The sequence below is a fragment of the Papaver somniferum genome, unplaced genomic scaffold (assembly GCF_003573695.1).
Source record: "Papaver somniferum cultivar HN1 unplaced genomic scaffold, ASM357369v1 unplaced-scaffold_21, whole genome shotgun sequence".
NCBI lineage: Eukaryota > Viridiplantae > Streptophyta > Magnoliopsida > Ranunculales > Papaveraceae > Papaver > Papaver somniferum.
The window spans coordinates 9,596,703-9,668,791 of NW_020631041.1; the positions used below are offsets into that span (position 1 = coordinate 9,596,703).

General features: G+C 37.4%; 3 protein-coding genes and 1 pseudogene across 3 annotated transcripts; 3 read left to right on the forward strand and 1 right to left on the reverse strand.

Annotated features, from left to right (window-relative positions):
- Positions 1–5,565: 5,565 nt before the first annotated feature.
- LOC113340354 (vacuolar protein sorting-associated protein 26B-like) lies at positions 5,566–9,095 on the reverse strand. Its single transcript, XM_026585562.1, has 12 exons — positions 8,988–9,095; positions 8,837–8,879; positions 8,673–8,747; positions 8,508–8,582; positions 8,345–8,417; positions 7,870–7,914; positions 7,653–7,764; positions 7,496–7,562; positions 7,102–7,146; positions 6,754–6,809; positions 6,461–6,636; positions 5,566–6,219 (listed from the first exon to the last, which is right to left on the reverse strand). Exons 2-12 carry the CDS (start codon positions 8,837–8,839, stop codon positions 6,041–6,043), a joined length of 906 nt encoding a protein of 301 aa, XP_026441347.1. The 5' UTR covers positions 8,840–8,879; positions 8,988–9,095; the 3' UTR covers positions 5,566–6,040.
- An 11,804-nt stretch (positions 9,096–20,899) lies between these two features.
- On the forward strand, positions 20,900–23,266 carry LOC113339563 (metalloendoproteinase 4-MMP-like). Its single transcript, XM_026584809.1, has 2 exons — positions 20,900–21,821; positions 23,049–23,266. The coding sequence occupies exons 1-2, from the start codon at positions 20,900–20,902 to the stop codon at positions 23,264–23,266; spliced, it is 1,140 nt and encodes a 379-aa protein (XP_026440594.1).
- A 13,921-nt stretch (positions 23,267–37,187) lies between these two features.
- On the forward strand, positions 37,188–37,287 carry LOC113340393 (annotated as a pseudogene).
- A 5,016-nt stretch (positions 37,288–42,303) lies between these two features.
- LOC113339564 lies at positions 42,304–50,659 on the forward strand. The gene is made up of 4 exons (XM_026584811.1): positions 42,304–42,556; positions 49,939–49,999; positions 50,059–50,303; positions 50,398–50,659. The coding sequence occupies exons 1-4, from the start codon at positions 42,304–42,306 to the stop codon at positions 50,547–50,549; spliced, it is 711 nt and encodes a 236-aa protein (XP_026440596.1). The 3' UTR covers positions 50,550–50,659.
- Positions 50,660–72,089: the final 21,430 nt, after the last annotated feature.

Genomic DNA, 72,089 nt, shown 5'->3' on the forward strand with positions numbered 1-72,089 from the left:
TTAAACTGACGCTTCACAAGAGCAATGAAGTTAAGGAATGTCTGTTCAACTTCAGTTTTGGTTCGAAGTAAATAAATCCACACACCTCTTGAAAAATCATCTATTATTGTCAAAAAATAATGTGCTCCACATGATGACTGAGTCTTATACGGACCCCACAAATCTATATGAACCAACTCAAAAATACAACTTGATTTACTGAAACTTCTAGCAAAACTACTCCTATGATGTTTTGCTCGTGAACAGATATCACAAGCATCATTATTCTTCTTTATTAACCTACTCATCCCTTGTAACTTTTGCAGCACTCTCTCTGATGGATGTCCCATACGCCGATGCCATAGCTCATACGTATCTCCAGTAACAGCCTTAACTTCAACTTGAGGCACACCACAGAAAATATACAGTCCACCTTGTCTCTCAGCCACTCCAATCATCCTCCTCGTCAACCGGTCCTGTATAAGACATAAACTGTTAGTACATTGGATAATACATCTTTTCTCATCAATAAGTTGTGTAGCCGATATTAAGTTACAAGTTATCTGAGGCACATAAAGCACATTCTCTAGTCTCAATCCTCCAGGTAGAATAACAGTTCCTATCTTCTTAGACAATGCAGACTTCCCATCTGGAAGTCCAATATTGCATGCCTTTATATCTTTTATCTCTATCATGTCATCCTTTTTATATGTAACATGATTTGTTGCCCCCGTATCTACAATCCACACAGTTTTATTCTTCTTACCTTGGAGTTGAGGCGAGGATTTCTTGGAGTTTAAAAACTCAAGCACCTGTTGAAGTTGTGTTGCTGTGACTCCAGTTAGACCTGACACTTCTGAGGAGGATGCTCCACCTGACTGCCTTGCGTCTGAGATGTTGAGGTTGTGTGCTCGAACCTGGTTGCCTGCACCTTGTCTACGTCCTCTACCACTGGTAAAGTTAGTGCCACCACGTCCTCTGCCATTTGTTCTGCCTCCTCTACCAGATCCTCTTCCACCTCTAGGTCTGTCTCCCCACCATTCTGGATATCCAATACGTTGAAAGCATCCATCCTCTGAGTGTCCATCTCTGTTACAGTGCTTGCAATGCTTGTTAGGATCATATGTATTGTTAAACTGACGTTGATCAGATTGCACTCTGAATGCCATCACATTGTCATGTACCTCCGTAGATATAGCTACTTCTCCTATACGCAGACGTTCCGAGTTGACTATTGTCTGGTATGCTACATCTGTTGACGGCAATGGGTCTCTAGCCAACAGCTGTTCTCGCACGGAACTATACACAGAGTCTAATCCAATCAAAAAATAGTGTAAAAAGTCTTCTTCTCTCAACATACTTACTTGTGATGCGATATTACAAGTGCAATTACCACACTTGCACTGAGGTACCTTCATGTATGTCATCATCTCATCCCATATCTTGTTGAGTCTCCCAAAGTACTCAGCTACACCTTCCGCTTTCTTTTGTTTGCACTCACTCAACGCAGTTTTCAACTGACAGAGTCTTGTTCCGCTCACAACACAGTACCTTCTCTTCAACTGTGTCCACAGCAAGTTTGCATCATCATAGTCTCCCAAGCTCGATCTAATTGATGAGTCTAACGTGTTGCTAATCCATGAAACAAGCATCGACTGGACAGCAATCCACTCTTCCAACTGGTCACTATCTTCAGGTTTCGTGATTGTTCCATCAACAAAACCAAACTTTCTTTTAGCTATCAATGATCTTCTTATGGCTCTAGCCCATTCTTCATAGTTACTTCCCTTTAGAACAATCGGAGTGATGATGATACCTGGACCATCACTTGATCCTAGATGGTAAACTGGGTTCTTCTTCTGCATATCACACGCCATGTTTTTCCCTTTGGATGATTCTGGTTCGTCCTCCATTGTTGTCTGTTAGGGTTCTTAACCGGCTCGTGATGCCATGTTAAGTTTGGTAATTGCTTGGTTTCATTCATTCATCACGTATCAATTTATACAAGACTCAACTTGGGTTCCAAGACACAAACCCTAAACCTACCGACTTGAGACCGATTACTTGGGTCTCAAGATTGCTACGTACGGAAACGGACTCTTTACATAAACTGTCCAAGTCAGTCCATCTAGATGGACTGTCCAGGTTGGTCTCAAAGCATGGTCTATCCAAGTTGGTCTCAAAACATGGTCTCAAGACATATTCTTGAGCCCACCACTACGTATCTCTACGTATCTCTTAATAAATACACCTGCTGCTAAACTCCGAGGGTCGATGGATGGCCAGAAATCTCGGTTTTGGTTATGTTCAATAACAAACCTCTACTGGGTCATGGCGTTTTGGTCTTTGGCCATGGCGTTTGGTAATGTCTTAATGATGTGGTCTTTGGCACCGTGTTCAGCGACGTTTGGATGCAGCGGTCTTTGGCAATGTCCGAATGCCGTGTGCTTTCCCTTGGTGACACTAAAGTTGATACGATCATTGTAGCCCGTTTTGTTTGCTCTTGCTTGTCAACTTCATACACCAAAGCTTGAGATCATTCAAAGGTAATATCGCTAGTTTTGTTTCAATGATTATTGATTGTTCTTTTTGGTTCCGTAAATTGTTGGTTCACTTAATCTTTTCATCTCTATTTTTTTGTTAGGACAAAGCTGAAAAAAGTTAAGCAAGCCTTGGCCAGTGTTAGGCAACCATCTGGACATTGTGGTCTCGGCCAATGCTGTGGTCTTTGGTCATGATGTCTAGATACGATGGTCCTTGGTAGTGGTATTTGGTGATGATGATCGAATGCTGTGAATGTAGGAAACTGGTTCGTATATACAAGATTGGATTTATTGGACAAAAATTTATTTTGAAGACAACCAAGATTGTTTGAATCTCTTTGAGAAGGTTGGTCATGATACTACCTGTATCTAACGCTACCATATATGTTTATAATACTCTGGAATCTGTTTTCTGCAGAAACCATTAGGGACACTTTCTCTATTGGAAGAGGACTCAAATTTCCCTAGAGCGACGGAATCGACGTTTGCCAATAAGCTTAAGCAGCACTTCAACACTAATCCATGTTTCAAAGGGAATACTGGTAATACTTTCACTGCTGGAGAGGTGAGTTTTTGTTATTTAATAGGGTAATAGCAAAGCTTAGAACATTGTGATGTGAATAACCTGAAATAGAAACAAGAAGCAAAAACCAATTTTAAGTAGCATTATCATGGAAATCTGGACCCATTACAGACCGGATGAAAAAGCAGAGCTCACATAAAATGTATTACTAGGCTTCCATATATTAGTTTGATTGTTGCCGTAATCACAGTTGATTGTTGTCTGAGCGAAGTTGGTTAATGGCAATGCGAGTTCGCTGATTGCATTAAACCTATGATTTTTTCTTTATCCTGGGACTGAAATGAGGACTTCAATCAGGTTTTAATCAGGCAAATGGTTTCTTGGTGAAGAATAGGGACCCCCTGCACTCTGGTTCCATCCAGCTTCTGTCATCATGTAGTTGCCAGTTACTTCAGTTGTTTGCTTCCAGCATGCAAAATCCATCACCAGTGCCTCCTTTGAGGCGACTAAGCGCCTCTGGCTCCGAGAAACGAAGTGTTGGGACAAAATTCAAGGTGGGTTACGTATTTTGTAGATTATGTAGAGGAACGTTTAGCTGTACGATTTACTTACCTGCTTGCACCATTACACCACTACCATTTACCTGCCCACCAGCGCTACATATACCACCAAATTTCTGTTAATGTTTTTGTTTCCACCCACCATACAGCTCAAGAAACAGTTACGGACTACTAAAAACATCAAGAGGTAGAAGCCAGGTCACAATATTTTACTTTCTGCTTGTGGGACTCAGGATAAACTCTGAGGTATCCACGGGGTGATAGCTCTTGTTCTTTTGATTGTTCTTCTTTGCTTGTTTCTCTGGGTTCAGCAAGCAATGATGTCATGTTATGCTGTAGGGGCAACTTTTCAAACTGATGCAGCAGTTGGAAGACACGACGTCACTTTACTCGTCGCATCAAACTGAACAATATGCAATTCCTGGAATGTACGAAGAGGATCTTGTGTTGCAGTACAGGGGCTGTGGAGCCTTGGAGGCTGCCAGAATATCAATATCTGGTATCCAGCTCCAACTCGTATGGCCCACCAGCATTTCGTGAGAAGGTCGTTTATGTAACCTTGTTAGTTTCCTTTTAAATAATCTGCTTAAATCAATAATTAGTGGTGAACCTCACAAAGTTTCATGATTTTATTTTTTCAGGGATGCTTTCTTCTTCTGGAGAATGTTGCACCACAGGATCCATCAAATACGTCTATCTCCATTCTCCATTCTTTAGCAGTTTAACGTCTATTTCCATGAAGTTAGAAACTGCTCAATCTGCTTATGCAAACAATATGAAAAACTGTAACCAACATTTGCTTCTCTTTTTTTTCTTTTGTTGTCTTATGCATTCACTTCTTTGGATCAGAATCCTTTTCATGCTTTTGTTCAGTATCTCAACTGCTTAATTAGGACAGTGAAAATATTATGCGGTTTTTAGATAAATAACATGAGTTGAATCCATCTTTGTTGGTAATTGCTGCTTTTGCGTTTTTTTTCATAGAGTGCTGTAATGGAAGAAGCAAGAAAAAAAGTGCTACATGGTGCACTGATGCTTCAAAAGTGCTTCCGTCTCGTGCCAAGCTCTCCATCATTTCCAGGAAACAAAGAGAGGATTAATGATGCTGCCAAAGTGTTAGGAAACCATCTAGGTCTTTGGCCATGGCTTACTATCTTTCGCCATTTTCTTTGATTCCAATGGCCTTCAAACAATCTTTTTTTTTTTTTTTTTTTATATCTTTGCTATTGCGAGCATCAATTTGAATATCCTACGGGCCATGGAAAGACCAACAGTTTCTTGTTGTAGTAAATAGATACACCAAGCAACGAATAACACCATGTTTTCCCCTTCAGCAGCGAAGAGCCGAAGCTTGTTTCAGTAAAATGTTCTAGGACATCTATCCTAAGCAGCAACTTTCTTGTTGAAAGTTCTCGGGCCATGGTGTATTATTATGCAATCCTACTGGAAGTGTTTTAACAACTTTACTACTTGCTTACGAGTAATTTGTAAAGCCTCTAAACGGCTAATGAAGGTTACAATATTGAAATACGGGAGTAATTGTAAAATGTGTTAATATGCACATGGACCAACTTAGAACAGTTAATTCTCAGCATCATGATTTCTCGACTGGGTCAATCTTGCAGCCAGGTACTCCATAATAAATGATCATGCACTGGCAATTTTTGTCTAATTCAGCAAGCATTGAATTGAAATTAAAGTCGCAACACAAACATATACAGAGGTAGCGCAAAATCTAACCTATAAGAGTCATTGCACGATGAAATGCCTCGTTCTCTCTCACATGGCTAATTGGGATCAGTCCAGTCAAGATTAAGCCTTTCGACTCTCGAAGGAAGATCTATATCATAGTTATCACCAGTCCAAATGCTTGTCTGACTTGCTACATCCGACTAAAAAAATTATACTCCCAAAAATGGGTAGTACAAGTATTTGACATCTGTTTAGGGTCGAGTCTCCATTCAAAAATTTGTTGATCTCTTTAAAACCTTCATTCGCCTTTTAAATGAATAGTATTAAGTATTTACTAACAAACTAGCCACAGATACTTGTTTCAAAAATAAAAAAGATATGTAGTAATAGTTTGTAATCTCAGAAGGGGAAAAGATAAAATGTGATACAACCACGACAAGATCCCCCAGCAAACTCCATTGAAACAAACTGAAGCACAAGACCACATTCTCCCCATAAGGCTTTGCGAGGATGTCCAAGTACTCACTTCCTCATCGTGTTAAAACCGAGCACCACCACCACCACAAACCAAGAGAAACATTAATCCCCAATCAACCACGCCCTTTGATTAAATATACAGTAACTAACATTTGCTTTAAAACGATCACATCATTCTTACTACTGAAGAAGCAATTATTGTGTCTCTCCTCGTGTTGTTCTTGTAATCTGAATTAAACACCGACCACTGGTCAAAGCTGGAACGATCAAGATATTTCCAAGAGGCGAAATACATTTATTTCTTGCTGCTTGAAATACCGTCTGTCCTCTTCGTCTACAAGAACGAGGTTCAAGTAGTATTTCACACTGAACTTGTTGTTAATGTTGCGGTATGTAGGTGTCAGCTCGTATGGGCTCAAAAACAGTCTTACTGGAATAGACTCCCCTGTGAGAAAAGACAAGAATGTCGTACACAAGTGTTACATGCTTTGTTGGATATTAAAGAGAAAATGCAGACAGCAGTTTCAAACCATAACTCGAGCAGCAGGAACAAAAAAAGCAATAACAAACAGAAATGACAGTGACCCATCGTTCAAGTAGACAAGTCCAAGGACCAGCATGATCATCCATGATAAATTAGGTACATGATCATATTCTAATGCAATGTAAATAATAAGATGATTTACCTCTAACTGGAGCACCGTCCATCAACTCATACTTCGCAAGGGTCTCCGTCTCAACATACGTATTTTGCCCTGATCCTGTTGATTCTCGCCGCCTTATTTCAAGCTCCATATTCTTAATCTTGATTCTCACAAGAAGAAAATATATTTTGCCTATAATCACATCCTTCAAATGATACCTGGGCATATTAAAATTCTATTAGCAAACACACCACTTTTCCTTTCCATCTCTGCATCCACAAGAGCACGTAATAAAAATCGAGTATGCACTCAGCATGGAGCACATTCACACTTACTTGCTTTTGCTGTACTCGAACTCAATGTGCAGGCAGTCTTCAATTCCAACTTCCATCTGTCCAAGGCATGGTTTCGCAACAGCCAGTTAGCAATCTTAAGCAATAAAGGTTAATCATTGAACTGTTGTACTATGACAAGGCGGTTAAATTAGTTTGATACTATGTTATACTACTACAAAAACGATATATTGAAAAATTAATTCACCGAATCGGCAATCCATACAGATAAGAAAGGATCCCTCCACAGAAGGATTGAAAATTAATACTAGTCATAAAATAGAGAATAAGAAACTTTGTATAGCACTACATGTAGAAAAAGCAACTAACGACTACAAATGAATCACTGACCTTAATACTGTTGTTGATTGGTGGAAGCGGTGTATAGTTACGAACCTGCAGTATAAAAGTGGCTTCACTTAAAGGAAGAGTAAATACTGATACTGTCGCATTAGAAGAAGTAGATGAACTGTAAGTTTCGGAATAAAGCACTAGACTTGGGCCCTGAAAGGCAGCTAATGAAACTAGTGTTGCTAAATTGCTATTCCAATTAGTTTCAGAGTAAAGAACTGAGATTAAGGCCCTGAGGGCACCTGTGAAACTAGTGTTGCTAAATTGAGAAAGTCCACGGTAAAGATAAGATGGAGATGGTAAAATTCAAAGTAAAGCTAGCTAAGTAGAACCATGAGAATACAGTAAAGCATTGAGAACTAGATGTTTTTGAGGAAAAGGAAGACAAGTTTACCACCAAATCTTGATATTCAACAATGTTGTTGACGTAGTTACGACTGATAGTCACTTTCAAAACATACCTGGAAGAAACAACCACCAAATAAGTAATCATTTACGAAAAATATGTAAGCAGATTGTCAAAGCGCAACTAAGTTAAAAAATTAACCTACCTGAGCCTTACGTTTACCCCATTGTAAGTCTCATATGGCATTTCAACAGTTGAAAATTCAAACGGATATGATTTTTTGTCATACATCTCACCAGGCACGTCAAGTTCCCTGACTGCACATAAAGAGTATCAGCAATCAGTAAACCCATTACATAATTAGTAACTTCACACAGTATGCGATGTTTAGCATGGAAAGAAAAATAGACCATAACACGTACCTAGAGAAGTAAAGTCATAAAAGTTTCCCTTGTCAAGGTAAAGCTCTGCAAGGGAAGAGGATTTACATAAGAACCACAACTTTCTTAACCAATAAGTCGAAACTTGAATAAAACACACAAGAGAAAAAATACTAGCAATTTTTTCAGGGAAGGTCCCAGGAAAAGCATATAGTAGTCTAGACGAATCAAAACGGCGTATCTTCCAAAAGTAGCCTCATCTTTCCTCCTCTCACATGGATAACTAACAGATTTAAAACTCATTGTACCAAAGTATTCCATTCATTTACAAAGCTGAGCATTGAATCAATATCTAGTTCACTGTTACACAGTACATAAGCAGTAATGATACAAATACTGATCGTTACAATATAACCAAATCGGAGAACTAAATGAAATTAAAAGTCGAACAAACTGTGTCACAGATAATACTCAAACGAAGATGTGGAAACATTAGCTTAATCGAGCACACGCATACCTATCTGACCAAGAAGCTCAATCTTAACCCCAGTGTGTTCAACTTTCTTCCCATGAACTGGTTCTATAGCAACCTACAGATTCAATCACTTCAATTAAGTAAATACCATAAAACCTAACTAAACAAAATTAGAGTACGTATCGCCAATGTGGGAACATACTACCTCTCCTATAATGTTCTCTTGACTTTTAAATAGAGGAACCATAATAGTTTGTCCATTTTCCTTCTTCAATGGAACCTACATATACCAAAGTGATCAGTACTAAAATGTAGTCTAAATTTGGTGTTGATAAATGATAATCGACATAAGAGAACTAATTTGAAGTACCTGTTTACGAGTTCTTCCATCAGACAATGTGATCGAAATGTTACAAGGTGCTTTAAATGCTCCAATTATAAAATTCTGAACAAGAAATCAAAATCAGAATCACTTTCAGATACAGGAATCAAAAACAACAAATCCAAATATAACTTTGTATGGAGAATTTTTACCATGTTTTGTTAATGCCAATAGAGTGAATCCAGAAGCCGATTTCTACAATTAAAAACGAATTCAAGAGATTGTGATCCTGGTGATTTTCTAGGGTATGAGCACAAGGATCTATCGAGAAAATAATGTAGTTAGGGAGATCAAATCACATACCTTGTTTGTAGAATTCGACGGGGGGGATTTTAAGGAAATTGGGGGAATTTGATTTTCGATCTTTTATTGGATCTGTTTCTGTTTGGTTTCTTCTCGATGATGGAAGACGAGAATGACTCGATGTTTGACCGTTCGTTTTTTTTGTTGGAAATTAACAGCGGGGAGGGCTGGACCGGGAACAAGGCACGCACAGAAAAGCCCAAGGACCACAAAGATTAGCTCTAGGGAAACTTAGGCGCATACCCAAAAAAAATAAGTGAAAACTACAGGGAGACCCATTCTCCCTGATGTTACTACTATGAAACCCACGCTCCCAAAACTACAGGCGCGCACCCAAATTCTGGAAGAAAATTATTCTCAAACCCAAAATATATAAAAATCATGTTTTCCCGAGATTTTTTTTTTTCCATGGCCGCCGCTGTATTGAGAAGAAGAGGAAAAAAATTATTATCTGCTTCATTGATATCTGCTTCTAGATCTGTTGATGTTGTTTCTGGACCTTCTTCTTCCCAGTAAAAATATTATTTGAAGTGGTTTTACTGTTGAAAATCGATGTGGGATTTGGAAGTTGAATCGATGATGTTGTTGACGATTGAGGAGTGTGTTCTGATGGGTTTAATTAGGTCATTATATAGAAGGTTAGGGTTTACTGAAGGTATAAAAATTGAATTATAGGAAGGGGGGTTTGAATTCGTAGATGGAAAAATGGATTTACGGTGGTTGTGTTAGAGTTTACAATGAAGACATGAAGTTGAGTTGCAACAGAGAACAAAGAAGGAGAAATTGAAGTTATGTGATGAAATAACAAATGGGTTTGGTGGATTATAGGGTCTGAGAAGGTTAATGGAGCTGTTATTGCCATGGGTTGTTGCTATATAGTGGTTGATGGGGGTTTCAAGCAAGAAACTGCTGTGATGAACAGAAAGAGAATCTGGTAGTGAACCTTAAAATTTCAAGCAAGATTAAGACATTATAATTAATTGGAGATTTTCTAGGCTTCTAGTAAATCTTTATGCATTTACTACTTTCGGATGGCAATTTCAATTCAGATTGTGTATCTATTAATCTTCTTCCATGGATTTTACGAGTACCAGGTGTCTCAGCCGAAGGTTTCCTTCTCAAGTACACTCGAAGAACACAACCTACGCCACAGGCTGCACACAACCTTCTCAAGTACTAGATGGTTCCACGTATGCTTAATGGGAGATGCAGATGGTGGAATATAATGGATCTATGGAGTTTTAGCCGTGAGTTTACTGTGGAGAAGATGAGAAACAACAAGGAGAGGGTAAGTTGTTACTGGCAGGGAGAAACGGAATTGAGCTGTAGCCGAGAAGCGGAACTGGCAGCGAGCAAAATTGGCTCTGCATAAAGTGTAGAGTTGAGGAAATTGAGATCGCTTCCATGGACGTGAACAAGAAGCTGATGCACATAATGAAAATTGGATTCGTGGAAAGATTGAGCTCATTGTGTGTTCGCTGGATTGGGTAGATGGTTAGAGTTGTTACTACCGGGCAGGAAAGAAATGCACATCACTGAAGAAGAGAAATGTCAAGTGGTCCAATGGAGTTGTTCGCAAAGGAGATGAATGGTCTGTTGGATGTTTGATCGAATGGAGGATGGGTGTTGTGTTCGAGCTGTTGTCGGTGCCATCGGTTTAGTGTCTGCACGAAAGGGTTCGATCTATAAAGGCATGGATGCTTTTTCTCTACAATCTACAGTAGATTATGACTAAAAATGGTGTTGTTTGGCAAAGATAAACAAGGGTTAAAACTGTAGAGAGTTGGAGGTTAGGAAGTCGAAGGTGGGTGAACAACTGTTGCCGGTGATGACTTGGAGTTAGCTGTGTTGGCTTTGCGTCCTCTAATGACTGAGATAAGTTTAGTTGGCGAAACTGGAATCGAAATAGGACTGTGGTTCATACTGCGAATTAAAGATAGAGAATGTGGAGATAAAATTGCGACTGCAATTGGAACTCGGAGATGGACTGTTTGTTGGCTAATTTGAATTCGAAGTGGAGATGTTTGTTGGCTGCACTAGTCGAGAATAGATGAGATATTGTTGTTGGTTAGCTGGTCAGAGAATAAGCAAGGAAGTGGAGGGAAGAGGATGCATGCTGTATGAGTAGTCGATTGAATCAGAGGTGTTGCTGCTGCCATGACCTGAACAAGGAAGCTAAGAATTGATTGATGCATTACTCGTTATGCAGATTTGAAAGTGGTTGCATAACCTGTTATGCATATACAAAAGTTGTTGCATAACTTGTTATGCAATTTAGAAAATGGTTGCATAACACGTTATGTAGTAACTTTTTTGTGACTATTGAAACCAATAAAAATAAAGAGAGCATAACTTGTTATGCACCTATAATAATATCTGCATAACAAAAACAAAGACCGCATAACTTGTCATGCACCTATAATAATATCTGCATAACATGTTATGCAGTCGCGAAAATGGATGCATAACCTGTTATGCATCCGAAAATATGTCTGCATAATGCATTATGCATCGAGAAAATGGTTGCACAATCTTTTATGCATCGAGAAAATAGATGCATAATGCATTATGCATCAATTTTTTATGTAGTTACGCACTAATACAATGACTACATAACTTGTTATAGATGCATAACTTTGTTATGCAAATTATGCAGTGGCATAATTTGTTATGCAGTGGAGAAAATGGTTGCATAATTCGTTATGCGTCTGCAGAAGGTGTTATGCATCTTTTTTGGTGACTGCATAATGGTTATGTATCAAGTTTTCAAAAATTTAGCCTAAAATGATGATCACCTCCGATTTTTTCGTGAAAAACAAAAATTTGATATTGTTGTTTGTACTCGTTGTGTAGCTCTCTTAAAAAGATTTCCAACAATATAAAATTTGTAAAATTCCAAGGCGCGGATTTTTAGATATGTTATATCCAAGTTGCGTTGTCAATTATACCCCTGAAAAATTAGGCTGCATAACGAGTTATGCCTGAAAAAATAGTATGCATAACGAGTTATGTATTAATTCTTAATAATTTTGGATAATTTTGGGTGTCAGAGAAATAATTATGGGTGTCACGGTATATAAAATTAATTGTGGTCCTGAGAATGAGAATATTATTTTTTTTGGGTCTCCCCCTAATTTCCCCAAAAAAATAATATTCTCATTGTCAGGCACACAATTAATTTTAGGTACCGTGACACTCCTAGTGACATCCAAAATTATCCGAAATTATTAAGAATCAATACATAACGCGTTATGCATACTATTTTTTTCAGGCATAACCCGTTATGCAGCCTAATTTTTCAGGGGTATAATTGGCAATGCAACTTGGATATAACATATCTATAAATCCGCGCCTTGGAATTTTACCAATTTTATATCGTTGGAAATCTTTTTAAGAAAGCTACACAACGAGTACAAACAACAATATCGAATTTTCGTTTCTCACGAAAAAATCGGAGGTGATCATCATTTTAGGGAAAGATTTCGAAAAATGACTGCATAACACAATATGCAGACTCCAAAAAGGATGCATAACACAATATGCATACACCACAAAAGATGCAAAACACGTTATGCAAACATATTTTTGTTCATGCATCAATTAAAATGATGTATATGCCTGAATCTAACAGAAAAAGCAGACGCATAACAAATTATGCAACCATTTTCTCGACTGCATAACAATTTATGCATCTATAACAGGTTATGTAGCCATTTTTTTGGTTGATTTTAGTGCGTACAAATAAAATTGATGCATAATGCAATATGCAGCCAAATTTTTGGACGCATAACAGGTCATGCATCCATTTTCACGTCTGCATAACATGTTATGCAGACATTATTGTAGGTGCATGACAAGTTATGCAGTCTTTTTTATTGCTGGTTTCGATACTAACAAATAAGTTGATGCATAACATGTTATGCAACCATTTTCTGGACTGCATAACAAGTTATGCAACAATTTTTGTAGATGCATAACAGGGTATGAATCCGTTTGCATGACTGCATAACATGTTATGCAAACATTTTCTCGACTACATAACATGTTATACAACCTGTGACCTAGGCATACATCTAACATTCATCCAATACCAATTTCATCTCTTATTCCCTGCAATACTCTCAGCTGCATTTCCAATACCACCAATTCTGAAATCCACCACCTGCAACAGCTCACAATCTAGCCTGTAAGTTCATATCCATCCATCTAAACTCATTTTACAGCAATTCAATGGCACCACCAGTACCTTCACTGCAAGCCTAAGCATTCATCTAGGTTCCACCTGCACCATTTCAGTTGAGTTCCTGCAAACCCTTAATCCTAATCCAACGAAACACCAAGCCTTTATTCAGTTACAGCAGCAACCATTCCTTCTTTGCACATTTCCATCCTTGTTGTAGTTAGCAGCACACCCATACTTTTCTGAATCCATTGTAAAACCACCTGCAACACCAGCTGAAACTGCATCAATAACACAACTTCATTTCCTGCATCTTCACCAGCACCGCAATCCCATGTAAATCATCAAACCAACAATTCCATTATTCTGCATCTCAGGTCACATTACCACTTTCACCTTCTTTCTCTGTCCATCTCTCAATCTTACTCTTCAAAACCCACAACCCAGAATTTACCTTCTTCATCTTCGATTCTTAGTAACAGCAGCAACGGTAGACTCATCTTCTTCAACATTCTAGTCTCGAACTGATTCATTTCCTTCTCTGAGCTCAATTTCTCCATCTGAGAACCCTAATTTCACCAGAATCGTCAATTCCGTCAAACCCATCTTTCAATTTATCCTTCTCTATCTCAGACAGCATTGTTGCTTCCTTATTCAGAAAAAACGCGTTCATAATCTCCTTCAATTTCTTTGTGATTCTCAGCATCAAGCCCTAGCTTTTCTTCCCTAATTGAATCGACCAAATGAAAACAACTTCATCTCCACCATCACTGTAACAATAATATTCACCAGTCTCTGATCATCACACTCGATTCATCGCATCCATCATCAATAGAAACAATCAAATCTGTCTACTTTCTTCACGATTCAAACAAAGAATCACATCAAAATCTCACCATTCCCATTCTCAATCTCAGTTCAGAACAACTTCATCTTAATTTTTCTCGTTCTCCCAAGTATCTGAGATTTTATTAACTCTCAGCAACATCCGCCATCGGGAATTCACGGTAGAGTGAAGAGGAAGAAGAAAAGGAAACGAAGATGAAGAAAAAAAAGACTGAAAAATAATTTTATAAATTCTGGGTATGGGATAAATTTAATCCCAGAAAATGGGTGCGCGTCTGAACTTTTCTGGGCGTGGATTTCACAGTGGAAAAAATCTGTAAAATGGGTTTGTCGATAGTTTTCACTTAGCTCTACCCATCCGGCTCTACCCTTAAAAAATAATAGAACGACGATTCAAATAAACATCAATCTATATGGTAATTTTGCTTCATACACTATTAAATTGTCTTAAGCTTTCTAATTTTACTCTTTAAATATAGTAATACAGAGATCCAATCAAACATCAATCTACATGGTAATTTTCGATTTTGACTTACCTCGTTCAAGCATCATAGGGCATTGGATACCAAAAACAGAAGTCAGTTCTAGAAATCAAAGCCCAAGAACCATAAAATTTCTCTTTGTAAAGCTCTCTAGTTTTACTCTTGAAAACCAGTAAAACAGAGATTCTAATAAACATCAAGTTATATAGTAATTCTTTTTTTTACTTTGTTCTATTTTTTTGAGGTAGGCATGACTCAATTTCAAAGCCATAAATGCACATATATAACACAAAGTTACTGTAGTCACTATCGATAGGAAAATTAAATTCTCGCTAGATAAATATTTTTTGTTATTTATTGGGACTAATCTCGTTCAAGCATACTTATGGAGTATTTGGATACCAGAAGGAGAAACCAGTTCCAGAAATCGAGAAGCAAAAATGTTTTGTTTCATAAAAAGTAGACTTTTTTATTTCTATAAATCATTTTGAAATTTTGTCACAAATTAATTCTGACTGATTTTTAGAAGTAAAAAAAATATAATAATTTTGTACCTCGTCAGAAATAGGTAATAAAAACTCGTCTTCTTCTCTAACAATCCCCCAACTTCCGATCACATTTGATGTGATAGCCATCGTCGCCGACAAGTTACAACATATAACATAAGTTACATAACCTTGTATAACATCGATTTTAATCTTATTAAGATTTATATTTCAATTTTTATCTTAATCTTCATCTTAATCAAGGTTCTAATTGTATAGATGAAGTCAAGTCTTAATTAATTATTTTCACGGATTAGACTTAAATTTTTGATAGAGACGAACTAAATTTCAATTTTAATGTTAGTCAGGGTCTCAATATCGAGAAACTCTTATAACATTTCAATAGGAACAGACATTGGGGCATTCCTAACTTAACAAAGTACAGTTTGAACTTTATCCCCAATTGATTACATGAATATGCCAAGTATCCAGTTTTACAACTTTTATGAAGAAGGGTGGCGGTGGTGACAGTGGATATTGTAAATTGTAGTGGCAATAGTAATGATAGTAACATGGATTATTGTACTGAAAAAGAGAAGAAGGAAAATTTTAATTACTGACTTTAAATTAGGTCTACAATAAATGTGTTTTTAAACTGTGGTGGTACTTAGGTAAAGTATGGGTGGTATTTAGGTAAAACCTTAACTATTTGGTTTTCAACTTCCAGAAGTAAGAACAACTCTTGAATTGACAGTTTGTTTGTTGGAGATTAACAGCACAAAGGCCTGGCCCGGATCAACGCACGAAAGACAAAGCCCAGGGGCCAAATTAGATTACGTTTTGGTTCATTGTCCAATTGGGTTTGGGATCATCTTATGATTTTATGCATCCTCCCGGTCTCTCTCTTACCTTATAAGCTGCACTCTACTGCATTTGATCAGTTTATGAAAATTACAAATAGACTAGGAAACGCAAAACTTTTCCTACGAAGAAGTGGAATTCATTGTGTGAGACTGACTATAAGTAAAGGCTTTGCTTGAACCTTCATGTGTTTTAGTCATTCAAACTGACAACGTATAGGTGATCATATATATTTGTCCGTGATCGAGAGCTTTTGAGTTTTTATATCGGTCTCTTTTTGCTGATCAATCTTCCCCCGGCCAGCAGAACTGTAGGATCTGACAACTATTAGTCTACCTGCAATAAGAACTGATAGTGAAGAAGAAATAAAATAGAAGTTAAGAATGTTTATTGATACTTAAACTTCAGTTCTCAGTTTTTAGAAAACAAAGAACAACACCTATTTATAGGTGTTTACAGAAAGACTAGCCAGTAGAAAACTAGTCAGTAATGCTAACAAATCGAAACAATTTCTCCTAAGTACTCGGTATAACAAATACCAAGGACTGTGACTTATTCAAAAAAGAAAGATAAAAACTTAGCTTATGTTTGAGATTAAATTCCAACAGCCTCCCTTAAGCTCAAACACTACAAACACCCATAAGCTTTTTCATCTTGTAAAATGCTTCAACCTTCAGTGGCTTAGTAAATATGTCTGCAATTTGATTTTGTGACTCACAGAACTCCAGTTCAATCTCGCTGTTCTTCACAAAATCTTGTATTTTATGAAACTTGATGTCGATGTGCTTGGTTCTTCCATGAAATACTGGATTTTTGGTTAAATATATTGCAGACTTGTTGTCATAAAATATCTTTGTTGTTGTTGCTTGAGTGATATTCAATGTTTCAAGTACACGCCGTAACCAAACATCTTGACATGTTGTAGCATTAGCTGCTATGTATTCAGCTTCGGCAGTAGAGAGAGAAACTATTTGATGCTTCTTCGATGACCAAGAGATTATGCCAGAACTCATAAGAAACAAGAAACCAGAAGTACTCTTTCGATCTAAATGATCACCCGCCCAATCACTGTCCGTATATCCAAGCAGTTCAGAGTTATTAGATGATGCATAAAAAATACCATCAGCTTGTGTACCTTTTACGTAACGGAGAATCCGTTTTGCAGCTTGTATATGAGCTTGACTAGGTGCCTCCATGAATCGACTAACTAGCGTAGACTCCCAACCAGTTGGCGATAATGTGTTTGATTCACTAACTCAGCATTATCTATCTGCTCCCACTGAATTCTAGCTTCTACCGGTGTCTTTGTAGGAGTGCAAGAATCCATCTTAAACCTCTTCAACACATCAGCAACATACTTCTTTTGGGAAATGAATATGCCGTTATCTTCCTGCACAACTTCCAGTCCAAGAAAATAAGACATGAGACCCATGTCAGTCATCTCAAAATGACTAATCATAGCCTCCCTGAATTCAGATATCATACTTGAATTAGTTCCAGTAAAAATCAAGTCATCCACATACAAACATACAAAAAGCATATCTCCATCTGCAGTAGTCTTGATATATAAAGTGGGTTCATATTGGCATTTCTGAAAACCATGTTGAAGAAAATAGGAATCGATACGAGTATACCAGGCTCGCGGTGCTTGTTTGAGCCCATAAAGATCTTTCTTCAACCTGAGTACTTTGTTTTCTTCACCTTTCTTAGCATAACCAAGTGGTTGGTCCACATAAACTTCCTCTTCTAGTACCCCATTAAGAAACGCAGATTTAACATCCATTTGATGAATCTTCCATTTCTTTTGAGCTACTAGGGAAATAGCAAGACGAATAGTATCCATTATAGCTACTTGTGCGAACACTTCGTAGTAGTCGATACCAGGCTTTTTCTTATAACCTTTCACCACAAGACGCGCCTTAAGTCTGTCCACACTCCCGTCAGGCTTGTACTTCGTCTTGTATACCCATTTAACTCCAATTGATTTCTTTTCTGGAGGAAGCGTGGTCAGCTCCCAAGTGCCATTCTTTTCAATTGAATGGATTTCATCATTCATTGCACGAACCCAACCTTCATCTTGTACTGCCTCTACATAAGTTATAGGATCACAATCTGCAAACAATGCAAAACTTACAAGTTCTTCGTCAGATTCATTATTATCATTTGTTACAATGTAATCCTGAAAACGGGTAGGGAGAGAACGAGTTCGTGTAGAGACACGAGTTGTTGGCACTTGTTCTGGAGAGGAATCAGTTTCAGAAATATTATAATCAGGTGTTTTAGAACTTTCCGGTGCTATAGGAACGAGTGATTCGATCTGTGGTTCTTCATTCTCCATGACATCTAACTCAATTCCCATTTGCACCTTTTCTGCACTTGTCCACTGCCATGCTTCGTCTTCAAAGAATTCAACGTCTATGCTAACAATAACAACACCAGTAGTTGGATTGAACAACTTGTAACCCTTTGTTCTATCACTGTAGCCAAGGAAGATGCACTTCTCACCCTTCACATCTAGCTTTTGTCGCTTTTCATACGGTACATGAGAATATGCAATGTATCGGAACACACGAAGAGCCGCAACATCTGGTTTGTAACTTCTCCATGCTTCTTCAGGAGTCATGTCTGGAACACTTGTGGTAGGACACCGGTTAAGAATATATCCAGCACATGCAACTGCTTCAGCCTAGAATAATTTCGGTAAGTTCTTGTAATGCAACATACTACGAGCCATTTCAACTATAGTCATATTCTTCCTTTCAGCGATGCCATTTTGCTGTGGAGTATAACTGGCCGTGAGTTGGTGCCTAATTCCATGCATTCTACAAAAATCACCAAAGGCCTTGGAGTTGTACTCTCCCCCTCTATCAGTGCGAAGTATCTTCAAACTGTTGTTACTTTGCTTCTCAACATGAACTTTAAAATTCTTGAATATTTCAAAAGCTTCAGACTTTTTCTTTAGAAAATAAATCCATGTCTTTTTACTGTAATCATCAATGAAAGTAAGGAAATAACGGTTACCTCCATTGATACAGTTTGCATTAGACCGCAAAAGTCTGAATGAATATTTATCTCCAACTGCCTTGTTGCTCTGCGAGACATTCCTATTGGAAACGGATGTCTGTGATGCTTTCCGATGATACAACCTTCACATACTCGGTTAACTTCGTCCAACAATGGAAGCCCTGTAACCATTTCTTTCTTCGCCAATGAACGCAGACCATTAAAGTTAAGATGACCAAAACGAAAATGCCACAACCAATTGTCATCTAGGATGATGTTACTGAAAGCACACATAATTTCTGTTTTTACAGGCAAAGGAAATAAACGACTCTTAGTTATCTTGACGGCAGCAATCAACTCCTTCTTACGGTTTTCTATGGTACAAACACCATCTTCAACGATAAAACGAAGCCCATTCACAGATAATTGACCCATACTGAATAAATTCTAATGTAAGCTTGGTACATAAAAGACATCATGAATGCAATGATGTGAATTATCTGCTAAAGCAATGAGCACTTTACCTTTACCCAGAATAGGAACCTTGGATTTTTTCCGAAGTTCACTACTCCTCGAACAGATTCATCAAGATGGGAAAATAACTCCTTATTGCCACACATATGATTACTGCAACCGGAATCCAAAAACCATGTATTGTTGCTGCCATCTTCTTCTTGTGAAACATTGCAAGCAAAAAACAACTTTTCTGGTTCCTCAATCTCCACAAAGTTCGCCTGCTCTGTCTTCTTTTTCGAATTTTTAAACCAACAATGATAGCTGTAGTGTCCAGGTTTTCCACAGTGATAGCATTCTTTGGACTTATCTTCCTTGTGTGTAGGTTTACTTTTGCCTGGACTTGATGATGTTCCTTTGCTAGAGCTTTCCTTATTAGTGATAATGGCCTTGCTTTTCAAAGCATGTTCTAAAGAAGAACTTGTCTTTCTTTGCTTCATCCTGTACTCATAGGCAGATAGTGAACCCTCTAATCCCTCAATGGTTAGAGTAGACATATCTTTTCCTTCTTCTATTGCAGTAACAACATAATCAAAAATTTCTGTTAGTGATCTCATGATCTTTTCAACAACACGAGAATCAGCTAACTGTTCACCGTTAACCCTTAATTGATTCAAAACAACTTGAACTCGAGAAAAATATTCAGAAATGGATTCAGATTCATTCATGGATAAAGTTTTGAATTCACCTCGTAAGGTTTGCAACCTTGCTCTTTTCACCTTGTCATCGCCTTTGTAAGCTTTATGCAAGATGTCCCATGCTTGCTTAGATGTTTTTGCAGCTGGAATCTTTTCAAAACTGCATCGTCAAGGGCTTGGTGTATGAAGTACAAAGCTTTCTTGTCCTTCTTTTTGTTCTCTCTCAAATCATCCCTCTGGGCTTGAGGAAGAGCTGCACCAACTGCCGTATCATCTACATCAAAGAATCCAGACTCAACAATCTCCGTAAGCTCCTGAAAACCAAACAAGACTTTCATCTGGATGCTCCATCGATCGTAATTCTTCCCACTGAACTGTGGAACTTGAGGCTGTATTGAATCCTTCATTGTAGCTTTTTATCAATCACATAATCTGCAAGACTGTTCACAGCGGAAACTTAAGGATCGAGCACTAGCTCTCGATGCCAAATGTAGGATCTGACAACTATTAGTCTACCTGCAATAAGAACTGATAGTGAAGAAGAAATCAAATAGAAGTTAACAATGTTTATTGATACTTAAACTTCAGTTCTGAGTATTTAGAAAACAAAGAACAACACCTATTTATAGGTGTTTACAGAAAGACTAGCCAGTAGAAAACTATCCAGTAATGCTAACAAATCGAAACAATTTCTCCTAAGTACTCGGTATAACAAAGACCAAGGACTGTGACTTATTCAAAACAGAAAGATAAAAACTTAGCTTATGTTTGAGATTAAATTCCAACAAGAACTCGATCCAACAATTCAATAACAATGCCTTATCAACAATATTGCAGTAGTTATTGTATCTCTTTATTAGTTTTCCTCTTCATCACACTCCTTCCTACCGCTCCAGCAAAAAACATGCCAGTCACAACCAATATTTTATCTGTCAACCCAGGTCCGAATCACACACTGAGTGAGTTCTTAGATACCGGTCGAGGTAGTGATGTCGTTGGCTTGTCGGAATTAAAGAAATACTTCCACCGCTTTGGGTACCTACCAGCAACTGAACCGAATTTCACCGATAATTTTGATGAGCACTTTGAATCAGCTGTCACTCTATACCAGTCGAAACTTGGGTTACCTACAACTGGTAGACTCGATTCCGCTACTCTATCTCAAGTTATGTCACCAAGATGCGGTGTGCCTGATCAGAATGATGATCATAACAAGTTACATGCAACTAAACACTACTCGTTTCTGAAGGGCCGGCCGAGTTGGAATCATTCCATCGTGCCATTGATGTTAAATTACGCATTATCGCCGGAACATATCATCGGTTACATTAACATATCAGACATTCGTGTTGCCCTTGAGCGGGCTTTCTCGACGTGGTCCTCAGCTATTCCAGTTGATTTTACAGAAACTCAGGATTACGAGCATGCTAACATCACCATCGGTTTTTACTATGGCGATCATGGGGATGGGGATCCATTTGATCCTACGGTGCTTGAACATGCAACTGGTCCGGGACCAGACGCACATTTACATTTCAACGCAGCGCTTACTTGGGCAATTGATTTCAGTTCAGAGAAATCAAAAAATGCCTATGATTTGGAAAGCACGGCTGTACATGAAATCGGGCATTTGTTAGGGCTGGATCATTCAAAAATTAGCCAAGCAATCAGGTGGCCTTACGGAGGCGCTAGAGAGAAACACGTACACTTGTCTCTGGACGATGTCAATGGTGCTCAAGCTCTCTACGGCAAAAGCCCAAATTTTAAATTAGATTCTCCTGAAGGAAAAGAAGTGGCTAGTAGCGATCAGTCTTCTTCTTCTTTTGGTTTACGGGAAATCATTGTCATTTCTATTTCTGTAGTAGTTAAATTTTTTTTTTTTTATAATCGCAACTTGTTGAACACGATCCTTTCTTTTTGCAACGTTTTATTTGTTATCATGAATTCCTCTTCATTAGTTTTAGAGATTTTGACTATGGGAAATCTCCTGTTGCAAATTGGGCTTGATGCATTTTGATCTTACCGGAAATTGTCCGTGTAATGATATTAAGCATGAAAATTTTGAGCCTACTTAAGTAGTTGAGTTGCATGGAAATTGTACATTTAACATCGCCAGAAAACTTTAATAGTGTTCCTGTGTATAGTTTGTCCATTTTCCTTGTTGAACGGAACCTATATTGCGTTGCAATTGACCAAAACATAAAATCCTTCAAATCAAAACATAAAATCCTTCTGAGAAGCGCGATTGTGTGAGATTGACTGGCTATAAGAGCAATTCCTGTGATACGAAGATAAAATCATCCATAACCAAGGAGTATATGTGGACCGTCAGCAAGGGAGTCCGTCCTGAAGACAGTCAAGAAAGGCAGGGGCTTAGAATTTTTGTTTCACTTTAGCTTCTTAGCATGATGACTTAGACGGCAGCAATCTAATGATAATTTTTCAGTTAAATCAATTTATAAAGCTTTATGGAACTCTAGAAACCAAGACTCTGGTTATACTAACACTATTTCTATTTCTTTGAAATCATTTCTAGAAGACTAAACTTCCCACAAATATCTTCTGTTTTCTTATGAAATGTCTCCAAAAGTGTCTTCATGTGTAACAACCATACTGCAAGCATGCGCATCTCTTTATTAAATGCTCCTTTGTTAAGGATGTGTGGAATGTTGTAATTAGTAAGAAAAATACTCATGTTTTATCTGCTCAGTTTGATGATTGGCTTGTAGCATGTTTCAGTTGAGGTAATCAAAATGGTACCAGAGCAAGTATTCCGGAATGGTTTGGTTTTGTAATATTGCACGTTTGGAAATGAAGGTGCATGGAAGTCTTTGATAGTGAACAGCCTAACATGCAATATGTTGTACACTTGATTAAATCTGATTATGCTAATTGGCATATAATCAGTACTTCTAAATTTGTACCCTATATATACTGTTGATATTATCCAAAGAAGAAGATCCTATCCATCATTTACTGAGTTCAACTTTGATGCAACTTCTTGAGAAGTTTCACATGAGATAGGAATGGACTAATCCTAAGGAATTTTACAGGTGTCACAGAAGGACTTAAATGCTTCAAAGACAGCGCAGTAGATCCTGAACAAGCTGAAGCCAAATCTCTTTCGGAAGGTGCTCTATGGGCCAGCGAAAAAGGAGTGGAGAACTTATGCTTGGAAGGAGATCTTCATAATGTCAAGGCTATTAATGGAAATTTAGATGTAATAAAATGGACAATCAAAAACTTAATCATGAACTGGGTAAGGTTTTGAGTTTATTTAGTAGTTGGAATTAGGGTGTGCATACAATCCAGAACCGTCCGTAAAATTGTGGGTGAAAACCAATCCGCAAGAGTCTATGGACCAGTCACGGGTGAATCCTCAAATCCGCAAATTTTAACGGTATGGCTGCGGTTGGCTTTATAAATTCGCGGATGTATCACACTGTGGGGTAGTGAAGAAATTTCTTAAAACTACTGAGGATAACATTGAAAAATTCAGTTTTTATAATAGTAGAGCTTGAAAATTCGAAGGTGGTTTGACTCATGATCAATTCCAAGAGTAATAACATGACACAGGAAAACGATTTGGCCGATTGCAATTATTTACAAGTATTTTCTGTCGTATAGCTTATTAGATTTTAGGAGACAGAGTTTAATGAATTCACAACTGTAAATATTTTGTTTATTCTTATTGATATATATAGTGAATTAGATTACATAGGAATTAACTAAGAAGTTACAACAAATAGAGATATTCTAGGAATATGACTATATTTACGTAAGACTAAAACTAGGAAAGAACTAGTAAACTGGGAAACCTAGTAGACTACAGATATATCGCTAACACCCCCCCTCAAGTTGGAGGAGTCGATCCACATCGAATACCCAACTTGCTAACCAAATGCTGAAATTGCTTGACACCTAAAGGTTTTGTGAATAAATCTGCAAGCTGTTCAGAAGACTGTAGATGTTGTGGTTTGATTAAGCCGTTGAGCAGTTTTTCTCGGACAAAATAACAATCAATTTCGATGTGCTTAGTCCGCTCGTGGAACACTGGATTTTGAGCAATGTGAATAGCTGCTTGACTGTCACAGGAAACAATTATTGGAAGAATGCAAGGAATTCTTAAATCCTGAAACAAATAACGAAGCCATTGTAGTTCTGCAGTTAAATGTGCAAGGGCCCGATATTCAGCCTCAGCAGAGGAACGAGCAACAGTTGGTTGCTTTTTAGATTTCCAGGAAACTGGGCTGTTACCTATAGTAACAAGATAGCCAGTAGTGGATCGTCGGGTCATTGGACATCCTGCCCAATCAGAGTCGGTATATCCTTTGAGTATCAAAGGAGTGGAAGAGGCCAAAAAAAATTCCATGACCAATAGTACCTTTAAGGTATCGTAAAACATGATTAGCAACATCCAGATGAGAAGAATGGGGACGTTGCATAAATTGACTTAAATAATTCACTGCATAAGTGATATCCGGTCGTGTGACTGTAAGATATAATAGACGACCAATTAAGCGCCGATAAATACTAGGATCTGGCAAAGGTGTACCAGCCTCGGATGTCAATTTCAGGTGCGCATCCATAGGGAACGAAGAGGTGCGCGATCCAGTGAGTCCAGAATCCTTTAGGATATCCAGAATGTACTTCCTTTGACAGAGGAAAATTCCTTTGGAAGAACGAGAAACTTCTATGCCCAAGAAGTATTGTAATTTTCCTAAATCTTTGATTGAGAAATAGGACGCAAGTCTTGATTTGAGAGAAGTGATGAAAATATTATCAGTACCAGTGATAATTATATCATCTACATAAATAAGGACAAAAATGGATGTGTTGCCTTTATGATATGTGAAGAGAGAATTATCACATAATGATTTTTGAAAACCTTCAGCAAGTAACACCGAAGAAAATTTGGCAAACCATTGCCTAGAAGCTTGCTTCAGCCCATATAAAGATTTTTTTAATCGAAGAACTTTGGAGTGGCCCTCAGAACCTAAACCAGGTGGTAATTTCATGTAAATTGCTTCATCAAGATCTCCTTGGAGAAACGCATTATTGACATCAAGTTGATGGAGAGACCAGCCTCGAATGGCAGCAATGGATAATAGCACACGCATTGTGACGAGTTTAGCAACAGGAGCAAAAGTATCATAAAAATCAATTCCTTCTTGTTGGGTATATCCTTTTGCCACTAAGCGAGCTTTATATCGTTCTATTGAACCATCTGCATTAAATTTAATTTTAAACACCCATTTACAGCCTATTGCCACTTTACCCGGTGGAAGATCAACCTGAATCCAAGTGTCATTGGCTTGTAAAGCAAGAATTTCTTTGGCCATAGCTGCTCTCCATTTAGGGCATAGCTTGGCCTGTGAGTATGTTTTGGGTTCCTCCGTAAGAATTACATTAGCGAGGAAAGCTTTATGAGTAGGAGAAAATTTATCAAATGACAAATATTCAGTCATTGGATAAACTGAAGTGGAATTGCATTTTGGAATAGTGCAGTGATAATCCTTCAAGTACGAAGGAGCGGACTTTGTGCGAATTGGCCGTGATGATGATATATCCGTAGCAGGGGAAATTGGTGAAGATGAGGTGCAATGGGAAAGGTCAGAAGAATTATTTCCAGTTTGCAAACGAGAGGATGTCATCTCGGCATTAGTGAAGATAGGCCGAGGATTTATAGAAGAATCCTGTGCCATTGGGACAGGTGACGGCGGTGAAATAACAGATTTTTGTGTAGAGTTATCTCCATGTGGAAGTAAAATGGAGTCATAGAAAGCAATATCAGAGTCGCGATTATGGGGAGTGATAGTTGATTGCAGAAGAGAACTGATATCATGAAATGGAAAAATAGTTTCATGAAATACAACATCTCTGGATGTGTAAATTGTCTTGGATTCAAGGTCATATATTTTATAGCCTTTCTGATTATAAGGATAGCCAACAAAAATGCCCGATCTAGCACGAGCGTCAAATTTGTGAGATGGACGTGGGTTGCGTCCAAAACAAAGACAACCAAAAATCCGTAAATGAGAATAAGACGGTAATGTGGATAATAACATTTCATGAGGAGATTTATGTGATAAAACTGGGGTTGGCATTTTGTTGATTAAATATGCCGCAGTTAATATGCATTCACCCCAAAAATTCAAAGGAACATTAGACTGAAAACGTAAGGCACGAGCTACATTGAGAAGATGTCTATGTTTACGTTCGACAATGCCATTTTGTTGGGGCGTGTAGACACAACTTGTTTGATGCAAAATACCATTCTGATGAAACCAAGATTGTAGTGTTTTAGATTTAAATTCAGAACCATTATCCGAACGAAAAGTTTGAAGTTGAGGAATGAATTTAGTATGATTCCCAGAAGTTATGGTAGCAATCTTGTGTCCATATTGTCGGATTCCAAATTGGAAAAAATTTTGTAGACATGTGAGAGTCTCGGATTTTACTACCATGAGATAAACCCAAGTGCATCGAGTGTAATCATCAACTAAAGTGAGAAAATATCTGGCACCCGTAGAAAATGCTACGGAAATGGGTTGGATGACAGCCGATGCCGGGAGAGTCTTAGCCCTGGAGAAGAAATTTCACGGCAGTTGTGAAGAGAACTTGTTTCTGGAAAGAAAAAAAAAAACTCGTTTTTTTTTTTTGTTTGGAGAGAAATACCTAGCACGAAGATACCATATTAGATTTTAGGAGACAGAGTTTAATGAATTCACAACTGTAAATAATTTATTTATTCTTATTGATATATATAGTGAATTAGATTACATAGGAATTAACTAAGAAGTTACAACAAATAGAGATATTCTAGGAATATGACTATATTTACGTAAGACTAAAACTAGGAAAGAACTAGTAAACTGGGAAACCTAGTAGACTACAGATATATCGCTAACATAGCTTTCTGAAGCTTCAACGGTTCCATCAGCAGATAAATCTGTGTTATAACTTTCATGTGGTGCACAGTCCTGTGCGGATATCATCTCTGACAAATTATACATGCATATTTCAAATGGTTACTTACAATAGAAACCCAAAAGAAATACTAGTATAAGAGATCGAAATGATTTACTTGAACTGAAATTGAATTGAGTAATAAATAAGTATACTTACATGAAAAGGCCGCAGTGACGATCAATACAAGGAAGAGAAACTTGAGGAAAATATTGATGATCTTGGCCATCACTGACTGATCAATGATTATTATTTCTACTTCGTTAATACTTGGTATTGTTTCTTGAATGATATTGATGTGGATGATCGAGAGCTAACTTATTAACCTATATTAATAGTAGGCGAATGATGAATCAAATATTTTTTTAAAATGCCGAGCACTTAGTCGTGCTATGTTCGTGGAAATTTTTAAATCGATTATGCGCCCGCTATCCTGTATAAAAGAGAGTGATCGGCGGTTAATCCGCATCCACTGATCCGCAAAGGTCAAATTTGCGGGTGATTGGGTCTGTCACGGTTCAATTTTCCAGATCTATAATTTTAACAGTTTGGTTGCGGGTAATTTCTAATCCGCAACCGTCCGCCTGTTACACAGACCTAACTGGAATTGCACTCATGGACAAAGGATGTAAATCATATAGCCCATGTAATTTAATAGCTAAACACGGTATTTTAAGCACTCAAACAATGAAGTGGTCTAATAATCTTCATAGATAATGGAATGTATCCATAGGGATGAAACCGGGTAATTTCACCCTAATCAAGACTTTTTTAACATGGAGTAATTCTTTTCGCATTAAATTAACATGGAGTAATTCTTTTCGCATTAAAAAAGATAAAAAGAATAAGCTCAGCGGTTTGGGCTTCAAAATATTTACACATGGGCTAGAGACACCTAATTCTTAAATGGGCCATCAATTAATATCTTTAGTTTTTTTTGAACGATTTTTTTGGGGACTACTCAAAAAAGGTGGGGACTACTTTGTGATATAAATGTCCACCCTACATTATAAGGGGTATCCTAAAAAATTAGGGAAGACTAATCTGCCCTTATTGTAATTAAGGTTATAACAAATCCTATTAACCCACTAATCTAACCCACTGCACACTAATCTAACCCACTAATTAAAACCTAAATTAAAACTTAAAATCAGTTTCAAAACTGATAATTTTTTTTTTTCTTTCTCTTCTTTTCCTCTTCTTCTTCAAACGTAGACATCGACGTTAGTCGTCGATTCGAAAAAATTTCATCGTCGATTAATCCATCTTTATAAGCAATGCGTACCAAGCAAACACCCAGACTTCCAGGATTGAGTCCAGGACTCCCACATATAGTGAATCTCCCAAAACAATTGTTAATTCAAAAACAACTTGAACCACTGTTCAGAGGAAAAATCAATCATCCAACAACAACCAAGAAGTCTGATGCAAGTGAAATGCAAATCCGCGGGTAATTTCTTTCATACCCATTCCTTTTAATTCGTTATTTGTAGAAGAAATCGATTATAAATCATGAAAAACTCATTGAAAATGGTAGTTACAGTTGACAGTTCGGCTAGGAGAATTTTGAAAAACCCTAGTTTTTTTGTAACCAAACTTTCATACGAAGAACACTTCGGCAATGTCGAAAGTTTTATGAATTTCTAGGTTACCGAACTCCGTAGTTCGGTAAGCTCGCATGAAAATTTGCGCAACCGAACTCCTTCTTTGTATGGGAAATTAGAGTTCAATGTAGTCGATAAATTTATATAGGTAACCGAACTTTAGTATTATATAGTCTGGTGACCGAACTACATTGTCCGGTGTGCTCGCAAAATTTTTTTTCGTAACCGAACTCACTTTGTCCTTTGAAAGAATGAGTTCGATTTTGTCGATAAAATTTTTTTCTAACCGAACTGTAGTCCGTTAACTCCAAATGTTGTGTTTACTTTATTCTTTAGTTATATTTTATTTGATAACACAAAATTCTATTATGTTTAGCTAATACTTTGGCTTTTGTTCATTAGGAACAAAGGAAAGAGATTGAAACTACACCTAGATGAGGATTTGAAAACTCCCACCCCTAGTGGAGCAAAACATTTAGATTTCCAAAACCGTGGTGCCAAAAATGCTAAACATGGAGGGGGCTCGTTACCGGAAGTGAACCAAGAGAATATCCGTGATGTAATCCAAGATGTGAATGAAGAGGTGATGGAGAATATAATTGATAATGTTATTGAAGAAGAAGATGAGGATGAATAAGATCAAGGAAATGAAGACCAAGGAAATGAAGAGGTTGAACAACACGTTGAAAATGTAGAGGAAGAAGAACAAGGACAGGGCAAAGAAAGAGAAGGACAAGAGGAAGACAAGGCTGAGGAAGAATAGGAAGAAGAGGAGGAAGAGGTTGAAGAGGAAGAAGATGAGGAAGAGGATGAAGAGAAGGAAGAGGAGGGAGAGGATGAAGAGAAGAAAGAGGAGGAAAAGCAAGAAATTGTTCCTGTTAAAGAGAAAAAGAAGCCGAAGAAGCCTAGTGCTAGATACTCACACATTCCCCCTGATAATTTGTGTTTGCCACCAGTGGACCCAACTTATGGTACTCCAAATGATGGAGGGGAAACATTGTTTGGCTACAAACACTCATGGGATGCGAAGATTGATGTGATTTGTAGATAGTGGTAAAAGTGGTTCGATTCTCAGACTTGTGAAGGATATTAATTAGACTTAAATTCTAATATTAAAATAGAAAACTCACTAAAAATTATAGCAAACTCAATCAAAGATGATATCAATACTAAAAGAAACTCTGAGGCTAAGATTCCACTATTTTCCATGTTCAAAGTGATTAAACCAATACTTATATTTATGCAATTTTCTCGTTTAATTTGATTCTAAAATATTGCAACAAGTAGATTTTTAAAAGTAGTAATTGTAAATACCGAGTATGAAGCATCAAAAGTCTTAAAACTAAGCATACTCCATCAAAATAGATCACAATCACTCAAATAAAAATCATATTCAATAATAGTTCAAGGCAAATAATCATATAATTATTGCAAATAAAAAGATAAAATAGAATATACCACTTTTTGTTGGAAAAATAGCTTCCTCTATCGCCTCAGCAATGGGGTTTAGCTCCTCATATTAATCATGATCTCAAAATATGTGTTTGTTGCTCAAAAGATGATTAAAAGAGTGAAAAGTAATAACACAGACTGTTTGCAACAATGTATTGGTGTTGCAAAACAGCTGTTACAATGGAACTGTTACAGAAAACTGTTGTAAATACTGTTGTTTTGTCGCTGATTTTAAGACCCTAGAATACGACTGTCCTGCACAACTTAATGTTCTTCAGCTGTTAAACAACGACACTGTTCTGCGACTGTTTCCCATGCGTCAATGTTCTTCGCGTTCTTCCTCTTCAGCAGCAGCAGCAGCAAAAACAGAGTTTGGTAAAGCTCTGATTTCTTCTTCTCTGGCTCTCCTTAGGTTCCCAAACTCTCGACACCTCTTCTATATGACCCAAGACATCTATTTATATCAAAAATACCGATTAAATCTCTCCCAAATCTTCCAAAATCACTTTCCTTCCCTTCACGGCAAAGTTGCGGCAATTTCTTGATTTAGAATTTCTACGCGTTTCTGAGCTTTCCTTTTTATTCTAAAATCTTCCTTACATAGATACAAATCTTTGGGAAAGTTTACAACACTTTAATCTCTCTAAAATTCCCTAAAACAGGTCACACACGTGACTTTCCATATTTTCAGTTGTGATAAAAATCCGTCAATTGAGCCTAGTCTAATCGATTTAAACACCCATATCAGATTCCTAGACCCATAAGGAGTCTATCCTACGAAAATCATAGGTTTAATCGACATCAAACTCCTCCAAATCACGATTGCCAAAATCTGTTATTCACTGCACCTATTTTCCCGTAAAAACCTGGTTTTTGAAATCTTGAAGATGGTTGCCCCTTATCCAGGGTAGGGGTGCGATTAGTAACTTCCTGGAAATGGGATGCCCCTTAGTAATTAGGTTACCCCTTATCCAAATTGAGAGTCCGAATAGCAAATGTCCTCCGGATGCTTTCCGACAACTTTTCGAGCCATTTTTTTCCAAAAATGTTTATTGGCCAAAAATACCTACAAATAAATAAAACACCATAATAAGTACAAAAATGAGCCCTAACAATATATAGAATCGATACAAATCGGACACAAAAATGTGTCTATCAAATACCCCCAAACCTATTATTTGCTAGTCCTCGAGCAAAAATAAAATAGAAATAAAATCCTAACTCACTGTCGCAGGCATCGTCGATTGCATTTAGCGTATGCAATAAGCCTTTAAACCCCTAGGTGTCCCTAGTGGCGGAGTGTTTTCTCCGGAGGGCTTACCAGAGGTATACCCACAAAACCTTTATACTCCAGACCCTAGCTATCTACACAGAACCTTGGAAGGCACTAAAGAATCTCATTGGTTGGCATACTTATTGAGTACAGGAGGAAGTACCCTGATGCGAAATTCCAATTGTTGTACACGAGTTCGCACTCAAGCATACTAAAATTCATATGAAGTGACAGAGCTCTACTCAGATAGTCGCACTATGGACATCAATATCCGGAGTCAAAACTAATCACATGGATAGATCAAGAAGATGGATATAGAAAAACATAGATGTTTTTGATTTTTACTAGGTGAACGATGTTTCTCATATCTGTCTGAAGGCCTCCGCCAAAATGAACCTATCCTAATGGACTGAGATACCGGTCTGACTAATATCAACATACTGACATATACAAGGTTACCAGTGGTCGATAATCCTAACTCTAGGTTAACGCAACTGGCATATACAAGGGTTCCAGTGGTCGACTTTATTGAATTTATTCCAGTTGGTCTGATGGTCTGGTATCTTTTTTTTCCGTATCTCAATCACTCTAATTCACCCTAGCATTGGTAACAACTTGAATCGTGAGCCCCACCTAATCACTTAGAGAAGTTTAAAAACAAAACAAAATAAAAACAGAAGTGAAATGGACTCAACGAGATATGGTGAAACTATCATGTTATTTCTAACACCTGAGCTCTGTGTTTTTATGAATAGACTCTTTTAGATGTTTCCATCTAGTCAGATTGGTTCCTCAACTCCTACAACCAAAATGCTTCCATCCACTTAGATTGGTTAGTGCCATCCTTAATAGGGATAAATTTCTAGGCTCTGAAGTTTATTTATTGCAACGAAAAGGTAACAAAAAGTTCTACCCCACCCCCAAACTTAAATCTAACATTGTCCTCAATGTTTCTAATCAAAGAACAGTACCAAAAACATAAATAACATGAGGAAATAGTAAAGAGAGAAGTCGGAAAGATAGTACCTGGGTGAAGTGTAACCAAAAACCTACAAAAATATTATACAACATACAAAATCTCCTCGATGGTCAATCAAGGTAAACAGTGTCCTCCAGAGGGACCTCCTCAACATCACCTGTAGGAAAAGCCTATAAAAAGGGCTTCAATCGCTGACCGTTAACCTTCGAAGAACTACTACCATATGGTGTCTCAATCTCAACAACGCCATGAGGAAAAAAAGTACGAACCACAAAAGGACCAGTCCACCGAGAGCGCAACTTCCCGGGGAATAGATGCAAACGAGTGTCATACATAAGAACTTTTTGACCTAGAGAAAATTACTTTCGTAAAATATTCCTATCATGCACAAGTTTCATTTTGTTCTTATACTCCTTAGCACTATCGTATGCATCTCTACGAATCTCGTCCAACTCATTGAGCTGAAGCTTTCTTTGAGATCCTGCCTTGTCAAGTGAAAAGTTTAAGTTCTTAATAGCCCAATAGGCTCGATGCTCTAACTCAACAGGCATGTGACATGCCTTGCCAAACACTAAACGATAAGGTGACATTCCAATGGGTGTCTTAAACGCAGTACGGTAAGCCCATAAGGCATCAGTAAGCCTCGACGACCAGTCTTTCCTATTTGGATTAACTTTTTTCTCTAGAATACGTTTAATTTCCCTATTGGAAACATCTACCTGACCACTAGTCTGAGGGTGATATGGGGTTGCTACTTTATGGGTAATACCGTATTTTTCATTAAAAGAGCAAACGGTCTATTACAAAAGTGTAAACCTCCATCACTAATTATAGCTCGCGGTGTACCAAAACGTGTAAGTATATTCTCTTTCAAAAACTGGACTACGACCCTGTGGTCATTCGTTTTACACGAAACCTCCTCAACCCACTTAGACACATAGTCTACAACGACAAGTATGTAAATATAACCAAACAAAATAGGAAATGGACCCATAAAATCAATGCCCCACACATCAAAGACCTCAATCACTAAAATAGGGTTCAAGGGCATCATATTTCTACGGTAAATGGTTCCTAACTTCTGGCAACGCTCACAAGAAACACAATGACTATGGGAATCTTTAAACAAAGAAGGCCAGTAAAATCCACACTGCAAAATCTTAGCAGCAGTCTTCTTAGCACTAAAATGGCCCCCACATGCATGTTCATGACAAAAGGAGATAATACTACACTGGTCACTCTCAGATACACATCTCCTAATAATCTGGTCCGGACAATACTTAAACAGATAAGGATCGTCCCAAAAGAAATGCTTAACCTCGGCTAAAAACTTAGAATGGTCTTTCTTACCCCAATGTCGAGGGGTTCGACCAGTAATAAGATAATTCACTATATTTGTATACCAAGGTGATTGGGAAACAAAGAACAATTGTTCATCAGGAAAGATATCCCTTATAGGAAGGGAATCACTAGGGGAACTAACAACTAGCCTAGACAAGTGGTCTGCTATTACATTTTCTGCACTCTTTTTGTCTCTAATGTCTGGGGAAAATTCCTGTAACAATAGGATCCATCTAATCAATCTAGGTTTGGTATCCTTCTTAGATAAAAGGTATTTCAAAGCAGCATGATCTGTATAGATTATGATCTTAGAACCTAATAGGTAGGACCTAAACTTATCCAACGCAAACACGATGGCTAAAAGTTCCTTCCCGGTAGTTGTGTAGTTCATTTGGGCATCATTCAGAGTTTTTCTAGCATAATAAATCACATGAACTAATTTGTTTTCTCGTTGTCCTAAAACGACGCCTATAGCATAATCTGAAGAATCACACATAATCTTAAAGGGTAGGTTCCAGTTAGGTGCCTAGACTATCGGGGTAGTAGTGAGTAAAGTTTTAAGCTTCTCAAAAGCCTCTAAACAAGCATCATCAAAGACAAACTTAACATCTTTTGCAACCAAATTGCAAAGAGGTCTAGAAATCAAGCTAAAATCCTTAATGAATCGACGGTAAAAACCTGCATGCCTTAGGAATGACCTAATATCTTTTATGGTTTTTGGGGCCTGTAAAGTCTTAATAAGGTCAACTTTGGCTTTGTCTACCTCTATACCCTTTGAAGAAACGATGTGCCCTAACACAATTCCTGATTTAACCATGAAATGGCATTTTTCCCAATTAAGCACTAAATTTTTTTCCTTACACCTAGTCAACACTAATGTCAAATGATGCAAGCACTCATCGAAAGATGAACCAAACACTGAAAAATCATCCATAAAGACCTCTAAGGACCGTTCTACCATATCAGAAAATATGCTCATCATACAACGCTGAAAAGTTGCTGGGGAATTACATAGCCCGAAAGGCATGCGTCTATACGCAAAGGTACCAAAGGGACAGGTAAAAGTGGTTTTCTCTTGGTTTTCTGGGGAAATAACGATCTGATTATAACCGGAGTAGCCATCTAAAAAGCAATAGTGACTATGTCCATCTAATCGCTCTAGAATTTGGTCGATAAAAGGAAGGGGAAAGTGATCCTTCCTTGTGACCTTGTTCAATTTCCTATAGTCAATACACACACGCCATCCCGTGGTCACTCGGGTTGGGATTAATTCATTATTATCATTTTGGACTACAGTGATACCTGATTTCTTAGGGACAACCTGAACAGGGCTGACCCACTTACTGTCTGAAATTGGGTAAATAATAGCCGCATCTAACAACTTAAGCACCTCTTTTCGAACTACCTATTTCATGTTAGGGTTCAGTCGACATTGCATCTCCCTAGAAGGTTTGGAGTCTTCCTCTAAATGAATCTGATGCATACACACAGTAGGACTTATACCCTTAATGTCTTCTATGGTCCACCCTAAAGCTTCCTTATTGTCTTGAAGTACATTTACTAGCCTACTTTCCTGATCACTATCCAAATTGGAAGCTACAATCACAAGTAAAGTCTCAGATGGGCCTAAAAACACATACTTTAGAGTATCGGGTAGTAGTTTAAGGTCCAACTTTGGGGGCTCTTCTAAAGAAGGAATTAGGGTAGTATCACAAAATGGTAACGGTTCGAACCTAGCTTTCCATATATCAGTATCAAACACAGGGGTAGAATCTAATAAAGCATTCACCTGTTCAATAGTGCTATCGTCATCAAAATATAAACCAAAATGGGATAAACAACTTTCTAATGGGTCTTCAGACAAGATGTTTGGTAATGACTCCTGAACTAAGGCTTCTATCATGTTCACCTCCTCAACACATGTGTCATCTAGCTCATGAGGTTGCTTACTGAAATTAAAAATGTTCATCTCCATAGTCATATTACCAAAAGATAAACTCATCACACCATTTCGACAGTTAATGATCGCATTAGACGTAGCTAAAAATGGGCGACCTAAAATCACAGGTATCTAGTTCTCTGGGTCAGGGACAGGTTGGGTATCTAGGACCACGAAATCCACTGGATAAATAAACTTGTCGACCTCAATAAGAACATCCTCGATAACACCTCGAGGGATTTTAACATACCTATCAGCTAACTGCAGTGTCATCTGAGTAGGTTTCATTTCACCAAGTCCTAGCTGTAAGTATACATGGAATGGAAGTAAGTTCACACTGGCTCCTAAGTCAACTAAAACTTTTTCTACCCGGAAGTTACCTATTGTGCAAGCAATGGTAGGAGAACCCGGGTCTTTGTACTTTGGAGTTGTGGTGTTCTGAATGATTGAACTTACGTGACTAGCTAAAAAGGATTTCTTATGGACCCTAAGTTTTCTCTTTCGCGTACACATATCCTTAAGGAACTTGGCATAAGCAGGAATTTGCCTAATTGCATCTAATAAGGGAAGGTTTATGGTAACTTTCTTAAAAACCTCCACTATGTCATTAAAGTTCGATTCATTCTTTGTTGGTACTAATAGCTGAGGTAATGGGGCTCTATGCCTAAAATCGGACCTTTTAGGAACCGAATTCACATCATCAGAAACTTTATCAGTCTCTTCAGCTACTGGTCCTGAGAGGTGAGATCCTGAGGGGTGAACTACAGTATGTGCACTATCGGGCATGGTTACCTTATTGTCTACAACTTTACCATTTCTAAGGGTTCTAACAACATTCAATTGATTCGATGGTTTTACACCTAATTCATGAACTCCTCTAGGGTTGGGTTGTGTTTGACTAGGAAACTTACCTTTTTCTCTCAAAGAATCACTTATCAGACCAACCTGGGTTTTTAACTCGGAAATAGCCTGACTATTTTCTTGTCCTATCTTGTTACTCGCTGTAGACTCTGTTCTACGGATAACTGGAATTTTGCAGTTTGCTGAGTTAACAAGGCGAGAGATTCCTCTAAACTTAGGATTTTCTTACATGACTGATTCTGAAACTGAGCTAATCCTGAAGGATTCTTAGTATAGACAAAACCTGGGGGATCATTAGAATTACTAAACTGACCTTGACTTTGGCCCTTAGACCACGAAAGGTTCGGATTGTTTCTCCAACCAGGATTTTAGGTTTCTGAATATGGGTCAATCTTTTGACGGTTATCAAATCTAGTGTTATTATAAAGAGCATTGGCCTGCTCTTCAATATTCTGTCCTTCCCAAAAAGGCTCCACTCTACCACTAGTCTGGCCCACTTCTAAGGCTTCTAACCTTTTTGCTATAGCAGTAATTTTGACATCTGATTCATAGCCTCCTTCTACCCTATTAACGTTTCCTCTACTTAAAAGAATTGTTTTCTGGAGTGCCCTACTATTTTCCCATTGCTGGGTTTTTTCGGTGATTTCATTAAAAAATCCTATCGCCGCATCAACAATTTGGTTTTCAAATCCACCAGTGCATAGAGACTCAACCATGGTCGGTTTGGAATAATATAAACCTTCATAAAGGATCTGAACTAGCCTAACCTTTTCTAAACCATGATGAGGACACTGGGATAATAAATCATTGAACCTTTCCAAATACCTATATAAAGATTCTCCCTCTTGTTGTGAAAATGTGCATATTTGCGTCCTAATAGACGATGTTTTGTGCCTAGAGAAAAACTTATTGAAAAAGGCAGATGTAAGTTGTTCGTATGTCTCAATTGACTCGGAGTCCAAACTATACATCCACGACTTGTCCTTATCTTTCAGGGAAAATGGGAATAACCTAAGTTTCAAAGCATCATCATCTAAGCCTCTAATTCTTAGAGTACTACAAATTTCCTCAAAATCCCTAACATGGTAATAAGGGTTTTCATTTTCTTTCCCTAAAAATATTGGGAACATCTGTAAGGTCCCAGGTTTCAGTTCATAGGGTTCCTCCGTTTCAGCTAACTTAATACACGAAGGACGGGTAGTCCTAGTTGGATTCAACAAAGCTTTCAAAGTTGCCATTTCTGGCGCTATCGGAGCAACGGGGATTCTCTCCTCAGTCAAAGGACGTTCAAAAACAGACTCTTCAAAAGTCGGACTTTCTAGATTAAGGTAATCGAGACGCTTCGAACTACTAGTTTTCTCTTTAACAAATCTACCTAGTGCGTCTCTTTTACGTTCAGTCATACAATATAATTTTCTAAATTGGAAGGGTAAGCAAACACATATCAAGGCCGACTCAACCAAATCAAAACTATTGATTTCTAGCAAACAAAAAGCATGATGGATCCACTTAGATTGTTTCTAGACCATCTTCTAATCCTTCGAACAGGAATTCGTTATAATTTAAGCAAACCCCTCTGGAATCAATTCGAGTTAACGTAAGTTGAATAGAGGCGAGGGAATCTCGGTGGAGCTTTGATACCCAAGGCCTCACCGGTATTACAAGGCAGCGCCGTCACGCGTTCAACTTACAGAAACCGTCAAGAACTTCGAAGTATGCTTAAAAGAGTAACCAATATTTTTCGAATGACTTTACTGTTAATCTCGTTACCCTATCGGTCTCGTTCTAGTCAAAATTTTAGGCTTAGGTTCGCGTAGGTTACGTGTTCCTAAAGCGGGCAAGAAGAGAACGGTGATGAAATCCGAACCCTTATCTTGTATGGACAGGCCTTTCCCTTTACTAGAAAAATAAATTTCCCTATTCAGTCCTCAACATATATGCATACGAAGGAGTCCAGTAACTCGCTGACAGGGGATTCACGAGTGTTTAGAATCTTACCTCCCGTTCCAGACGGGGGATGAATCAGTTGTAGTCGACTCGGGCCACTGACTCCGATGTCTAGTGTGCGAACCCAAGGTGCAGAGACAATATCGTAATTGTCCTCCTTCTCTGCAAACAATTTATATTTAAAGTACCCTTCCGTAGGGTAATAATAAAAAAAATAATGTCCTAAAGTCCAAAAGTCCAAAAAAAAACAAAAATAAGGAAAAATTACAAAAATAATAAACCCTAATACAATTTTTTTTTAAAAGAAAATAAACAAACCCTAAACTAAAATTGTCTAAAATAAAATTGTCTTCTTTTCTATTCTTTTTGCTTTAATCTTTAACTCAAAGTTTTTACGAAATCACCAAACTCTTTGGCTCAATTTTCTTTATGATCCAGAACCTGTAGACACAAGATAAATACCCAAAAACATAAAAAGGGACAAAAATAATAAAAAAATAAAAAAATAAAAAAAAATAAATCTAAAACCCTAAAAACAAGTCCGCGTCGGTGGCGCCAAAAATTGATGTGATTTGTAGATAGTGGTAAAAGTGGTTCGATTCTCAGACTTGTGAAGGATATTAATTAGACTTAAATTCTAATATTAAAATAGAAAACTCACTAAAAATTATAGCAAACTCAATCAAAGATGATATCAATACTAAAAGAAACACTGAGGCTCAGATTCCACTATTTTCCAAGTTCAAAGTGATTAAACCAATACTTATATTTATGCAATTTTCTCTTTTAATTTGATTCTAAATATTGCAACAAGTAGATTTTCAAAAGTAGTAATTGTAAATACCGAGTATGAAGCATCAAAAGTCTTAAAACTAAGCATACTCCATCAAAATAGATCACAATCACTCAAATAAAAATCATATTCAATAATAGTTCAAGGAAAATAATCATATAATTATTGCAAATAAAAAGATAAAATAGAATATACCACTTTTTGTTGGAAAAATAGCTTCCTCTATCGCCTCAGCAATGGGGTTTAGCTCCTCATATTAATCATGATTTCAAAATATGTGTTTGTTGCTCAAAAGATGATTAAAAGAGTGAAAAGTAATAACACAGACTGTTTGCAACAATGTATTGGTGTTGCAAAACAGCTGTTACAATGGAACTGTTACAGAAAACTGTTGTAAATACTGTTGTTTTGTCGCTGATTTTAAGACCCTAGAATACGACTGTCCTGCACAGCTTAATGTTCTTCAGCTGTTAAACGGCGACACTGTTCTGCGACTGTTTCCCGTGCGTCAATGTTCTTCGCGTTCTTCCTCTTCAGCAGCAGCAGCAGCAAAAACAGAGTTTGGTAAAGCTCTGATTTCTTCTTCTCTGTCTCTCCTTAGGTTCCCAAACTCTCGACACCTCTTCTATATGACCCAAGACATCTATTTATATCAAACATACCGATTAAATCTCTCCCAAATCTTCCAAAATCTCTTTTCTTCTCTTCACGGCCAAGTTGCGGCAATTTCTTGTTTTAGAATTTCTACGCGTTTCTGAGATTTCGTTTTTTATTCTAAACTCTTCCTTAGATATATTTAAATCTTTGGGAAAGTTTACAGCACTTTAATCTCTCTAAAATACCCTAACACAGGTCACACACGTGACTTTCCATATTTTCTGTTGTGATAAAAATCCGTCAATTGAGCCCAGTCTAATCGATTTAAACGCCCATATCAGATTCCTAGACCCATAAGGAATCTATCTTATGAAAATCAGAGGTTAATCGATCTCAAACTCCTCCAAATCACGATTGCCAAAATCTGTTCTTCACTGCACCTATTTTCCCGCCAAAACTTGGTTTTTGAAATGTTGAAGATGGTTGCCCCTTATCCAGGGTAGGGGTGCGATTAGCAACTGCTTGGAAATGGGATGCCCCTTAGTAATTAGGTTACCCCTTATCTAAAGTGAGAGTCCGAATAGCAAATGTCCTCCGGGTGCTTTCCGACAACTTTTCGTGCCAATTTTTTCCAAAAATGTTTATTGGCCAAAAATACCTACAAATAAATAAAACACCATAATAAGTACAAAAATGAGCCCTAAAAATATATAGAATCGAGAAAAATCGGACACAAAAATGTGTCTATCAAAGATCTATGCGACAAAGGTATTCTTTAAGTTCATCGTGTTATGTTTTTTTTGTATTAATAGTGTTTTGTCAAGTATTCCTAGTGTTATGTTCTTTTCGTAGGATCATAAGGATGCAGTTCATCTTATTAAACGTCAAAAGGTGTCCACATGGGATATGTCTTTGGAGTGTGACGAGTTTGTATCAAAGGTTAAAAAATGTGTTTTGGAGACCTATTGAGTTAGCACATGTGGAATTTGACGTTGTTGTCGTATCTGCATTTCTTGAGAGATATTATCCCGAGATATATACTATGCATCGTCCATTCGGCGAGATGGGAATTACTCCCGATAATTGTCATGATATAACCGACTTACCAGTGGAAGGTAAATGTCTTCGAGAAGGCTAAAAACCCTCGATGTCTTATGAATATCTTGAAGAATTGGCTTTAAATTATATAGGATGGGATGCAAGAAAGTCTCAGTGTGAGTCTAGACGTTCTGTGAGGTCCCCTAAACATGGCGATGAGTATAATCCAAAAGCGGCAAATGAAACATTGAAGAAGAAGTTGAAGAAATTCAAGTTGTTAAAGTTGAAGGAAGCATTTGGAGGGACAAAAAAGAAGGTGGAGAAAGGAAAGTTGGTGATGGACAGGGAGACCCTTAGGCATCATGTTACCGCTTATTGGTTATATATGCTAGGAACTGTCATTTTCCCCGGCACTTCTGGAAATAGGGTGGATGCACATTATCTACAGCTTTTGGAGAATCTCAATGAGATGAACAAATACTCTTGGGCCACTGGTGTGCTTGCTTTTGTTCTATAAGAGATGAGCAAATAGTCGAGGATTAAGTGTAATCAAATTGGAGGTTACTTAACTCTTGTTCAGGTGAGTTTTTCTACATTGTTAATTAGCAAATTATTCGCTAAATTTTTCTGCTTCCAATTCAATTTTCATGTACGTGGATATTTTTCGTATTTTCGCATAGGTTTGGATTTACGATCACTTCCCTGAATTGGGATTGGCTAGGCAAAAAGACCCTTATCCCTATGGCCAAACTACAACAGGAAAGTGGTTGTTTTGGATGCACTTACGGTGAACGATGTGGTATTTCACCCATACGCCGTACCCAATGATGTCTCTGTAGATGAAGACGACTTGAATGCTTTCTCTAGCGTCATGACTTACTATGGACCAATTTGGTATCCTAACAGCTACGCAATATATAATCCAAATAGAATACTAAGACAACTTTGTTGCATCCAAATGGATACCGACGTGCAGAATGAAAATTTCACTTTGCTGGTTGAAGGAACAAAGAACACCGAGAAATATTTTGAGCCAAAAAATGAACCAACTCCTGCGGTAGCACATTGGAATGCACTTAATACCTACCACATACCTTTAGGTGATTTAGTACCTTGTGAAGGAGATGTAAATGCATGTGAGGAAGATTATATGGAGTTTAATGAAGAAAATAGTCATCCTTTTGTGATAAACAAAGAACAACAAGCTATTACTGATGAGGCAAAGGCGAAGGCAAAGGAGAGGGAGGCTAAGAGAGCTCATAAAGATATGCCTATTTGTGGATAAGAAGCTAAAAGGTTATGGGATAATGTGGTAAGAAAATTTCTTTCTCTTATACTTTTCGATTATTTCAAAGTATTGAGAAGATATTTACTTGAGCTTAAAATTGGAATTAGGTGTCGAAGGGTACGAAATTGTTGAAGAAATGGATGGCTAAAATCAAAAGTGGAGAGACGATGTTGACTAAGGAACAAACCGACTACTACAAGTATTGGGAGGGTCTCATAACTAAAAGAATGGTGGAGCCAAGTAGGTCTAAGCAATTAAAGAGGGGTCGACAACAAGGTGAAGGTTCAAGTCGCGTTGTGGAAGAAACCAATGGAGGAGATGAAACCCCAAGTGATGAGGAACTTTGTCCCAAAACTCGTGTTAAACAAGGAGGGGGTAAGAGGGGTCGACAACAAGGACAAGGTTCAAGTCGCGCTGTGGAAGAAACCGGTGGAGGAGACGAAACCCCAAATGATGAGGAAGTTCGACCAAAAACTCGTGGTAAATAAGAAGGTGGTAAGAGGGGTCGACAATAAGGAGAAGGTTCAAGTCGTGTTGTGGAGGAAACCGGTCGAGGAAACGATACCACAAATGATGAGGAAGTTCGTCCCAAAACTCGTGGTAAACAAGGAGGTGGCAAGAGGGGTCGTAAAAGTGGTCGTTAGTGATTTCGTATGATTTTAGTTTCAAAAAAACATCTTAGTTATGGATTTCGTATGGTTTAATTTGGTGTGTTTGTGTTTTTTAAACAATTACTTAAGGATTTCATAGTTTGGTATGTATAACACTTTTATATTTGTTTTAGAACCTTGTTTGCGTTTTCAATTTTTATTGGGTTTGTGTTTTCAGTGTTATAAGACTGAAATGTTGAAATACAGTATGGTGTTCGATGACCAACAATTTTTAAACTTGTAACCGAACTTGTAGTTCGGTAACCTGAGATAAGTTGCTGGTCAACGAACTTTTAGTTCGGTAACTTGTGTGTTTAAGGGTAAAAAACTAGTTCTGTTGGTTTTGGTAAATTTGGGTGTGTGTGGATGAGAAACGAATATAAACCCTAAACAAATGTACTTCACGGGAGTACTTTAGATTCGAGAAATCAATCTGTACAATTATGGCCTAAACCAAGACATGGCCGTTCCAGACTTGCTTCGGTTACAAAGTGAAGGATATGGGGTTGATCTTAGGAGGGAAGTGAAGAAGGTGTTGAGATTGTGAAGGTGTTGGCTTGTATCAGAATGTTGAACTGGCTTGCATGATGTAAGCTATCAGTTCTGGGTGTTTCTGGATAAGGTGTTAACAACAACTTGGTTTCTCGTGTTGTTTGAAAATAGGTTGAAGAACCTATTCATACAAGCTATTTGAGCGCAATCCTCATCTTGTAGGAAGTGGAGGAAGTTGATTGATGGAATAGTGGTGTCGTGTAAGTGATTGTCACACGATCACGCCTTTGCCCACTTCCCTTATCACCGTTAACCGTCCACCTTTCCTGAGACGTTCTCATAATGGGAGCGTTTCACGCCGCACGCTGTAAACCGCCAGACCAATACCCCAGTAAGTGTCCCCCAGTTTGTGACATGTTCGATGTCTCGAATGAGTGGGTCAAGTCGTGGGACCCGCCACAAGAAATAGCATACGGAGCTATTAGGTTAAATAACTAAGTTATATATGAAATTGATATTCATGAAATATCGTGCATGCCCGATGCATGTAATGCATCGCTTTTAAGCAAGCATCTCAAAACAATCGATATACACGAAGCATCGTTGTTTTAAAGCTTGATTGAATCTGTCGTAGATTAAGCGTCTATAATGGCAGCACGTCTAACCATCTTCGAGTGATCGTTTGGAGGCCGCACGGCGGGCCATCATTTGGTCGATCACTCCCTGTGACAGAGTGGCAGACGGTGATCATTGAGGCACTCCATTGATCGCCTAGTTTTTAATACAAGCCATCCTACCAAGCTGGCGAAGTTGGACAGACGAGATGATTTACAACACATGTTTGCTTCCGTTGAAAGAATTTAGGGTTTTTAGAGGTGCACAAACATCCCTCTTTGGCTTGATCGAATCCCAGCATTGTCGCTATTTATGAGTGGTCCAATCGGGCATGTGTAGAGACGGCTCACTCGCGTGCATGCCTACACCTGTCGGTCCCACAAATATTCGATCTAGGACACTCAACTTGACCGGCAAAGATGAGTGGTTGTGATCGATTTGCGACAGAAATATATTGCCGCAAAGGGTTTTAAAGCCGTGTGGCATGCCACCTTTGGGGCGTGCGTTTTGAGCACCGGCCCTAGTCTTCATAGGCCGGCCGATCACACGCAAAGGTGGTCCCATGGTGATCACGTTGACATCTTTGGGACCTATTGAGTCTATATCTACGCCGTCCGTTTAGGCCGGTGAAGATGGATGTTCACGATGAATTTACGACAAATTTGTGTTGCCGGAAACCCTAATTAGGGTTTTGAAACAGCCACGCCCACGCGACTTTGACCAAGCGGTTTGGTACGCCGTTGGCCTCCTTTGGGGAGATCGATCATGTGGGGCCAATGTTTGGCTGACGGTGAACGCATGCATACCTTCCTGATAGTCCTAAACGCGATCTAAGCCATCCAAATAGGATGGCTAAGTTGGATGGTCGTGATCGATTTAAGACGCTAGTATACTTCCGCGACCCAAAATTAGGGTTTAAAATCATCACGCCTTCCATAGTTTGGGAAAACGTTTTATTGATCTATGGTCCTTTCGTGGGCAAACCGATCGAGTGGGGGAAAAGTTGGGCTACCGATGGTCACGACCGCGCTTCTTTGATCACTCAAGATGCGATCTAAGCCGTCCAAATAGGACGGCTAAGTTGGGCGGACGTCATGCGTTTTGAAACCGTCTTTGTCGGTCTAAATTCGTCAGAGTTATTTTACGCAACGTGAACGCCCATGTTTGGGTAAGCGATTGAGCACTCTATAGGTTTGCCGCATGCAATTCGATCGACTAGGGCACTAGTGATCCCTCCAATGATCATGTTAGCACTTCCTTAACCGTTAGAAGGAGGATCCAAGCCGTCCAACCAGGCTGGCAAAGTTGGACGTTCGTGATGTTTCTGAGACTGTTTTGGACAGTCTAGCTCGTTTGAGCTTCTTTTAACAGCGTGATCATCCTATTTAGGGTTGGCGTTTGACAACGCTGGAATGTGTTTAAATAAAGTCTAATTGGTTGGACACTAGTAGGCCCACCAGCGGTCAATACGGTGATTACCTAGTTCTGCTAGGAGTGGTCTGGGTTTGCTAAAACATGCGACCAAATTGTGTGGCCGTGATTGTTTCTGAGACTGATATTAACAGTCTAGATTTTCCTTAAGGAATTCAAGCGTGATCGAGCCAACTTAAAAGTGCGCCGATACGAGATTCTCTTTGTCAGAGAGTGATGCATCTTGTGTGAGTACTTTCATGCAGACTTCAATACTAACACTTCGGGAGATTCATGCTACTCTGCTGAGAGTGAACATTAATCGTCATGTCATGCCAACATTGAGGGTTCTCTTGCGGAACATAACGTAGGAAAATACAAGGCACACAATGCATTAAATGGATAATGCTACTATGAAAATTCATAGAATATTCGGGATTGTTGCACCATTCTGAATGAATTCCATACATATTTAGTAGATCAATGAGTGAAGAGGTTTTTTGCACTCATCACTTCTTAAATGGATTTATACCCTTGAAGGGAATCAACGCATTAATTACGGGGTTTTACAATTTTACCCTATTCAAAAAACCACCATCAACATTAAGTCCCCTGCTTAGCACGTAACAGTGACATTATTGCGGGGTAAGCAATGGATGGTGACGGTTAAATACAAAAGTTATGAGGCAAGGTAGACAAATGTTACCTTGATAGAGGCCGGCTAGGTCTTTGAGCAAGATACACTTAACGAAGTATCAAGGCTTGCAGTGATCGTCCTCCTATCATACATCAATTCCCTCCAGGTAGATTTTGGAATTTTCTAAACTCCATTGCGCTCGATTGCGAGAGGCCTTGAATTATGTTTCTTGGAGTCCAGACTACTGAGTCGCAACGAAAATCTTCTTTAAACTCTTGAACATTGACTGGAATGGAATTTCGTTCATTCTGACTGTTAGAGCATTGCTCGGTCGAACTCGCATGCGTTTCTATCTCAAGCATGTTTGTCAATGTTAGTGATCAAAACTATAAGTCTTGATTTCTAGTCTATTATAGCTAAGTCTCGGACTAGGATAGAAAGTGTAGTTGAGCTCAAGAACTTCATGGCGATTCATGATACAAGTAGAAGAACTACTCAAGGAACCGGTGGAACTTCTTGACAAAAAGGTATGTGAATACTTGAACTTATCTATCACTCAAAAGTCTATCTACTCTATCTCCTACTCTTTGAGACAAGAAGTCGTATGCTATACATATAGACTTGGATTATACACATTTGGTGTTTCGATCTGAGTATACCTCTCCTATCTATATCTTGAAATATGAGTGGGTAAGATTTTCGCTTCGATCAAGTTTATCTTTACCAAGTAACGAAAGTCATGATATATTTCCACTACGGAAAAAATATACATTTACAACTGGAGATTTACAACTCTTCACTAAACATCGTAGAAAGTCATATGTTTTACAACTGGTTTCAAAGGAAGAGTTGTCGTATATCATCACTGCCAACCCTTAGGAAACAAGGGGTTGCCTAAGAAAACAAACGACAACTCCTTAAGCAAAAACGTTGTGACGACATTTAGCTATAACAACTCTGTTCCATAAAGGTAGTGACTAAGCCTATCACAATTTTCACAAGAGTTGTTGAAGAACACCAAAATATGATGATGAAAAATAATGTTAGAGGGGAGATTCGAACATGAACCTACTGCATGGAAGTCTGGCTCATCAACCATCCTTACAGTTCACAAGTTTTGTTTTTTTTTCTTTTTTTTTAATAAAAACGTATAACAACACTTATAAGTGTTGTTGAAGTAATAAAATAGAATGTTGGAAAAAATGATATTAGAAGGGAGAGTCGAACATGAATCTACTGCATGGAAGTCTAGCTCATCAACCATCCTTACCGTTCACAAGTTTTGGTTGTTTTTTTTTCTTAATAAAAATGCATAACAACACTTATAAGTGTTGTTGAAGTAAAAATATAGAACGTTGGAAGAAATGAGGATGGGGGGATTTGATCCTCAGCCTCCGAGCCTGGTTTGCATGCAATATTCATAAATATGGTTTTTTTAAGGTTTCGTAGAATATTCCGAAAGAATATTACCTGTAAATGAATTGGTCGTTCGTAACAAGTTTCTGACTTAGAGTAGTCCACTCCTGGCCAGGTTTCGATCTTGGAGCCTAGTATGCATACAATATGCAGAAATATGGTTTGTTTAAGGTTTCGTCATTCTTACCAAGTTTCTGACTTATAGTAGTCTACTCCCGGCCAAGTTTCGATCTCGGAGTCTGGTTTGCATACAATATGCAGAAATACGGTTTGTTTAAGGTTTCGTAGAATATTCCGAATGAATCTTACCTGTAAATAGATGGATTCGTCGTTCTTACCAAGTTTCTGACTTATAGTAGTCAACTCACGGCCAGGTTCCGATCTCGGATCCTGGTATGCATACAATATGCAGAAATAGGGTTTGTTTAAGGTTTCGTAGAATATTCCGATGGAATCTTACCTGTAGATCGATGGATTCGTCGTTCTTACCAAGTTTCTGACTTAGTAGTCCACTCGCGGCCAGGTTTCAATCTTGGAGCCTGGTTTGCATCCAATATGCATAAATAGGGTTTGTTTAAGGTTTCGTTGAATATTTCGAAGGAATCTTACCTGTAAATGGATGGATTCGCCGTTCTTACCAAGTTTCTGAATTATAGTAGTCCACTCCCGGCCATATTTCGATCTCGGAGCCTGGTTTGCATACAATATGGAGAAATAGGGTTTGTTTAAGGTTTCGTAGAATACTCCCAAGTAATCTTACCTGTAAATGGATGGAATCGTCGTTCTTACCAAGTTTCTGACTTAGAGTAGCCCACTCGCGGCCAGGTTTCGAACTCGGAGCCTGGTTTGCATCTAATATGCAGAAATAGGGTTTGTATAAGGTTTCGTAGAATATTCCGAAGGAATCTTACCTGTAAATGGATGGATTCATCGTTCTTACCAAGTTTCTGACTTAGAGTAGTCAACTCACGGCCAGGTTTCGATCTCGGAGCCTTGTATGCATACAATATGTAGAAATAGGGTTTGTTTAAGGTTTCGTAGAATATTCCGAAGGAATCTTACCTGTAAATCGATGGATTCGTCGTTCTTACCAAGTTTCTGACTTAGAGTAGTCCACTCGCTGCCAGGTTTCGATCTCGGAGTCTGGTTTGCATCCAATGTGCAGAAATAGGGTTTGTTTAAGGTTTCGTAGAATATTCCGAAGGAATCTTACCTGTAAATGGATGGATTCATCGTTCTTACTAAGTTTTGTGTGTGTTTAAGGTTTCGTAGAATATTTCCATGGAATATTACCAGTAAATGGTTGGATTCATCGTTTTTGTGGACTTTCAGACTTCTTGTTCATAGTTTGTAAGTCGTTATACCGAACTTGAAGTTTGGATCGACACTGAGCTTCATATTCATCAATTTCGATGATGTATCATGCTAATTTTGAAGTCAGAACCCTCTCAGAGCTTCGTGGTTCATATATTATAGGCCATTATACCAAGTTTGAAGTTCGAATCGACATTGAACTTCATATTTATCGATTTTGATGATGTATCATGCTAAGTTTGAAGTCAGAACCCTCTCAGAGCTTATTGGTTCATAGTTTGTATGTCGTTATACCACATTTGAAGTTTGAATCGACATTGAGCTTCATATTTATCGATTTCGATGATATATATCATGCTATTAATGTGAACTAAAGCTACTTCATGACATGTATGACTAGTCAAAATTAATTCATGACCTATGTAACTAGTCGAAATTCAAACCGGAAGCACAAAGAGAAAGCACAAAAGCACAAAGAAACACACCAATTATCGGATTGATTTCTTATTTTTCAACTTTATTCTTATACATTTTTTGGATTTTTTTAAATCAAAATGTCGATAAGAATGTGCTACATTTATTCATATTTTTTTTGGATTTTTTTCGTGTCGAAGGTTGATAATCAAACCGAATACATGAGCTCGTATTAGCACAAAATGAAACACATACTTCTCAATCCGCATGAGCATCTTAAATACAATCTCAACCGTCAAGATCTTTTCTTAAACCGTATGAGCATCTCAAATACAATCTCAACCGTCCATCATTTTCATTCGGATTCACTCTTTTCTTCTTTCTTTTTTTTTCCGAAGCATAACCCTCCTTCAACCAGTCGAACCCAATTCCTATCTGTTTTTCTCTCAATCACCACCGCTGAAGAACACCTCTACTCCACAGATGACGGCGGCGCTCCATCACCACCGCTGCTCTTCTCTCGACCCCTCTTCTTCATCATCTTCTCTCAATCTCTCTCTTTAACTCCCCCTTTCTCTCATCCGCAACAGTCAATAGTAGCAGCTCATCAAATCCAGATCTGAACCAAATTCTAATCAACCCCATCACTGATTCAAGTTACACAAAACCAAATTTCTTCTCGGTAACAATCAACGGCGGCCCTAACTCAAGTTTCCTTCAAATCTTCATCACATAACTCAATTCTTCCATCTCTAGAAGTTCTCGATTCATCAAAATCTTCTTCTCAATCTAGAACCTCATCCCAATTCCCATAACCGAACCCTAGAAGTAATCGGTAGTTGATGTTGGCAGTGATGAAGATGGTAATGGTCGTTAATGGCAGAAATTGTATTAGGGTTTGCTGTGAATCTCAGAGGAGGATTTTAAGAAAATTAAAGTAATCAAGATGGGAGAGGAGGTTGGAATTTGTATTCGGTATTTATTCTTGTTGGTCCTGTATTTGGATTCGTATTGATTTTGGTATGTGGGTATAGTGGATTGGTATTGATTTTGAATTGTGGATTGAATTTTTTGTATTGGGCTAATGCAGCGTCGGGGATTGTTGTGCACGATGATTGCAAACAAAGGTTTTTGGAATTGAAGGAAAAAAGGACTTTCCGTTTTGTTGTGTACAAAATTAAAGAGAAGGATAAGCAAAAGCAAATTATTCTGGAGAAGCTTGGCGAGTCAGCTGAAAGCTATGAGAATTTCCAAAAGAGAAAGGTTTTCTTCATCTATTGATAACTTTTGCAACTGTGTTTTTTGTTGTCTGATAGGAATTCTGGTCAGGGTTAGAACTGTGAGTAACCTTTGTCTCATTATTGTGTTTTGAAGGTCTCATGATACCACAAGGGTGAGGACCAAGATGATTTACGCGAGTTCATATGAGAGGTTCAAGAGAGAGCTTGACGGAATTCAGGTAGAGTTGCAAGCAACTGATCCTACTGAGATGGATCTTGATGTCATTAGAAGCCGAGCTTTTTAAATAATATGATGATTTCTGAACCCTGGGCATTGGAGTTTTGCCCTCCAATGCAGTTGCTTTTACTTAAAATGAAATGTCTATATTCTATGGGACGGTTGATTTGGCTTAGATACGATGTATTGGCTTGTTTACCATTACAAGCTAATATGTAACAGTTTGTGTGGGCAAATGACACCCTTGATTTGTTCTTCCTCTTTCTTTCTAAATTTTAAGATGTTGACATCTTTTATACTTCTATCTGTTTCGCTTATTACAATGTAGGAAATCTCTTACACATTTCTGAATGATATCTAGGTGACTTGTTACTCTATTCAAGTAAAAAATTTCATAATCTTGATATTGTTATTCTCGTTGGCTGTTCATCTCAATTTTGGATACTTGAGCATGGAATTAGTTACAGCTTATCTTTCTTGTATTTTTTCTTAGTTGAAATGAATATGGCTGAAACTAAGTCTTGAGATAAAAATGGGATTGCAGTTGGTGATGGAGATGCCGCAATACAATGAATGGCCTGCGAACCTAGTTGTATGTTAGGACATTTGGAAGCAAGATGAATGGAGTGATGTGAAATGGTAATGGGGAATGTTGGTATGATGGCTGTGAAGAAGGGAATGTATGTCTCATGAAACTGGTGGTGTTGAGCTGTTGCAGTAGCACATGAATGGACTGCAGTTAAAGCTCAGATGGATTCAGCTGATAGATTTGAGGAGAATGGCTTAGGATATTGGTGTTGTGACTGTGATGCTTCTGCCATGGCTAGGTTGTCAAGCTGCAGATGTTGATGCAATTAATGCTTTGAGGAGGATGTCTGGAATGGTGGTTGTGTAGTGCAGTGGACAGCAGGGGATGACTTGATGGGAAAAATTTGTTCTTGTGTAGGATCAATTATGCTCTGTACGAAGAGCTTGACATGGATCGAACTAGAGAAGTTTACAGATATATATCTTCATTATCTGCTAAAACCTCGTATATGCAGTTATATGCGAATCCTTTAGCTATTAATTAGTTATCCATCTCTTTATATACAATAAAAATTGCATTATGATCAGGTCCTATTTACTACTGCCAAGATTGCATAATCTATGACTACGTTCTGCAGAATTTATATCATGAACATCCTATTCTCAATGGTTATCCATATATCGGATTAAGCTGAATTTTTAACATGTTGTTTCTGTATATGCAAGCAACTTATTGGGCTCCCATATTACTTCACAGAAGCACAGATTAGAGAGTTGCTTGAATCTTTTTGTCCCCTTCGTGGTTTCGATCTGGTGAAGGACAGGGAAACAAGGAACTCTAAAGGATACGCCTTCTGCGTTTACTATGATCTCTCAGTTACAGATATTACTTGTGCTGCTCTAAATGGGTGATAAAACTCTTACTGTTAGACGAGCGAACCTGGGCACCGCTCAGCTAAAACCTGAGCAGGAAACGTCTTAATACAGGCACAACTACAGGTCGCGTGGCAGGTTAGTGGAACACACTTTATATTTTTCTTAGTTTCCAGTATATACAATAAATATATAAATATTTGCTACTGATATCTTTTCTTGTTTCTTTACTAATGAGTTTTCTTGTTTTCTTTGGCAGAGGCAACTGTTCCAAACCGGAGGTGGTCTAGGTGGTGGTAATGGAGGTGGCATTGCTACCAAGGTCGTATGCCTGACAGAGGTGGTTACTGCAGATGAGCTTAAAGATGATGAAGAGTATGAAGATATTTTGGAAGATATGATGGTAGAAGGTGGAAAATTTGGTAAGTTAATGTCTTTGTTTCTTATATTCGAGCTTTTGTTTTTTTTTGTGTTTCGCAGCCTTTGGAAATATTTGATTTCACGCCCCAATTAAACCACTAGTTTACACTTTTGGACCTTCAGAATAATTTGTTTCTAACTCGTACATTTTGCGATTGCAGGTACATTGATGAATATTGTCATCCCCCGTCCACAACCTAACGGTGGACCCTCTCTAGGACTTGGAAAGGTTAGTTTCAGTGTAAGGTATTGTTAAATGACACTCTTAGGTTTACTGTTACTTTGTATTATAAAATTTTGACTGTTACTTTGTATTGCTAAATGACACTCTTCTCCTGTAGGCTTTCGTTGAGAACTACGACACTTCATGTCTAAGCCAGTGCCTCTACGGTATCATCTACCACTATGTTTCTCATAATCGGTGTTAGGTTTACCAAGAAGAGAGTGTGCAGCAAAAACGGATCATTTCCATTTAGCAATGTAACCCAGACTACCATACTGGAACGTGTATGCTACTGTCATATTTGTAGGGAAGGCCAATATCTGTGTTTTACGATTTATATGATATTTTTAGTCATGTTCAAAGAATCTATCATTTTATTTTCTTTCGTTGCGCAACACACTTTCATACAAGGTGATTTGAAGTTAGCTAGGTAATGCAATTGGAGTGGTAGGTTAACTTTAATGAATGTAAATGTGCTACACTGGCATGTTAATGTGAATGTGAAATACTTTCGGCAATTCATGCAATTCGGTTTCAGCTATAGTTTTTTTTTCAAAATATTTTTTTATGCACACAACTTCTAATAAGAGTTGTATTCCATATTTCAACTACACATACCAAAGGTTGTGAAAAATGTCTTTACGACATAACCAGGTGTTGTCCAAGATAGTTCGAAAATTCATACAAGTGTTGTGCAAATATTATTCATAATACTGGTAATTGTCGTTGTATATGTTTCTACGATATACTACTTATGTTGTCCACGATTGTTCTACAATACAAGCAAGAGTTGTGTTAGGTTATCAAAAAAAATCGAAAGAGAATCACAACATTGACAAACTATTGTCGAACCATGAATCACATCACCCTTTACAACACTTGTCATCCATTGTAGAAAAACTTGGACTTTCTACAATACCCCCGTTCCACAATGCATGAAATGGAGTTGTCGTAGGGGTACTGCAACTCTTATCTTGTGTCGTCAATGATGTTTTTTCCCGTAGTGTTCAATCATCTTGAAAATTTCTTTGACGAGAAATGGTGTAACAACTGTATAACGTCCTCTAAGAATGTTTCAATGATTGAAATGAGAGTTTAGATTACATAGACAATGGTGGACATAAACATTGTTGTGGAAACACATTTATGTATAAGTCCTATTCCTTGAACCAAAGTTTGCGAACTTTGTTGATCAAGAGAAACCGGAAGAATGGCGTGAGCCAAGTCCGCGAACTCAGTCCGCGAACTGCCGAACTTCTCATCCCAAGAAATTCTGCTGGAGTTGAAAAACTAGTTGCGTGAGTATCATTCCGCGAACCCAGTCCGCAAACCGGCGGAAAGTCTCTTGCCGAGATTTTCTGCTGGAGTTTGTAAACTCTGCCCGGTTGCTTAAGTCTGCGAACCTAGTGCGCGAACTTGAGAAGGTTATATATCTGAAGATGATTTCTGAACTTAAATTTATAAAGACTAAGGTATGCAGTTTGCAAACCGTGGATATAAATTTCATGAACCGATTCAAGTGAATCAAATCATCTTTGCTTTAATTGTGTCTTGTGTAGTACATGATATTTCCTTGCAATTGAACAACTCTCTAACCAGTTCATCTTGAAGTCATTTGAATTAGTTATGGTGAAGAAGAACATGGTTGATATGAAATGCTCATATGGATAACCATTTGGTTGACTATTTTTGAACCAACAAAGTGCAGACGTTTGGGTACGGTTTACAAACCTAGAAGCGTGCATTGTGAAGTGTGTATAACAAGCTAAGTTTTCGATCCAACGTTTGAGAAATATTAGCTTGAATCTAAATCAGGTTTTCATCTAAAGGTGAATATTTAATGCTTTGTTACTAAGCTAATATTGATTGCAAACCATGATTTGAAAGACTATATAAAGGAGACATCTAGTATTGTGCAAAACTAATCCTCACACCTTACGTGTGATACTAGTTTGCAAACTAGAGTCGATTCTCCTTTCACACTCTGGTTTTCTTTTCTTAAACCGGGTTAACGACTTAAAGACTTCATTTGGATTGTGAAGCCAGACCGATACTACTTTTATCGTAGTTGTGTGATATGATCTTGTATCTTCTATCGTACGAGTACAATCATATTGATTGGCTTGAGATTTATATCTCCGATGGGAAAGATATAAAAAGTGATCACAAACATCTTCGTCTCATTGTTTGTGATTCCACAACATCTTGTTTCGCTACCATACGATTAAGATTGTTGTGAGGTGATTGATTAATCTAGGCTGTTCTTGGGGAATCTAATACCAGATTATCATTTAGTTCCTGTTCACCTTGATTATATCAAAAGATGAAACAAACCTTTAGGGTTTATCTGTGGGAGACAAATTGATCCTTTGAAAGACTTGTCTGTGTGAGACATATTTGTTTATTGTCAAAGCCTGCGATTTTGGATCGTAGCAACTCTTAGTTGTGGGTGAGATCATCTAAGGGAATCAAGTGCGAAGTATCCTGATGGGATCAGAGGTGTAGGAGCATAACTGTACCTTGGATCAGTGGGAGATTGATTGGGGTTCAACTACAGTCCAGTCCGAAGTTAGCTTGGAGTAGGCTAGTGTCTGTAGCGGATTAATACAGTGTGTGTTCAATCTGGACTAGGTCCGGGGGTTATTCTGCATTTGCAGTATCCTCGTTAACAAAATTTCTGGTGTCTGTGTTATTTCAATTTCCGCATTGTATTTTTTTATCTTCATAATTGAAATAATACAGGTTGTGCGCTAGATCATCAATTAGTATAATCCAACCTTTGGTTGTCGATTGTCATTGATTGATCCTTGGACATTGGTCTTTGGCACCGTCCAAGTTATTCCTTGTATTTGATTAGAACTCGCAGTTCCTTCTTGAGTAAATTAAATCAAGAGAGAGAGATATAAACTCGTTGATATACTTTTAATTGATTGAGTCTTGTTGATTCTCTTAAAAGTAAATTCGAGTTTGTCCATACAGATTGCTAAGATTAATATTGGGTGGTGGTGTTAGACCCCCGCTTTTTCAATTGGTACCAGAGAAGGAAAACACGTTTAATACCTCACAAGTCTATGTTTGTAGCGATCTGACTATATGGACCGTAAAGTCTCAATTGACACATCACCAGGTTTAAAAACCAACCGTAGAAAAAAGTGTGATAAACTAGTTACTCTTCAAGAAGGGTTGGATGAACAAATCCAGATCAACGCTGATCTTGTTGCAGAAATTGCAATTCTTAAGGATTTGGTATCCAATAATAGTCCCTTTGTGAATATGAGAAACTCCAGTTGTTCTACCTTAAAGAATATTCGTAAATCAGAAAGTAATCAACACGCGTATGTTGGGAAAACTGATAAGACTAGGAACCACTCAGACTGACTTCCAAGTTCTTGCACGTGTTGGTGTTGTAATTCCTCCAACCACCTTCAACAAGTATTTATGTCCTTTCAAAAGAGTCTGAATGTTGCATGTGATCTTTGTAAGAAAACTAACCAACATTTTGTTACTCTGAAAGGTCATACAAAACTGTCAGGAAACTCTAAACAGGGAAATACTGATAGTTTGGGTGCCTTTGCTTTAAGATCTACGTCACCTTTTCAATGTTTTTTTGACAGTGGATGTAGTAGACATATGACAGGCGATCTCACATGGTTTGTCTCAACTATCGACTATGAAGGTGGTCCTGTAACGTTCGGAGATGGGAGTTGTTTCTACATCAGCAAGAAGGGAACGATAAAACTTCCCGGCATTCTAGAAATTCATGATGTAGTATACGTAAAAGGTATGACTGCTAATATTCTTTCTATTAGACAAATTTGTGACAAAGGCCATCGAGTTGCCTTCAATGCAAATGGATGTGACATTGTAGACAAATCCGGGAAAGTAATTTTTCAAGAAACTCGTGGTAAGAACAATTGTTATCTACTTGATACTAAGTTTAGCAACCGTTGCAATTTGACTAAGGTGGAATCTACACATCTTTGGCATGAGCGTTTTGGTCACATCAATTATCATCTCCTAGCTAAGATCATTAACAAAGAACTTGTTATAGGCATTCCCAAAATAAATGCAAAGATTGAAGGTGTGTGTGGTGCCTATCAAAAGGGTAAACAAACAAAAGTTCACCACAAATCATCTCGAGATATTCTCACTAAGGCTCCACTTGATTTAATTCATATGGATCTCTTCGGACCAATTCAACAACCCACTGTTGCTGGTAAAAAGTATGCTTTAGTTATGGTAGAGGTGAAGGGGGTTCTGATTCTGAGGATGAAGTATCATCACATGAATCACCCAAATCATAATTACTAAACTCAAAAAAAGATTTTTTGGGTTCACCCATCTTATTCTTCATATTTCCTCCTTTTTCTTCTTCTTCTTATCTCTCAATAATAATGTTATAAAAAAACAATCTCATTAATATAACTCACCAATCACTAACTAATCAGTTACTACTCATAACACTAACACTAATTAATCGTCATACTAAGTTAATCATTAAGGGTAAAATAGGTATTTTAAAAAATCAGATATGGGGTGATTGGAAATTACTACCAATAACCACCCCAAAAGCTTAAGAGTAGTCCCCTTATTCCTTGAGTAGTCCCCAAAATTTTTTTTTTTTTTTTTTAGCATAATCGGAATTTGGAAATCGACGAGGAAAGGAAACCCAAAACTTTTCCTTACAAGAAGAGGAATTTTTGTGAGAGTCTATAAGTAACAGGCTTAGTTCCATATGTTTTAGTCATTGAAACTGATCAGAGCAGGTGAGTTTGGAGAGTCATCCATCCTAGTGAGAGTTTTGAGTTATTATATCCAGCTAGCTCTTTCTTCAGTCATCATCCAATAGTTCAATAATAATAATGCATTCCTTCCGTCGTTCCGTCCAGAAACGCTCCATCTCAAGTTGTGTCACCAAGATGTGGTGTGCCTGACAATAACAAGTTACATATACCTAAACACTACTCGTTTATGAAGGGCTGGGGCAATTGGCATGTTTCCACAACGCCATTGATGTTAAATTACGCATTATCGTAAGAACATACTACCAAGCGATTACATAAACAACATATCAGATGTTCTTGAGCGGGCTTTCTCGAAATGGTCCTCAGTTAGAAATGGATTGTTCTTGTTGAGAAAGCACAAAGGCGTAGGCATATGGTTGTTTTTTCTGGCTCTTTTCATTTTCATTTTAGGGTGACTGATTCCCAAATATATATTTTTTTCCGATTGCATTAATAGTTAGACGGGCAGCAAATGAAAAAGACTACCAAGCGTATAAGATATACACGTGAGGGACCAAAATATAGGCTCAACCATCAAAACAAACGAACAACAAGCTAGGGATGAGCCGATGAGAACAAAAAACTAGCAAAAATTACGAAAAACTAGAATGATCGAAACAAATAATTACAGTCTTCTAAAATCTGTCCAGAGCAAAAATTACAATATTTAATTAGCTGCTATTGTGAGTTTTGGCGTGCATATTCTCCACTGAACACATTTTTCTGTTATCTTAATGTAGATAGAGAATAAGACGCGTACCAACTCAACTCCTATGTCTGGTTCACTGCTTTACCCATTTTATGGTCAATGCTTCATTGAACTTTATGGATTCAGCCTGAGGACAGGCGTTAGCAATTTGATTATTGCAGAGGGAATATGGAACATTTTGCATTTTGACTGTTGCAGCAACTTCATTAGCAATAGAATTTTTTTGAGATCATGTTTAGTAAACCCTAATTTCAAATTAAATAAAGTGAAAAAATGGAAAACATCAATTTGAAGGAAAGTCAACCACCCACTTCCTTAATTAGCAAAAGAAAATGAAAAAAAAGAAATCTCAAGAACACTAATAAAATGAAATCCCCAAATTAACATTCGAAATGAGATCCCCAATTCAAGTTCAAACAAACATGCATCAAATGAATTAACAGAAACCCAATGTCTAAAGTTGAGAGAATTTCAAAGCAACAGTTGAGAGTGTATATATATCATAATAATTAGAACCGATTTTCTTCTTCAATGCTTCATCTTGCTTGACTATAGTACCCTGGCCGATTAACCACCGTCAATTCCTTGATAACCGTAACTCCATTGCAGATAGTGGGACTGCTGTTCCTTCCTCTTCTTCTCCTATAACAGCAACAACAACCAAGGCTAATGCTAAAAATGGTACCGATTCCACCTCCAACCACACCAACACTAGGCCAGAACGTCAAAGGCCAGCTAAACGGAATATCATCTGTGCTTCCTGAGACGCTTGCACTTCCATTTGCGCTGAATGATAATGGTTGTGTAATGCTCGATGAATTGGGTGGTGCTGCACTAGTAAAGTTTGATGAAGTAATTGACTGAACTGGAGCAGGAGGAGATTGTTGTGGTGAACCACCAGGGAGTAAACATAGAACACCTACCACAATAAGCAGCAACAGATACATTTTCATCATCTTTGTCTTTTCCTTGAAATTTTTTCTTCATACAAATCTAAATCTTCCTTCTTAAATTTCTATTTCTTTGGCTTTTTTCTTCCTTCTTAAATCTTCTTCTTCTTCCTTCCTAATATTTCATATTTCTTGGGATTTTTCTCTGTCTAGAACAAACACATAACAATGGTTTGGTGAATGTCTCATGAAGGGGTTTTTGTAGGAAAAAATCTCTGTTGTACTTTATCCAGTCCAATTTTTTGTACACTCTATTAAAGAGTGTGCACAAAACCCACCGTTTACAATTTCCTTAAAGACTAACTTTTAGTTCTGAACAACCAATCCTATTGGATTGTTACGTGCACACTCTTTAAAGGAGTGTGCACAAATTGGACTCTGGCTTGTACGCGTACTTTGAGTTGTTCAACCGGATAATGGCAAAATCAATCATTAATATTCCTTGGACATCAGATGGTGAGCACAGTGAGATTGCGATCCTTTGAACTCTTCTCAATACAGTTTCTTTTCTGGTTTCAACCTTAATATTCTTTGACCCCCAACCATAAAAATATCATCGGTCCCCTCCTCTCTGTTTCATTTTATGGTATGTTTCAGAAAAAAGCTAATGATGATAGCGTATGACGCCCCCAGCTCCCCCAAGTCCATTACCATTGCTCCCGCAAGTCCACGACCATTAAAAGCATCATCAACATTAAGCGTAACAAAGCCTCTAGGAGGACAGGACCATGGACAAAATATAATCACTACACCAAATCAAGGATTTCCTTGTGGAGAAAAAGCATTACAAAAAAAAATACAAGCTAATTTTCTTAACTTTAAGAAATAGTTACCAAAACTGGCACTTTCCCGGTCACCTAAATATGGATTCTTTCCCGGCACCGGTGACATCCTTTAAGTTCTCCATCGGAAGCTTCAAGGCCTCCAAATGATTGTGCTTGACACATAGATGCAAAATGGTTCCCTTACTTCGATTTGATATTACGTGAATTGCATTTGGTTGTTTTTCAATCAATACCTTCATGATATCAATTCGGCCTTTCATGGCTGCTAAACGTAACGGGGTTCTGCCTTCTTGATCCCTAGCCATACAGATACCTTTATCCAACAATACTTGAACCATCTCAACATTTTTATTTGCAGAAGCAACATGAATTGGACAAAATCCATACAAGTCTACCTCTGATATTAGTTCAGGTTTCCACCTTAATATATGTTTTGCGAAATTCACATGTCCTCGCAAGGCGCTATGTGCAAAGGAGTTTCGTAAAAATCAGTAAGTACCACTGACCTGTGGAGAATCAAAGGATCTTTCTCAAGCAACTTTTTCAAGGAATTAACATCACCTGCTGTAAGTGATGCTTCGTAAAGCATTCTCTCCATTCTTGCAGATTTTCTTTGTTTGCAAATTGATCTGGGATTCTGATCACAAATGTCCTACTAACCATGAATTTGGCTACCTAATGCCAAAAATAATAATTTTTTAAAAGTTTATGACTTCTCCACAATGATTTCCAATTTACAATCATTTTAAAATTTTCTTCTTACTTAGTGTCAATCGGGGTTGTACAGACGCGGACACTGTAAAACTCTCAAAAAATAGGACGCGGACACGTATATACATATTATATTTATATATATATATATATACAATCATTTATTGATACAATAAAGTCAGGTGTTTCGATCCTAAAACTTAGAAAATGATGCTACATATGTATAAATTTCAAAAGAAAGGAAGATATCGTTCGTTTATACACGTCGAAGGTCAAACAATCAATCACTATTGAACACATGACACAATCAAAATGCATTCTTCGATTAACACATGCGCAACTAAGGATATACGTGATGTCATTTCCAATAACAAAACCCTAATAAAAACCTAAATGATTGATCTAAATGTTTGTCTTTTTTCATTTAATTAATAATAGTAAAAATAAAGGAAAAGGTTTAACTGAAAAATGAAAAAAAACACACGTCAAACCCGAGTTATTGGTGCGTCTAAACCAGAAGCGCGTAAGACGTGCAAATTAGTGTGTCGGGCACGCATCGTGTCAGCGCCCCACATGCATCCCGTGTCCGACGCGAACACTGCTCAAAAAATGGTGCGTCCTTGCAACCCAGGTGTCCATGTTCTTGTTTGTTTTTGTCTGCTCAAGAAAACAGAAAAGTGAAAACTACAGCCACACCCATTTTCTCACCTTCCACCACTGTCAAACCGACGCGTGTAAAAGTTCACACGCGCACCCAAAATCGGCGTATAAATTCTGCCGAAACCCAAAATTTTCAAAATTCAGTTTTCTTTTTATTTTATTTCCAAGTTTAACCTCACTTTATGTTTTGAGATTTTGTATTGAGATTTTGTTCTGAGAGATTGAGATAGAGCCAGAGCGAGAGCTGAAGTATTGAATTATCGAGAGTTGCGAAGGAGCTGATTGAGAGATTCAATTTACTCAGCAAAGATAATCTGAAATTCAAGCTCAGGTTCGTTTGTTTTATATTTGATTCTGATCTTGTTTAACTTTGATTCTGATCTTGTTTAACTTTGATTCTGATCTTGTTTAATCTTGATTCGATTCTAGGTTTTAGTTTCTTTAAGATTATGATCTATTATTTTAAGTTACAGAGTTTAATTTAGGTTTTCGAATGGATTTTTAGATATTTTAAGCTTGGTTTTGAATTTACGATCAATGCAGATCTTTTCGATTCAATCTTTTAGTTTCGATTTCACAGAGTTCCAACTCCATTGCACTGTACTCATCTCTAAAGTTCTCCTAAAACTGCAACATAATTTAATAACACTCATCAGGGAAGGCATAAATTTATATGCATAATAGGTTATGCAGATACTCTAAACAATGCATAACTTGTCATGCAGTCAATGTTGGATCTGCATAAGATGTTATGCAGTTAAACAATGCGTGATGCAGGGTATGCTTAACCAATATAATAAGGCTTTTTATATGCATAACAAGTTATGCAGATACTCTAAATAATGCATAAAGGGTCATGCAATTATTTTTGGATCTGCATAAGATGTTATGCATTTAAACAATGTTTGTATTTTAACTGCATAAACAGTTATGCATAATAAGTTATGCAGATCACCGTGTTTGCTTTTACTGCATAACCAGTTATGCATAATAAGCTACGCGGTTCAGCATAGTTGCTTTTACTGCATAAGCAGTTATGCATAATAAGCTACGCAGTTATGCATAGTTGCTTTTACTGCAGAACCAGTTATGCATAACAAGTTACGTAGTTATGCATAGCTGCTCCTACTGCATAAGCAGTTATGCATAACGTTATGCATAGCTGTTTTTACTGCATAACCAGTTATGCATAACAAGTTATGCAGATACTCTAAACAATGCATAACAGGTCATGCAGTTAATTTTGGATCTGCCTAAGATGTTATGCAGGATAGATATGATTTGATTTTTTAAATTTGATCTTTGCTGTTGTTGATTTGATATTTTAATTTTGAGTAAGAATTTTTTTTCTGAAGCAACATGCAGGATAGATATGTTTGATTTTTTCTCTTTTTGTGTTTTGCAGGGTGAAATGCCTGTTATTAGTGCACTAGCTGTGATTCACTACTTCAGTGAATTCTTAGCACATCATGTTGATGTCAATTCAACTCTGGAGAATTTGAAGACAGCCGTTTGCCTGAAGTGGACTCGTTTACTACCTCATCATGTCAGTTTTTCTTTTAATGATGGAAGCAAGTTTTTGCGAGTTGATTCTGATTTTCTGCTTCAGTGTTTTGTATCTCGTTGCCACTATAAAGGTCAGAAGAGCTTTGATTTACTTGTTGAAGTTGTCTCCAATTCTTTCAATTGTTCCAACAGTCGTAGTAGAGCTTCATCAAGTATGCATTTAATAGAACCTGAACCAGAACAAGCTATGGTGAATTTCCTTGAAGATGGTTCTGTCCCTGTTAACAAGGTTCTTAGGACTGAGGGTTGGGATAAATTACTTGGTGAAGTTAGTAAAGTTTTTTTTTGGAGGTGTAGCAGAGGTACGTATTGCAGTGAAGAAATACGAGCTAAAGTCTGGGTATGTTCTTGTATATACTAAGAATGAACCTAGCAGGTTCTATGCAAAATGCTCTAAAGAAAATTGCCCTTGGGAGTATAAGGTTTGTGCTGTTGATGTTGAAAACAGGATGCTTAAGGTTAAGAAATATTATAGCAGTCATCACTGTGGTGTGGGATGTCAAAGGCTTTTCCACAGGCTCAGCAGTAAATTTGTTTCTAGTCTTATCAAGGAAGAAATCAGAAGTGATCCGAGTATCAAAGCTTCTGATTTGAAAAAGTTTTTTAAACATAGCTACGATATCAATATGAAATACTACCAAGCTTACAATGTAAGAGAGAAAGTGTATGAGGATATATTTGGTGATGATGCCATTTCGTATTCGCATCTGGTATGGTATGTAGATGCCATTCGCAGCACAAATTCTGGGAGTTGTATTGATTTTCAAGTTCAAAGGGATGAAACTGAATCGAACAAGGATAGTTTAACTGATTTAGAAGTTGAATCACCTTCAAATAAGTTTGTGCGTCTTTTTATTGCTTTCGAGGCATGCATCAGTGGTTACCGTTACCTTCGTCCCATGATTTATGTCGATGCTACCTTTCTTACAGGGAGATTTAGAGGATGCCTCATGGATGCAACCGGTATCAATGCTGAAAATGGTTAGTTTTCTGATAATGTATCCTTTTTATATATGTGCATAATGTTTCATGCATTATTTATTTTGGCTTCATAGTGTTTTATGCATAATATCTTATGCATTACTCTTTTCAGTTTTCTGGTTATGCATCAGTTTTGTTTAGATACATAATACATTATGCATTTTTTTATAGCCGCATAATGCCTTATGCATTACTATTTCCACTTTTCTGTTATGGAATTTATGCACGTGCATAATGCATAAGACATTATGCATCATTTTTTTTAGATGCATAAGACATTATGCATCATCTTATTTAGATGCATAAGACATTATGCATCATTTTATTTAGATGCACATATTTTATGTATACGTTGGCTTGATTTTATAATTTTTTAAGTCCTGAACCATGTTTTCTTGCTGTACAGGGTTCTTTCCACTAGCCATGGCCCTAGTACCTGCTGAAGATAATGATAACTGAGAATGGTTAATGAGGAATTTGAGTAATGTTGTTGATCATGATCAAAGGCCAATCACATTTTTATCCGATCGTGCAGAAGGATTAAAGAGATCGATTCCAGTTATTTTCCCTGGATCCTTCCATAGTTTCTGCTATTATCATCTTGAGATGAACTTACCTATTAATGCTTCTGACGAAAGGTATGGTGCCGTTATTGATGCATTTCATGCTGCTGTATATGCTCTTAGTCCTGAAGGCTTCCAAAATGTCATTTCTACGATTAGGGGTCTTGGTTGTGGTTGGGTTGCAAACTATATTGAAGATATACCTCCCGATAGATGGTCAAATGCCTTTTTTCAGGGTTGTAAGTATGGAAGGACATCTTCTACTCTTGCTGAATCCTTCAATAGTTGGATGAAGGTACATAAGAAGCTCCCTGCTAATGCTCTTCTGGATCAAATAAGGAAGGATGTGATGAGGATGATGTCAGAAAGGAGAAATACTGGTAAAAGTTTCATAACAGTTCTGACACCGAAGAATGAAGTAAAGATGAAGGCTCTTATTGACGAGGGTTTAACCTGGATGGTTATACAGTCCGATACTCATGTTTATGAAGTGGAGGGCGGGGAAAGTTCTCATTGTGTTAACCTTGAGCTAAAGACATGTACCTGTCAGAGGTGGAGCGTCTATGGGTTTCCATGTGTGCATGCTTTTGCTTCGACAACAATATCTGGTTCTGATCCATATGATTTTGTTGAACCTTATTTCACTAATTCGTACTTCAATAATACCGACAACCATTCCATTCATCCTATTCCAAACTACAACAGGCCCGAAGTTTATGAAGGTAATCATATTATCGATGTGCCTGATGTTAGGAGGCCGCCTGGGAGACCACCAGCTAATAGACATTTGAGAAGTTACGAGAAGCCTCCAAGGAGATCTATTCGATGTGGTAATTGTTTTGAGATTGGTCATCACAACAAGCAAACTTGCACAAATCCTACCTGCTACAAGAAGCCGATGAAGCAGCCTAAGGGAAGTTAAGGGAGAGAATTTAACTTGTTGGTTTCTTCAAGCTTAGTTTTACGTTTGAACCTAATTCATTTTTCTTTATTTTAATTTCTGTATGGGATTTTATGAACAAGTACTTTTTCATTTTGTATTGGTTTTTATGGAAAAAAATAATTCTTTTTTCACTGTTCTTTTCTGCTTATATCAGATAATGTTATTGCATAGTAAGTTATGCATTATTTTTGAAGATGCATCTAATGCATAACTTATTATGTATTATTTCTTGAAGATGCATAGTAAGTTATGCATTTATTTTTGAAGATGCATCTAATGCATAACTTATTATGTATTATTTCTTGAAGATGCATAGTAAGTTATGCATTATTTTTATGAAGATGCATAACGGGTTATGCATCATTTTTATAAGATAACGTTATTCATTTTTATTCTTAAATGCATAATAGAAAATGCATTATTTTCGAAGATGCATAACTTGTTATGCATTATTTTCGAAGATGCATAACTTGTTATGCATTATTTTATGAAGATGCATAACTTATTATCCATTATGATAGTACAGTTTTTCTAATTTTTGTGAAATAAGATTGTAGCAAATATATATAAGAAGCACTGGAAAAAGCATTGATATATAAATATATAAAAAAATCGAAAGTTAACAAGATATAAATTGTTTATACATGCTTCATACCAACACATTATGCATAACATTACACAGCTTAATCATATTGCTGAGCAATTGCATCCCAGACGTCTTCATTTGCATCTATCTTCCAACTGTTAACTGGATCTGTCAGCATTTTCAATACCAGACTTATTCTTTTCTTGTTGCTTTTTTTATTGCATCTTTCTTTTTCAACTTCAGCCATTTCTCTCTGACTTGACATTTCATATTCATCTTCATATAGTAGCATACAAATATGAGGCAGTCTGGGTGATGACCTTGTTCAGGAACATTCTTGCAAATAATATCCTTGTATATAAGAGGTTCCCTCTTTATATCCACAATTTCTGGAGATATCTTCATTTGGTCATGTCTTTTGATCAAATAAGGCATACAAGCCTTTGCCATTATCAGAGCTTGATTCTTGCATTTAACTTTAAAGCTTGAAACACTGTTATAGAAGTTCCACTCACCCTCTGAAAAGTCATACTCTAACAATGTCCAATGTGTACCAGCAGGATTTTCCTTTGTTATATAGTTCATTGGAATGAACATTTTCTCAACTGAGATAGGGATATTCAAGATGAATTCTTCAACAAATTTGGAAATCCCATCATTGACCCTAGTTTTAACAAAGTACTGCAAAAAAAAAGGTTAGAGGTTGTCATTGAAAGGGTGCACAACAGGTGTAGGAAACAATACGGCATAAGTAGTTATGCAGTTAAATTTATCTGCATAACAAGTTATGCAGAAGTATGAATATGCTGAATAACATGTTATGCAGTTCAAATTTAACTGCATAACTAGTTATGCAGAATAACTTGTTATGCAGTTCAAATTTAACTGCATAACTTATGCAGATAACTTTAGGTTATAACATATTATGCAGAAGTAAAAAAAAGCTGAATAACTTGTTATGCAGTTAAAATTAGCTGCATAACTTGTTATGCAGAAGTAAGAATATGATGAATAACTTGTTATGCAGTTCAAATTTAACTGCATAACTAGTTATGCAGTTCAAATTTAGATGTAGCAAAATAGTTTTAAAAGTTAAAGTGTTGGGAGATGACTTACCCAAGCATCTGGCCTCATGAATGAACACTCCGCATACTGCTATTGAAAACTCACATTATTCTCTTCATTTTTCCGCTTCTTGAACAACATGTAACTGTAATAGCGTATAACTTGTTCTTCTAGGTATTCATTGTTCATTAGCTACGTTATTACATCTCCGTGAATCCGAATATCCCATAAGTACGGGTCTTCTCCGTCTCTGATACTCCAGACAGTATTTCTGTAGAAGACACAATTAGTGGCATGGGTTCTTTTATTATGCATGGGTTGTTTTGAAGCATAACTTGTAATGCATTTATTATTTAAACAAGCATAGAGGTAGTTTATATATACTTGCAGGCTGTTGGCATGCTCAAAGTATGTCTGCAGTACTTTCATCATGGGTGATTCTATTGTATCTTTGTAATCTTTGAAACATGTCATTGTTTCCAGCGGAGGTAATTTACTGAATTGCCTTCCAACAGACGTACAGGCTTGTCTTTGTTCTTCTTCTTGAACTTTATTGTCATCAGGCTTGTCTTTGTTCTTCTGCTGCTTCCCTAGTTCACAATCTTTGAGTAGTATACTGGCTGTCCTTTCTTTACTCAATGTCCTTTTCTTGATTCTCCTTACCTTGCTTCCTTGTTGGTTTGTTCCTTATTTATGTTCATGGTCCCCATCCTTTTTTCTCGAGTATTTCTTCATAGTTTCCTTCTTCCCAAATTCTGTTCCAGAAACAAATTCTTCTTCCAGGTCTTCTAAGTACTTCAGTGCAGGTTCCATAATTTCTTCTAGATCTTTATCACATTTTCCCTCATCAATGGCCATCTCAACAGCTGGTTGTTCCGACTTTTTTGTGGATTGCTCTTCTGGCATCTCAACAGCGAGTTGTTCCGGCTTTTCTGCGACTGTCTCTTCTGGCATCTCAACAGCTTGCTGTTGTTTTCCACCAGCATCATCTCCTTGTGAAACATGGAGATCAAATGTGGGTTGTTCATTTTCTTCAGCTTTCTTCTCAGTTTCTGAAATAATGTCATCATCATCATCACCATCCAAAAAATCTTTCTCTTGCGCTTCAATTCTTTCATGAGTTGTTGCAAGATTTGGTGTTGTCTACAATTCCTATGGTGTGTCAATTTCCTTGTAGCTGGAGAGATCAACAGCTTTTTCCATGTCCATTAACTTGAAAGGTGAAGACTGGAGTCCTTGACTAGCAGTTTGCTCTTGGCTATCAAGTCTGGTAACTTCTGGAAATGCTTCTTGAGTAGGTGGTTCAGTTGAAGATACTACTTCAAAATGTGTCTGATTCCTTGGAAAATTTTCACAAAGTGGGACAATAGTATCAGCTGATGATGGATTTAAGCTAGGGCCACCTGACGACTCTTCCTGCACCTCATTTATGCATGAATCAATGAGCAAAATCTTCACATATTCATACATCTGAGAATTGAAGTCTCCTCCAGTCCGTCTATATGTCTCCTGAGTCTTCTTCATGTCTTTCAGCTTTGCTTGAATAATCTTAAACCTTGCTTCAATACTATCAGGACACTTCTCTTCTTCAATGATTTGTAACGCATCTTGAAATGCTTCTTCATACTTGTCCCTGTTCTCTTCAAGATTCATTGCAACGAGTTCCAATATAGCTGACTTTTTTCTTGGTTCTCTTGGTTCACAGAGTTCCAACTCCATTGCACTGTACTCATCTCTAAAATTTTCTTTTAACTGCAACATGATTTAATAACAATCATCAGCAAATGCATAAATTTTTATACGCATAACTACTTATGCAGATAACCTAAACAATGCATAACAGGTCATTCAGTTAATTTTGGATCTGCATAAGATGTTATGCAGTTAAATAATAAGTGACGCATTGAAGGCGTAAAAAACCTTTTATATGCATAACTACTTATGCAGATAACCTAAACAATGCATAACAGGTCATGTTGTCAATGTTGGATCTGCATAAGATGTTATGCAGTTAAACAATAAGTGACGCAGGGAAGGCGTAAAAAAAAATTTATATGCATAACTACTTATGCAGATAACCTAAACAATGCATAACTTGTCATGCAGTCAATGTTGGATCTGCATAAGATGTTATGCATTAAAACAATAAGTGACGTAGGGAAGGCGTAAAAACTCTTTTATATGCATAACTACTTATGCAGATAACCTAAACAATGCATAACTTGTCATGCTGTCAATGTTGGATCTGCATAAGATGTTATGCATTAAAACAATAAGTGATGTAGGGAATGCTTAACAAAAGCAATAACACTTCTTATATGCATAACAAGTTATGCAGATACTCTAAACAATGCATAACAGGTCATGCAGTTATTTTTGGATCGCATAAGATGTTATGCAGTTAAACAATGTTCGTATTTTATGCAGTTAAACAAGTTATGCATAATAAATTATGCAGTTCTGCATGTTTGCTTTCATATGCTTGAAATATACATTCATTCTTAAGGTTCATAAACAAGTACCTCTAAGCTTGAAATATGCTTCTTGAGCATTGCTTTCTTCATTGCTGCAAAGTCCCACCTTGCAGCTCTTGGTGTAGCATTGGGATTGACCTTGACAATGTCTGATGATGATATCTCAGCTATGTTAGAGTGCTCAGCCAACCAAAGCTGAAAAAAAGATATTTTGTACATTTATTTTATTTGTAATGCATATTTTGTTATGCACATTTTGTACTGCATAACTTGTTTTTGTACTGCATAACATGTTATGCACATTTTATTTGTACTGCATAGCTAGTTATGCAGTATAAAAATTATACTGCATAACTAGTTATGCATATTTTTATGGTACTGAATATCTAGTTATGCAGACTTTTTATGCCGATATTTTTTAAGAAAGTTTAAAAAAGAAAAAAAAAAAGAACTCACAAGAGAATATACAGTGCAACCACCGCAATTCCTGATAAGAAGATTGTCTCTTTTGACAGTCTTGATGCCATCCATCAGGTGTTGGTGAATTAGATCAGGAAAAGATACAGAATCCATGGTTTCCAATTCCTTCACCAAACCAACATACGAGACGTCCAGTGAGTCTCCCATTGATCGACAAAAAAACAGAACCACTAGCATGTAAAGGCATGCAAGGGAAACAACTTCCTCTTCATGACCTTTCTGATCAAGTTTTTCCATCAACAACCTTTCAATATCATCTATCCACACCTTTGTTACTTGTGATTTGGGAGTTTTATTCACAGCACCTGCTCTTGTTTTTCATGGGAATTGCTTGACGAGGGCAAGTGACTGAGTCATCCCTATCTCTTCTTTTGAGGTCAGAATATTTCTTCCTCTGTTTCCTTTAACTCTTGGCATCTAAAAAATAATAACAAGCTCACTAGCCGTTGACTGTATAGACTTGTATTCTGACACCTTGAATGAATGCCGACTCAAATCATTATGGTCATATGATAGAAGGACCTCATCCATCAGCTGGTTGCTCTTACCATCCAAGTATGAAATGTTCGCAGCATTTAACCAGTTATAGACTTTCCCAAATGGAGATACATTGATCATATTAGCCTGCAACGGACTAAAACCACCTCTTTCCGTTATCCTATTGAACAATGCAAGTATCCTTGGAAAACCTGCTCTATAAGTACCTCCTTGAGTTGCAGGCTTGGTCTTAGCTTTAACTGCACAAACAAAATAACAAAATAAAAAAGTATTTTACTAAGTTAGAATTGCTACTTTCACTGCATAACCTCATATGCCGTTTATCCAGGCTTATGCATAAACTGTTATGCAGATTTGTTAAACAGACAGTTGTGTGCATAACCTATTATGCATAGTATATAACCTGTTATGCATTTATTTTTTGAACATAAGAAATTATATGGGGATAACATGTTATTAATGATTGTCAGGTTAACGCACCTTCTTTATAATAATTGATGCATAAGGGGGAAGGTTCTTCTTCTTCTTCTTCTTCATTTTCACCTTGGTTCTTCTTCTTTTTAAGTTTTTCTGTTTGTTGGGGTTCACGTCTTTTTCTTTTCTTCCTATTATCAACAACTTGCTTGACTGAAACAGACAAATTCAACACAAAAGATACAATATAATAAGTACTTAAAAGTAAGAAAGGGATTAAATCATCATGCCTTATGCATCATGCAAGTTATGTACCTTCATAACTAGTTATGCACATAGTTGTTTTTACTGCATAACCAGTTATGCATACTAAGCTACGCGGTTCAGCATGTTTGCTTTTACTGCATAACAAGTTATGCAGTTCAACATGTTTGCTTTTACTGCAGAACAAGTTATGCAGTTCAGCATAGTTGTTTTTACTGCATAACAAGTTATGCATAATAAGTTACGCAGTTATGCATAGTTGCTTTTTCTGCATAACCAGTTATGCAAATAATCTATGCAGTTCAGCATGTTTGATTTTACTGCATAAGCAGTTATGCATAATAAGCTACGCAGTTCAGCATGTTTGATTTTACTGCATAAGCAATTATGCATAATAAGCTACGCAGTTCAGCATGTTTGATTTTACTGCATAACAAGTTATGCATAGTTGCTTTTACTGCATAACCAGTTATGCATAATAAGCTACGCAGTTATGCATAGTTATTTTTACTGCATAACAAGTTATGCACATTATGTTTCCTGCGTACCATATGTTATTTAAAAGTAAAACAAATGACTTATTATAGATGCATACCAGACAATTCCTTTTTCTCTTTCACAGAATCTTCCTTTGCCTTCATTGTAAACTCAATCAGTGGTCTTTCACTATCTGTTTCTCCATTTTCAAATTCAACATCAACAAGTAAAAATGATGTTAAAATCAAAGAAAAAGAAAGTGATAAATGGAGAAGAAATTAAAATAAAATGATGTTGTTAACCTGATTGTGCTTCTGTTTCGTTCATTTTTGTCGAAATGTTCTTTCTAGGGTTTGTAATTTCAACTTAACTAGTTTCTAGGTTGGTTTTATAGAGTATGAAATTGATTTTTTAGGGTTTAAATGGACAAGAAATTAACTCCTCAAATCAGTTACAGAGTTTTTGGTGGAGGAGAAAAGAAACTGCTGAAAGTTTTTAAACCGCTTAGGATAATAACTTCTCAGGAGAAAAGAAAAACCGCTTTAGTTCGAAACTGCCGAGGGTAATAGAGTAAAAACATATTTATAAAAAACTTTGGGTGCAAGCATATCCAAAGTTAATTATGGGCCTGACGGTAAGAAAATAAATTTTTT

Bases quoted from the DNA above. Each gene is read 5' to 3' on its own strand.
- LOC113340354 (XM_026585562.1), bottom strand. The intron at 8,583-8,672 runs GTACTTCAAATT...TGGTATATGTAG, and splicing joins ATGGAAGAACTCGTAAACAG to GTTCCATTGAAGAAGGAAAA. The intron at 7,915-8,344 runs GTATGCGTGTGC...CTTCCCTTGCAG, and splicing joins TGAGCTTCTTGGTCAGATAG to AGCTTTACCTTGACAAGGGA.
- LOC113339563 (XM_026584809.1), top strand. From the start codon at position 20,900: ATGCCAGTCACAACCAATATTTTATCTGTCAACCCAGGTCCGAATCAC. The intron at 21,822-23,048 runs GTTTACGGGAAA...GGAATTTTACAG, and splicing joins TCAGTCTTCTTCTTCTTTTG to GTGTCACAGAAGGACTTAAA.
- LOC113339564 (XM_026584811.1), top strand. From the start codon at position 42,304: ATGGTGGAGCCAAGTAGGTCTAAGCAATTAAAGAGGGGTCGACAACAA. The intron at 42,557-49,938 runs GTAAATAAGAAG...TGTGAATCTCAG, and splicing joins AGTTCGACCAAAAACTCGTG to AGGAGGATTTTAAGAAAATT. The intron at 50,000-50,058 runs GTATTTATTCTT...ATGTGGGTATAG, and splicing joins GAGGTTGGAATTTGTATTCG to TGGATTGGTATTGATTTTGA.